General features: G+C 50.6%; 2 protein-coding genes across 9 annotated transcripts; one reads left to right on the top strand and one right to left on the bottom strand.

The window, feature by feature from the left end:
* Window positions 1–39,642: 39,642 nt before the first annotated feature.
* UBXN10 (UBX domain protein 10) lies at window positions 39,643–48,539 on the bottom strand. Of its 6 annotated transcripts, none has more exons than XM_013048200.2 (3): window positions 48,413–48,539; window positions 43,834–44,108; window positions 39,643–43,725 (listed from the first exon to the last, which is right to left on the bottom strand). In XM_013048200.2, exons 2-3 carry the CDS (start codon window positions 44,091–44,093, stop codon window positions 43,278–43,280), a joined length of 708 nt encoding a protein of 235 aa, XP_012903654.1. In that variant the 5' UTR covers window positions 44,094–44,108; window positions 48,413–48,539; the 3' UTR covers window positions 39,643–43,277. The 6 variants fall into 6 exon arrangements, with proteins under 6 accessions (XP_012903654.1, XP_012903645.1, XP_004741354.1 ...); XM_013048191.2 differs by adding an exon at window positions 45,754–45,855 and having other exon boundaries at window positions 39,643–44,108; window positions 48,413–48,456; XM_004741297.3 differs by having other exon boundaries at window positions 39,643–44,108.
* Window positions 48,003–69,301, top strand: PLA2G2C (phospholipase A2 group IIC). Of its 3 annotated transcripts, none has more exons than XM_004741293.3 (6): window positions 48,003–48,111; window positions 53,074–53,258; window positions 55,691–55,806; window positions 57,725–57,869; window positions 59,523–59,626; window positions 67,876–69,301. In XM_004741293.3, exons 3-6 carry the CDS (start codon window positions 55,713–55,715, stop codon window positions 68,043–68,045), a joined length of 513 nt encoding a protein of 170 aa, XP_004741350.1. In that variant the 5' UTR covers window positions 48,003–48,111; window positions 53,074–53,258; window positions 55,691–55,712; the 3' UTR covers window positions 68,046–69,301. The 3 variants fall into 3 exon arrangements, with proteins under 3 accessions (XP_004741350.1, XP_004741351.1, XP_004741349.1); XM_004741294.3 differs by having other exon boundaries at window positions 48,028–48,118; XM_004741292.3 differs by lacking the exon at window positions 48,003–48,111 and adding an exon at window positions 48,134–48,295.
* Window positions 69,302–69,829: the final 528 nt, after the last annotated feature.

Here is a 69,829-nt window from a genome sequence, read left to right as displayed (position 1 = left end):
ATTTACAGAATTATTGTTTTGGCATCTTGTCTCTTCCACCAGAGGGCAGGGACTTTGTCTTGCTCGCTGTATCCTCAGTGCCACGGACTGTGCCTGACACAGAGGTAGATGCACAAAAAATGTTTGTTGGAAAAAATGCATGCTCGGATGCTGACATAGCTACCGCTCAAGAAACTCCAAAAAAAGTACAATCCAGAGATTAATGTACTCATTATCTGTTGGTTCCGTAAGAAAGTGGGACAAGCTTTCTTATATAGGATGGGGAGCATCCAAGGACAAAGAAAAAGGAGTGGTTAAGTCACCTATGATTCTTACTGGGACATGTGGGGGGCCTTGGCTAAGACCTTGTAGTTAAAGGGTTAGAGTATTGTATCAGTTATCTGTTGCTGCATAACAAACCAAAATTATGTGACTTAAAATAATCACCATTGGATTTGCTCACAATTCTGCAGGACAGAAATGTGGGATAATTTCAGCTGGGTAGTTCTGTTGGTCTCATCTGAATTAACTGCCATGGCTGCTATCATCTGGCAAGTAGACTAGGGCTGGAAGACCCAAATGCTGGTGGTGCTGGATGTTGACTAGGCCATGCTCTCCTCTTGACTTCTCATCCTCAAGGATGATGGCAGCTTCAGGGCCACGGGTAAGGATGACCAACCATACTGCTTTTCCTGGGACTAGCTTGGTTTTAACAATGAAAGCCCTATATAACGGGAGACTCCCAGGAGAATCAGGATGGGTGGTCATCCTGGGAGTGTGAAGAAAGAGAATGGGAGTGAGGTTTCTGAGGTCTAAGCTCAGAACTCCCACAGTGAGACTTCTGTTGCATTTTGTTAAGTGCGTCCCCAAGGCCACCCCAGATTCAAGGGGTAGAGAAATGGACTCTGTCTCTGAAACACCTATTGCAAAGAGGAATGCATACGGGGATGGGAGGATTTTTGCAATTGACTACAGGTATTGCCAACGTAAAACCACAGATTCAGAAGGCAAAGTAAGGCTTTTTGTTTGTTTGTTTATTGAAAAATATGTACCAAGGAAAGACATGTTAGAGAGCCATCACCGGACAAATGTGGAGCAACAGCTGACTTCAGTGTCTTGATAATATGAAAAGTGTCGATGTCTTTGTGTATGCAAGCACAGTCTAAGACCCCTTCTTTTGGAACAAAGCTTGCAGTCAGCCCTGCAGGAGGGATGGTGAAATACTCAGGTGAAGGAGAGAAGACTCTCTGACAATTATGAGAAAGGAGATCGAATCTTGTCATCACACGTTAATACCAAAAATGCTATTTCTTTTTTTTTTTTTTTAAGATTTTATTTATTTATTTGACTGACAGACATCACAATAGGCAGAGAGGCAGGCAGAGAGAGAGGAGGAAGCAGGCTCCCTGTTGAGCAGAGAGCCCGGTGTGGGGCTCGATCCCAGGACCCTGAGATCAAGACCTGAGCCGAAGGCAGAGGCTTTAACCCACTGAGCCACCCAGGCGCCCCCAAAAATGCTATTTCAAGGGTCGTACTGATAACCTGTTAGCCCAGTAAAATATTTGGGATAGTTAAACTTCACATTTATATGACGCTCACTGCGTGCCCGACATAATTCCAGTGTAGGCGGGCTGCATCCATGAACACATTTAAAACTCGCACTCACAGGGGAGGAGAACTGAGGCCCAACATCACCTAGGCAGTAGGTAGTATAGTTGGCATTTGAACCCAGGCAGCCTGGCTCTTCGTCTGCCTCTCCAGGAGCTACCGTTTAGCTGAGACTTTAGCTTCCTTATCCTAACTAGCCGTTTGGAGTAATAACGTAAAGGTCTGTCTGCTGGGGTGGGGGTTGGTGTTGCTCCTTAGGGTTAGAAAGAGAGGGCGCGGCTGGAGAGTTTGCCCCGGAACAGAAGTACAGGGCTTGGGTTCCCACCCGGGCGGAAATGGAGGCGCCTCCTGCGCAGGCGCAGCCCGCACCGGCTGGGAGTGGCGGGCGGGTCCCGCTGTGGGAGGAGCAGGCGGCCTTCCCCCTTCCCCGCCGACCTGCAGACGTGGCGGCGGGCAGGGCGACAGTGAGGAGCTGGGTGGGAGCGGGTGGACTCCGGGCAGCTCTGAAAAATGTGGAACCCGGAAGGGCCCTCGGTGCCGCGCGTGGTGTGTGAAACCTCGAGGACACCATGGCCTCGACCTGGGGGAGGATCGGCTCAGTGCATGCGCCCATTCTGCAGATGGGCAGACTGAACCCTGCCCTCCTGGGAGCGCTGGCGAGAACTTCGCTTCCTTTTTCTTTGCTCGGAGCCGGGGGTTTCTCATCGGTGGAAGGGGACGCTCTGGGGGTGGGGGCGCCTGGGTGGCTTCGTGGGTTAAAGCCTCTGCCTTTGGCTCAGGTCATGATCTCAGGGTGGTGAGATCGAGCCCCGCGTGGGGCTCTCTGCTCAGCGGGGAGCCTGTGCCCCCTCCCTGTCTGCCTACTTGTGATCTCTGTCAAATAAATAAATAAAGAATAAATAAATAAATAAATAAATAAATAGAATCTTAATGGGGAAAAAAAAAAAAAAGAACAGGACTCTGGGTGCCTGGTCCTGTGGGTTCGGAGAATACCAGGCACTGTGCTAAGTGCTGCTGACTCACAAGACTGTCGTGGGGAAATCAGATGAGATAACAAAAGCGCTTGGCACGCTTTTAAGCGTGTTATAGATGTGAGCTCTTAGGAACTCGCTTTTGCGTTTGTAGTCATTTTTATTAAGAAAGAGTTCAAGCTTTACTGTTTCCTGGCCTCGGGTCACCCCGCTCTCCCCGGCCAGATGTCTTCTAAATGGATCCAGTGAGTCACTGGGAGAGCTGAGAGTAGCATTGGCTCAGTGCAGACAGATGACTACCATATCGCCCTGGCCCTGCAGGGTATCTTGACGGCTCCTTCACCGGGGTTAAAGTGAATTGGCGATTTGTAACTGCTCTTAAGTAGTTCTCTGGCAGGTTCGGAATAGATTTCAATCTCCTGATGAGTTTGGGAGGTTGAAAATTGTTGATGTCGGTTGGAACCCTTGGCTCCTGCCTTCCTTCCTTCGCCCTTGGGTTGATAAAAGCCCAGGGATAGGATCAACACCCTTGTCATCCCCTTTCCTTCCTCCTTTCGTTCACAAGCATCGGGGCTCCATTTGTGGACGTATAATAGAACATCTATTTTCTAGTACGTTAAAACATGTTCGTACTAAGACTAAGTTGGACAAGATGTTGTGCCAAGCCATCAAGACATAAAGAAATGACTATGATATGGTCCCTGGTCTCAAGAGGCTTACAGTGTTGAGGGGAAAGAATGTGGTAGGGGACCGAGTTAAATTAGGATTAAATGGGGATTTCACAGAAAACCTCCATTATTTTATTAAAGCCGTGGGTTGTTTCATTTTACTCGTGATTGGCCTTGTGTCTTCCGGGAACGCTGTTTAGAGCCAAAGTTACATGCTTTCCCAGTCACTTATTTGTCCTAAAAAGTAATTTAAGTACTTTACCTGCTCCTGCTCAACCCTCCACCATCACAGACATTCCCCTGCTTCTGGGAACATATTCTCAAAGGAGCTGGGTGAGTGACAGAACAGGAGAATTTCTGAGCCTTAATTTTGCTTTTCTTGTTAGCATCGTGGCTTTGGGTTTTGCTGCCCTATCCCACGGACACATATTCTTGGCCCTTAAGATCTCTTACCGTTATTTCAAGGCACAGGGAACTATGTCTGTATCATCCTGATCTTCTTTTTGTTTAAACAGTAGCATTCACCATCCATGGCTCGTACCTGGACATTTAACCGTAGACCACTTGGCACTATTAGTTAACTCTCATATACGTTGTGTGCTGTTGAGCAGGGAGTCAGGGACACTCTACAGTAGATGAAAAAGCACAGGTTTGGGAGATCAGCAGATCTGAGTTTGAATTCTGGTCCTGCTACTTAGTGGCTAGGTTTCTAAAAGTTCGCGAACCTCAGTTTGTTCCGCTGTCACGTGTGAAGCTGTCTTCTGCAGGAGTGTTCCTCATAGGTATGTAGTGAGACTCAGATAATGAAATAAGATGGGAAACATCTTTTCAATTTCCCCTTCCCTCCTCCCCTTTATGTTTCCTCTTCCGGGCCCTATCCAGCATTCGTGTCTATAGGCTCTTTTGAATACTAGTGGGATGAATGAAGGCCTGTCACTTACAGTTAAATTATGAGTGTGGATTGAGGTTTTCACCCAGAATCATAGCATTTTAGAGGACACGTCTTCTGATTCTCTGTCCACTCCACTATTTGGCGTAACCTACACTATTTCTTTAATACATATTAAGTTCAGAATACTGTCTCTTCAAAGAAATAGATGAGGTTGGGTTCCAGTACCCAGGAGGTTTCAGTCTGTCTGAGAAGCTATAGGTCTCCATCTCCTATGTGTGTTGCCTCTAACCCAACAACTAAACCTCTGAAAGTCGAGATGATCTGAGGAATGGCGCAAGTCATCATTTAGCTTTAACAGTCTCCTTGGATGAGCTGGCCCACCTCCCTGGCTTTGAAAACACAGTACATGCTGGAGACAGCCAAACTTATATCTGAAGTCTAGACCTTCCTTTTAAACTTGAAGTATGTAACTACTTAACAAATGCACTTACCCCGCACCTACTTCAAATTAAACTCATCTGAAACAAGCCTCCTTTTCCTCCAACCCTGTTCTGCCTCCAGTGTCCCCCGTCTTCCTTCCAGGCTCCTGTACCTCCTCCCTCTGCCCACATCCAACAAATCATGAAATCATACAGTTTCTGCGTTCAAAATGTAACTGGACCATGCAATTCTCTCCAGCTCAACATTTGAACCGCCATCTGTCTCCTGTGCCACCATAACAACTGCCTCTCAACCATCCCCTCTAATCCGTTTTCCATGTGCCGCCTCTTTTTGGCACAGAGCTGGTCAGGTCACTTTCCCACTGACAATCCTCCAATGGCTTTGCTGGTAGGTTAAGTTTCTGAGTCATTCCCAGCCCCCTAACAGTCCATACACATTGCCCCACTGACTTCTCTGATGCATCTCCTACCACTCCTCACCCAGTTGCCTCCTTCCAGACACACGGAGCTCTCTTTGTGCACCGATGTTCACTTTTTCAGGGAAATCTTCCCAGCCCTCCACTAGTTGGATATTATACTTTTTGCGGAACCCTGACTTTTCTTGGGAGGGTTCAATTCATCTTAATTGTAATTATATAGTACTCTTTGCATCAATATTTGGTTACTGATTTGCCCACTAGTCCATAAGCTTCTTGGGAACAGACATCACATCTCCTGAGTACCCAGCCCTGTGCCTAGAATACACGGAAGCCCCTTAAATAATGGGTGTAAGAATGAACAGCAAGATGTCAGGTATCAAAGAAAATCTCAAAAACAATGAATGGGATGAGAATTCAGAGGCAGAAGAGTTCACTGGGGCCTCGGGTGGCTGAGACTTGAGTTATTTCTGAGGGGAAACAAGATTCAAAGGTGTCCGTGGGCTTTGAATATTCGAGTGACAAAGAGTGTGCCAGTTGACAGAAGGAGAGTTTCATATAAAGAAGCAATTCAAAATACAGGTTGGGAAGCAAGTCAAGGCCATCTTGTGGATGTCCTTTGTTAAACTTTGATAAACTTTGTTCTGTAGACAGTAGGAAAGCATTGATATTTTTGAGCATGAGTGGTAACGTTTGCAAATCAGTGACAAACCCTTGCAACTCTCAGTTGCCAGTGAGAGAAACCCCTTCCAAACAAGCTTAAATAAAAGGGAATTTATTCACTTATATCAATTGGGAAGTCCAGGAGTAGACCTTACTTTAGGCATAGCCTAATCAAAAAGCCCAAACAGTATAACTGGTTTCTTTCTGAACCTTCTGCCCTCAGCATCCTTTGAGTAGGCTCCTTTCTCTGGTAGGCTCCCCCTCATGGTGATAGAATGGTTGCAGCAACTCCAGACCGAAGTCCAAGAAGAAGGGATCATCAACTTTTCTGGTAGCTCTAATAGCGATCCTGGAATTGAATCTGGATGACTGGGACAACCTGGTTTGGTTCAGGTGCCCCCTCAGGTCCAGTATTTGTTACCAGAGGAAAGCAATGTGCCAGGTGGCTGAGGCCCATATAATTCAAATTCATAGCCCTGCTTCCCCAGTTCAGGGTGGAGTCGTCCCCGGCCAAACCACAGTGAAGGAAACCCGGGCGGAGTGAATTTCCAAATGAAAAGAGAATTGTTGCGAAGTACTTGGAGACTAGACCCCAGACCAGTGAATGTCCATGACAGGAAAGAGGGTCAGTCTGGCGATATACAGAAATGAAGGAAGCAGGGAGCAGTGCCCTGCTGGGGTGGTCCATTCTTTGATTTCTGCGGTGGCCTGCAAGCGTGCATCTCTGTCTCTCAGTTCTTTGCAACCATCTGAGTGCCTCTTACAACTCTCTGTTTGCCAGAGATCACCATAGATCTGCTGGATTGTCTCCAGGGCGATAAATCAGAAGGGGAGGAAGGAGCTGGGAGGCAGACAAGGTGCCTAGGAGCCCACCGATCTCCTCACCCACAAATTGGTCACCCGCTGCCATTCAAACAGAAGACACATTTCTTTTTCGGAAGCTGTTGCAGCAGTATGTTTGGAGGGAGAGGTTGAGAATTTCACAGGATTGTTAACCTGTCTAGGTTCATGGGGATTTCATTCTTTCTGGATGAGTTGTCATAAAAATTGGGTTGGGGCGCCTGGATGGCTCAGTTGGTTAAGCATCCAACTCTTGGTTTCAGCTCAGGTCATGATCTCAGGGTGGAGGGATCAAACCCCATTTGATTTGGGGCTGATCCCACTGAGGAGGGGCTCCCCCACTCAGCAGGGAGGCTGTTTAAGAGTCTCTCCCTCTGCTCCTCTCCCCCGCTCTCTTTTTCAAATAAACAAGTCTTGTTAAAAGTTGGGTTAAAAAAAGACCGGATTCTTTTTAAGTTTTCTCATCATTTTTATTTATTGCACAAATAACATCACAACAATAAAAGAAGAATAAAAGGTGGGGGTTGGATAGCAGGCTACCGTAAATGTCTTCTTAATAAGACACAAGGCCCGTGGCAGATGTATAAACTGTGTCTTCAATTTATCTCATATCCTCTCAATGTGCACTTGTCAAAAAAAACCCAAAAAAACAAACAAAAAAAAACCCACAAAAAAACCACCTCATTTTGTAATAGTACCAAGAGGCACATTAGTACAAACTGTAATGTAGCTCTGGCAAAGTTTTTAACAAGGACTGGCTAGACAAGAAAAGCTATAGTCCATACTCGTCCCATTCAAGGAGGAGGAGCTTAAGGAGAGCCGAAAGGAATCCGTATAAAGTGTTTTTACTTTCTGCCTGTAGGCATTTCTTCTACTGCACAGTCTTCCATGTGAAACAGATGCAAATTTTCTAAACCATTTTCCATCTTCCAATGTCATCTCTTGAGAGCTGGCTAGGTCCATGAGCTCTCAACTTCCTGAAAACTCCATAGAACCACGCGAGCATTAAACACATGTTTGTGAACAAGGGTGATGAATTGCTTTGTGGCGACCTTGGCTGAGAGGGGGATGGGCTGGTGTGGGAAGCTCTCGTGGAAAGATTGCCATCTGACGGATTGACCTACTTTGATGCAGGGTTCCCCTCGCCCCCTCTCCGGGACTCTTAAGTCTTTTTAACAATTCATGGCCCATCTATTAATTTAATGTGATTGAGACGAACATTTTCAGACTGTAATTGAAAGAGCATAGCTTTTTCAAATGTGTGGGGAAGACTAGCATTTGTAAAGCCTCTGGACATCAGGAGCATCTGACAGGTATGTAGGTGGTAAATTGAATAAATACGATCTATCATGTGCTGGAAAGCGGCTTCTGTAAATAGGAAATTAATGTTGCCCACAATGAGTCAGATCTGAAATAATGGTGTTTAAAACCGTTGACTCCCACTCAGGTATTTTAAGGACTAAGTCAGCCACCCCTAACCCTTTTCAAAATGCAAGGTACTAGAATACGACAGGCAGCGACCCTGAAGCATTATCTCTCCCCTTTGGGTTCATCTGCAATACACACAAACACACACACCCCAGTACAATCAACATTTATCAGCTCATGCCCTTCAAAATTAATGGAGCCATTTCCTGAATGCTTCTGCGGAGGTGTCTTTTTCCCTGTCTCTCTGACATGCAGCCTGCCATCAGCTGATTCTCCTTCCTTTCCTGCTCTTGCAAAAGAGGCTCCTGTCTTCTCTCCCTGGCGAGGCCGAAAGAAACTTTAGCTTGCTGCCCCATCTTCCTGGCCTTCCACACCTATTTCAAGGTCCTGTCTACTTTTGTTGGGCACAGCCCCCCATAAACTCCATTCTTTCTTCCCTTCGTAGCTTCGTTTTTGTGAAAATTGAATATAATAACGATGTCATGAATTATACAGTGCAGACACCTGACTCATGGGACCAGCAGGCCGAACCTGGCCTTTCACTGGAAGCAGCGCCCCTCTCTGTTGCAGCAGGTGCTTTCTTAAGTGCAGACAATGGTGAATGGCATCACCTCCCCTTCTTAATCCCACCGTGTTTCCACCTGTCCTGGATCTTTGGGGAGCCGGGCTTTGACCCTACGTAGTCCCCGCCCTGGCCCCCGGCCCTGTGCAGTCTGTATTTCCTGAGTCGGTCCCTGATCGGCAGTGGATGGGGGTAATTCCTCCCCGCAGTGCTCTCTTCGTCAGCCCTGAGCATCCCAAGTGCGAACGTGGTTGGCAGGAGCAGCTGTGTGCTGTGCACCCATCCTGGCTCAACCTCATTAGCTGTCTTTCTTCAAGGCAGAGCGCCAGGGAAGCACACGTTCCAGCCCAGCTACTGATGCTGGAAGCCGGATGTTCGGATGCTGGCAGACTTCTCCCTGAGCCGCAGCTGCTTCCTCCTGTTTTCCTCCCGTGCATCTCTTGAACTCAGTTTGAGAAAATAACATCCTTTTGACGCCTGGGCCAGGATCTAACCCAGTTCTAAATGGGTTGAGGTGTAGCTGTTTGTCAAATGTCTGTCAGGCCGAAGTCACATCCTCCCTGTGACATCTTTTAATCTCTGTACCAACTCCGGGGGTGGGCGTCGAGTTCGAAAGACCTGGGTCTGAACGCTGGCATTGCCACTCACAAGCTGTGGGACCTCAAGGGACCTCTCTGAGCTTCATTTCCCTATCTGAAAAATGAACATAGCCATCCCCCCTCCATAGGAATGCTGTGAGATTTAAGCAGGATGGTTGATGGAAAGCCAGTGCCCTGGTGTGTAATAAAGGCTTAGAAGGGGTAGCTACTATCATGGAGAGTTTGAACTTGGCCATGGTGCTTGACTTAAATAAGGTTGTACACCTAGCAAGTGATAGAAGAGCTATGTATCCGGATCTTTGTAAGCTGTTGCCCCTTCTCCCTCTCCTCCTTTATTAGAAAGGCTGCAGTGTCCCTACCAGAGTACTGCAAAAAAGCAACTGGGGCTCCTGGATACTTTGGCAGTGAGCTGTGCAATTAAAACCAAGGCTAATAATAATTTTAAAAATTACAGTATGATAGCTAGTATCTATTGAGTACCCACCATACGGGGTGGGAGACGTATGCTAGGAAATTGGCAGCATCCTCTATTCTCTTCAACAGTGTTCTCCAAAACTCAATCATTTGTGTTCTGTCTTCATGATTTTTACCATTTTCTGTATATCACCTATACCATTGTCTTATTCAACTGTCCTTAAAATTGATTCACATTATCACCTAAGTAAGCAAATTAAAAAAAAAAAAAAAAGTTGTTGCCACCATGGCAAATAGATAGCCAGCATCATTTATCATAAATAGAAGGTGGCCAGGAACTTAAATACAAAAACAAAACAAAACAAACAAACAAACAAACAAAAAAACCAAAGCAGTATTGTCAAGGTCCAGCCAGATGATGCTCTTGATGCAAGGTCTCCTCTCTGTTCAAAAGGGAGATTAGCAGGTCTCAGAGAAGCCATGAAGATATCCTGGAGCCCAACAGGTGGGTTCTCTGCTCTCAGCTGGAATGACTGGGAGAGAGGAACATTCTCACGTGTTCTTCGATGCCCTGCCAGGATGCAGCTGGCCACTGCAGTGTCTCTGTCTCCTGCTGAGGGACGCACTGCTGTGTGTAAGGCTTGCAGGGGAAGTATCCTTCTCCCCGGCTACCGATGATGGTGGCAGAAGCTCAGAGAGGTCACGTCATTTACCCAAGATCGTGCATCTAATAAATGATCCAGGGTAGAGTTAGAACCAAGGTCTTTTGTCAACAACACAGGAGAGCAATGTGTCAGACTTCCACAAGTTTGAGGACAGGGTCCACTCAGGGGTGCCAGAGTGCTCGCTGGAATTTTCCATTCCAGGCTCATGGTCATGGAGCTCACTGACTTGCTGAGGACCTTAGCAGCTGGGGGAACCCTGACACCCCTGGGGAGGTGGCTGGACTTGGGCAGGAGGGGAATCCATGGAGTTGGCAGCCACATGCCACTGGACCCTGAGCTGTGGGAGTGGACTCCACCACCTCCTGCTGGGGGCAGTGGGACTGCAGTGGGACATGGGGGAGGCAAGAAAGTGGCGAGACCTGAGGCTGTTCTAGGCACGCTAAGGTCATTGACTGGAGGCACCATAATGGTGGTGGGAAGCGGAGAAACCTCAGTCCAAATCCAGTGAACATGGGAAAATGTTAGCCTTTTTGCCTCTCGGTTTCTTAATCTGAAAATCAGGGATAATACCAATACCCTCTCTCAGGGCTCTATCGAAGATGAAATGAGCTAAAGCTTGAGTATCTAGCACCATACTGAACGCTCACCGAATAATAGCTTTCTCTTGTCCCTCCTCCTCCCCAGACAGGCCCTGTCTGCTTCCCTAAATCCTCTTTCCCCCTCCCAGCCCCGCCCTCCCGAAAATACATCTAATCTTGAGGACAAGGGTAGAATTCCTTGCATCTCTGGCTAGGGAATATAGTGTCTCTTACGGATTAGGGGTGCCTTTACCCTCTGTGCTTATTTATAGTCTCCAACAAATCGAAGATTACAGCCTGGACAGGATTTTTTTGTTTTTGTTTGTTTGTTTGTTTGTTTTTTCATTAAGAAACCCTTGGGCTTTCTGCCTGTTGCCATTCCCACCAGAGAAAACATCACGGCGTCTGACATTTGCTGAGGTCACTATTCTCTCCTGGGTGGTCTCTTCTCTCTCTTTCTGGTCGTGTGTCTGACCAGCTTTCCTGAGCTTGGGAATGTCACAGTGGGTTGACTCTAGGAACTCCCAGGGCCTCCAGCCCCCTTTTCTGGGTTCTGCCTGACAAGGCAGGAAGAGACACAGACAGCGAGGAAGTAGTTGTTTTCGGAGATGCAAACCTCCAGAGGATAAGGTTGTGTGGCCAAGACCTGGTGTTTCCCAAAGGGGCTGGAGCGAGTGTATCCTGTGTGAATTCATGGCAGCCCTGGTAGCTTCACTTTGTTCCTTCTGGATGGAGTATTGGGTTTCTACGAAACCGGGGAGGAAACCTTTATGTAGTAGCCTTCCGTCTTCCCCAGGTGTGCTCTGGGGCTTCTGCTCCAGTAAACCATCTTGTACAAATCTCTGTTTCTGGATCTGCTTCCCAGGGAATCAGCTGTCAGCAGAGATGCACTCAGCAGAAATGTCCACCCTCTTGTGCCCCAGCATCCGGGATATAAGCCTGCATCTTGCTAACAGGAGACAGAGAATGACTGGTGAGCCATGTGGTCTAGACCAGAATCTGACTGTCTGCCACCCACCGTGGGGGGCTCTTGCAGACTGACTAGTCTGCCCACGACCCCAGGTTCATTATCCATAATAGGAGCATAGTAGCATCCTCAAGCTCATCCGCGTTGGTAAGCCAGGTAGCAGATGCATGAGAAGAGAGTCCAGCAATGGCAGGAAATGCTGGGTATCCCCACTAGTAAATGCTGTCAAAAGCGCCCTCATTTTCTCCAATTCCTCCGTCTCCTTGAAATCACCTCTGTGGTTCACCTGCTTCTCTCCCCATTAGCTCTTGGTCTCCTTTGCTGGCCCCTCTCCCTCTTCCTGCCCTCTAAATTCGGGGTGTTCTTCCGATTCTGGCCCTTTTCTTGCTCCCTCGTTCCTCCTTTCCCCTGTTCTTTCTCTCCAGTGTCTCCCACTGCGTTGAAAGTGGCCCATAAACCCTCCGGGGCTGTGAATAGCCCTCCAGTCGGCTGCGTGTATTTTATTATTATTATTATTATTATTATTATTATTTTTAATGCTACAGCTTTTAGGGAGGACGGGCAGACCCGTCATTTGCAGGAATAAACCAGAGCATCTCGCATTTGGGCTCCGAAAGTCAGTCTGTCAAAGCTTGTGAATTGTGTTAGTGATTTTGTTTTCAACTTACATCCTTGAGTAAGGGCACCCTCTCATCTTGTAACAGGGGCTATTGTCAAGGCTGATAATGCAGGGAGGCAGGAGGAGGCAGAGAGAGAGGTAACTACTGTTTGATGCTCTATGACAAGAGATGGGAATAAAAAGATTCTGCAAAAATCCTAGAATAATGAGGACAATGAACCATTATTCTCAGGGCTTCATTTTTAGACTGTTGCGGTAAGCACCCCGAATCTCCATTGTTTACACAGGAATTCCGAGACTTCCAGAAAAGCCCATGAAAATCATAGGCAAGGAATTGTACTGATGGTCTCATGTTTCGGGTTCAATTGATCTCCGTTAAATCGATGAAAATATATTTTCTGACTTCAGAAGTTAAAGAGTGTGTTTCTAGGAGGAGAAGAGGAAGAGAGGGACTGAACCGTAAAAGGGAAGGAAGAGAGGAGACAGGAACTCATATCTGCATGCTCAAGGATATCTTCTTAGTCAATAGCCAGAAAACCTTTTTTTTTTTTTAAAGATTTTATTTATTTATTTGTTAGGGATAGAGGGAGAGAGAGAGAGAGCAAGCACAGGCAGACAGAGAGGCAGGCAGAGGCAGAGGAAGAAGCAGACTCCCTGCCAACCGAGGAGCCTGATGCGGGACTCGATCCCAGGACACTGGGATCATGTCCTGAGCCAAAGGCAGTCGCTTAAACAACTGAGCCACCCAGGCGTCCTGCCAGAAAACCTTTTTAAGGAGGGGGTTGGAAACAGGGACTCGGAACAAGGAAAGACTCTCCGTTAGGCCACGGCAGCAGGGGTGGCCCGCACACTCCACCCGCTGGCAGGGCTGACAGGGCACTAAACAGGGCTCTGTGACGTCATCGTAACTTCAAGATGCTCTTTAGGCAACTTCAGTTTTCTCACCACCCTTGTGACATGGAGGGGCAGTGCTGCAACGGACATGACCAAACAAGACATTCCTACGTACTGATCTAGATTTGTTGACAATGCCAACCAAGGACAGTTTTGGGACGGATGCCTACCTCTCCGCTTCCCACTCCGCCGACCCTGGACCCTCTCCTGAACTCACACAAGGCTTTGGAGGGCTTTAATTCTGTACCTTCTCACACTATCTATGGTTCCAGTGGTGTAGCCAGATGGATCGAACCTACTTTCGGAGCTTAGAAAATTCTGGAGGCGGAGTGGCGATTATAATATCTTCACTCCCCGCACCAGCCAGCCGCCACACTGAGTGTGCCTACAACTGCAGGAGGTAACCGGCGGTGGCCCCTGGGACCATCTCAAGTGGAAGAGACCCAAAATGAGGGACAGGAAAACAGTGAAGTGGGGGCATAGGCGGGCGATGTTTTTGAACGATCCGATATGATGGAGATATGGTGCATGGAGATCACTAAGGGCATTTTACGTGTCAATGTGGAAATCAGCCTCAATTTTTACAGTCAAATGCATTATACCTTGAGACAGCCAATCTTAGGACTTCTCACAAGCGTGTATGCCCCTTCCCCTTCTTGCCTATAATCCCTTTTTCAACTGACAAGTTTCGGAGCAGTTCCTTCAGAGCAATCTGAAATACCATCTCCCCAGTAAGACCAATACAACAGTGACTAACCTAATTTCAGGTTGGTTTTTTATTTTTTTTTCCAGCTGACACGTGTGTGGAAAATTCTTGCTTCTGTGAAGAGCCTTACCAAATCCCTTCTTTGATGTCCTTTTACCACTACCGCCAACACAGGAAGAGAAAGCAAAATTATTTTGAAAGAAAGAATTTAGGAAATAAATAAAGATGTTTTCTTTCCTCTGTGCTTGATTTTTTTTTTTCTTTTTCCAAACTTAGCGGTTGGAATTTGGTGCTTGTGGTTTTGAAAACTATAATTCCCCAGTCTTTATGTTGGACGTCCACCGGGCGCTGAGCCGCCTTCCATCCCACAGTCTGTTCGGAGCGTGACCAGGACACTTCAGATTGGTGGCTGAAAGGAACACATTAGCTGTTGAGCACCTCTCCACCCCACAACCCCCCCACCCCCGGCCAACAGCTCAAAGTGAAGTACTTTTAAAATAGACTGTTGCAAGGCATGGCACGGGGTTTTGCATGAATCTTAGGTTTGAGACCTCTTTCCAAGGTCCTTCTTGGTCCTTCTGAAGTCCAGTGGTTTCATAAGGTCAGAGAAAGTCATCCAGGAGAACGCGTGTGGACAAACTGAGCTACAAGCATCAATTTTGTTTTCTGCCTTCATTCCTGCAGGTGGAATATTTTCCAATTAGGTGTCCCCGTGTTATTCTTAACCAAGCCATCCTTTGTGCTTTATCGTCCCGGACTTCCTAAGCATGGGGCTGAGCCATTCGCTCCCTCTCTCTGGAAATCCACTGGCAGGAACAGAGTGTGTGCCACGGCCTCAGGTTAAGAAAGCCGTTTGCATTTCTTGCAAGTGTCTTGTCCAACCTGCCCCCCAACCTTCGCTTTTCAGTTCACACCCCTCTCAGGTTCTGATTTAAACGCACTTAATTAGGATGCTAATTAGAACCTAATCGGGTTGCTAATGAAGTAGTTGACAGCTCAGATCAATTAAAAAAGGGAAAAAACATCCCTTGCCTTTTGTTTGCAGCCTCCACAGGAGATGACATTCTCTTTTTAATTGCTTTGAGCCAGGCTGCGTGGAACCAGTCAGCCCCAGTTGCCGCTGCTTGTCTCCTGGTCACGTTGCCAGGGCTGGCCAGAGGCTGCGCTGCAGAGGGGGCGTGCAATGGGACTGTAGAAAGCAAGGTTTCTTCTTTCTGTGTGCCTGAAGCTCTAAATCCCACACTTCCAAGAGGACCACCCTGTCTACCTGTCCCTGCTCCTGACTGCTGACATAGCCTATACACACGTAGCTACCCGAAAAAGTGGCAGCGAGCATTGAAACCAAAGAAAGCTTTTAAATAATATTTCTCTTCCTTCCCCTCCTCCTCCTCCCCTCCTCTTCCCCTCCTCCCCTTTCTCCCCCTCCTCCTCCTCCCCCCCCTTCCTTCTTCTTCTCCTGCTAACCTGGAGACCCGAGTCCACACAGAATTTTCGTGATGAATTTTGTAGAAATAGCAATAGCAGGTGAAATCTCACATGGCAGGCATTACTCAGTAGAAAATAAGATTGCTTTCTAGACTGCAGACATCTCCAGAACGTGTGAGGGTTGCAGTGAGGCCAGGCCTGCGAACCCCAAGGTGATCCTGATGACCGGAAACACCAGGAGATGGGGACCCAGGAGAGGAGGCGCCAAGAAGGCGAGCATCGGAGGGCGGTACGTGCTTGCCCTGAAGAAGAGAGCGATGCAAAGCAGTTTAATAAAATATATATTTTTTTAAATACATACTGAGCATTCATTGTGTGTCAGGTGCTCTGCTGAGCTCAGGTTATGGAGCAGCGGAACAAAACAAGACAGACCATAAGCAAATGATTGTAGATAAATTAAATGTGCGCAGTGCTGCCAAAGACCAATCCCGAGCGCCATAGGCAGGTCCTGCACAGACGCCGCAGACTGCCCTGCGGAACAAAGCTGCAGCTCAAAACTGAAGGTCAAGGGCGCCATGGGCTTGGCAGTGGGGCCAGAACCATCCCCCTTGTAGGAATAGCCCCTGTGAAGGGAGGCGAGCAGTTTTGGTTCTGGGAACTAAGAAAAAACCCCAGGGTAGGATTCCGTGAGCTGAGGCCGGGGTTTTGCCCAGTCATGCATAGCCTTTTAAGCCACAGGAAGGATTTTGGACTGTAAGGGGCTGCGGGGAAGGCATTAACAGCTGTTAAGCAGGGGATTCTTTGGATCAGACTGTGTGCTCGAAATATCCCAGCAGCTGTGTGGGGGACTGATCAGAGGAGTCCAGATGGGAAGTGGGGGGGATCCGTGGTCTAAGTGGCCCGGGCTGGGACGCTGGTAAGGGGGAAGGGTACAGATATGTCGGCTTGAGAGGCCTTTTGAAGAAGGAAGGGGCAAGAGTTGCTGGTTGATTGCATGTGGGGATGAGGAAGAGGAAGTAGCCAGAAGGGTTCCTTAGAGTATGACTTGAACACCAGCTTTACCGTGGGACCTTTTGCTGAGTTGAGGGAGATGGGGAGAGAGTAGACCTGGGGTGGGGGTGGGACGATCATAAATCCAGTCTTGGCCATGTTTGGTTGGGGGTCTCCAGTGGTTATGTCAAAGAGGGCAGTGGGATTGGACGGTCTGAAGCTTGGATGAGCTGGAGATGACCGAGCCATCGATGGGCCGACAGGGGTCCGTGATCTGCGGAGTTCCCCAAAATCCTCTTGCAGGGGGAAGAAATCCCTTCCTTTGAGAGGAAACTCCAATCCAGAGGAATTCCAACATTTAATGGTCTCTGAGCAGAGGAGGACTATGGAATCAGCCAAGGCAACTAAGAAGGAGTTCTCAGAGAGGAGAAGAGGAATCAGGAAGGACCTTTCGGGGGACTGGGGTTTTGTATTCAAGGCTTTCCGGGAGGAGAGCACCATGAACAGATCACCACTCCAGGCCCGAGAGCAGTGGTTTGCAAAGGCATTTAAGCAACAGAAGTCCCCTGAGACCGAAACTTTCTGTAGATGTCACCTGGAAAGGTGGAGGCTGGGCTTGGGGTCCTGCTCTCCCTGCCTTGCTCTTGCCAGCCCCACCGCCCACCTCTGAATCCCAGGCTCTGAGGAAGGGCATCAGTAGAGCTCTGCCCTAAAGGATGCCCACTTGAGCCAACCAAAGGTCTGGCTCCTTTGCATGGAGGGAGCTTATAGAATCTGACTTCTCTTGCCTTGCTCCGGGTTGAAAGCATTGGGGAGCCCCTTACCAGACGCTACACCTTCTATTCCCATCAACCCCTGTCGCATAATCTTTCAAAACTCAGCTTCCATATCACTGGCTTTGTGAACCTTCCTCGAGCCCATGATTCAGAACTGATCGTGCCCCACCCCCACCCCTGCTTGGGGCTCCTCCCTGAGGTTATTTATTTACACACCCTCCTCCTCTTCCACCAGACTTTGTTTTTCCAGGACAGGGACCAAGTCTTTACATCTCAAAGCCAGGATAATGCCTGGCACAGTGTGGGTGTTGAATCAGTGTTAGCCCAATTGGATTAAATTACATTGAATTAAACTTGGAAGGGCCCTCCGATCTGCTACGGTCTTTCCTTCTTTTACCTAAAGGTGAGAATAAGCTTCAACTCTTTGCTGGCAAGCGTGATTTCTGGAATCCCGAGTCCTGGTTTCAAGCCCAATTTTCGTAGGATCCTTCCTTCAGGGCTCTGGAGTTACCAGCGCTGGATAAATATGGAAATGTTGGAGCGAGAACCCCCTGGTCTGCGAGCCGTAGGTGGCTCTCGCTGGTTTAAATGGCATTCTCTCCGTTTCACCCACCAGGCCCACGGCGACAAGTGACTTTCTCTGGACTCCTTTTTCCCGAGCAGAAGTGGGACTGCGTCTCCGGCTTGTCCTCACCACCTGTCACGGCTCCGGCTCCTTCACGGATTCCCCATCCCTTTGAATTCTTACCTTCAAGAAAGAGCCCACTTCTCACATTTTCTCGTGGAAATGCTTTTTTGTTTTCTTTTCATTTCCTTTTCAAGGATTTGGCCCAAGGATGGTTCCAATATAAAGGCTCTGCGGCGCTTTCTCTGGGTGGACGGGGTTAGGGAATTCCTCGCGGGGGAGGCAGAATTGGCCTCCCTCCCTTGGAGACTTGAGTAATGGTTCTTTTTTTTTTATTTTTTTGACGACTAGGTAAAAAAGTTCTCAAGAGCCATCCTTGAGCAGAGAAGCTGTAAACACTTCTCGTTCACCGTCTGTGGCTGCCGTGATGTGACCCTCAATTTAGAAGGCACAGGAGGACGGCGCCGGGAAGCTGGCTGCTCACTTCTCTCTCCCACTTACCGTGGACCTGGGTCAGGTGCTTGTCTCCCTTCGGATCTCCCCTTCTTCAACCATTCTGCCTCCCTGGCATTCAGCCAAGGATTACCGCCAGCCTACCGATCCGGTTGAGGAAGTCGAAGGAGGCAGAATGAAGGAAAGAGCAAGGGCTCCGGACACGATCCCGCATTTAAGCTCTAGACTTACTACCCACGGGAGAGATCTGTCCCTTAACCTCTGGGTGACTCGGTTTCCTCCTCTGCACATTGGACCTGGGAGCCCCTCCCTGCAGCAGACTAGTGGTGGAAATGGGCAAAAATATACAGAAAGCCCCTGGTAACGTGTCTGGCCTATGCAGTCACCTAAGAAACACTTATTGTTCAAAAACCAGATTTTTTTTTCCCCAAGGGGAAATCATTCATTTCACTCGCTGTCATCCCAGTGGCGCATCCCAAATGGTTATGATGGATCCGTCTCCCCACCGTGTGCATGGAAGTGAGCACCGCCTGACGCAACCGTGGTTTGCTGTTCTGAATTATTGTTGTTAATGACACTCTTTGGATCCTTATCGATGGGATAGGCCTCTGTTAAAGAGAGATCCTTGCATGAAAAATAGTTGCTTGCAGCTGAATTCTCTGCATACAGAGAATGAAACCCAAATCGCTTTATGAATCTGGCCTGTTTTGTGTTTGAAAAATGTGAATTAATCTGTCAAAAGAAAAAGAAAAAGTGTTTAACCAATGGGGACACTTGGACTAATTGGGTGTTGATTCTGGAGCTACTCGGAGTATCCTTGGCAACTGTTTAGGGGAGCGTGGAGCTCCCCAGAGCTCTGCTTTCAGATGGAGGACACACAAAGGTTATCCTTTCAAAGCTCTCTATGTCTGTCAGCTAATGTCTGCAGGCAATCTGTGCTTTTGAGAGAGGCTGATGGATTACAAGGAAGATGTGGGTGGCCAGATTCTTCCCCTTGCATGGAAATATTACACTTTTTAAACAAATGTCTGATCTTGATTTAATAGGTCTCTGGTTAAGAGGTACCATATAACAGTATCTTAACCCTAGTTTAAAAGCAGCCCGAAATGTTACTCTTTCTTTGCATCTTTATGCTGGAAGACAAAGCTTTTCTATTCATAAACCTTTCCTGAAGGAGCTCTGCTACTTGAGTGACGTCAAATACAATGATGGGATTCTGTTTACTTTTTTTTTTTTTCCAGTATTGAGTATTTGCTGGAAGCTGTTTAAGTACAACTTAGCTGCATGTGAGTGTATGCCCAAAGAACATTAGGAACACCAAAGAAGCTTAAGAGATTCATCTCAGACACCTAAAATGTCTGGCAACAAAGTCCTGGTTAAGGGGTTTGGAACATACCAGAAGATGGAGTTTCACAGAGCCACTGAAAGTTGTACTCAAGGGAAGATTTTCTTAGGAGACATGGGGAAATGTTCATGATGTATGCCAAAGAACATAAAATTGTATGTTGGTTCTGGTCTTGACCTCACTAAGGATACAAAGATTTTGTAAAGATACAAAATCTTTATCTTTGTAAATATACAAAGTTGCCCCAAGTTGTGCATTTCAGTGGAACTGTGGTTTTTATTTTATTGTTCATACATCCCATATTTTTTAACTTTTCATAATACACATTAAAAACTTCAATGTAAATTTCATTGTTATTGTTATTGTAGATTTCATTATTGTTATTGTTAAATGTTATTTAAGAAAGATTAGGATCTAATCTCATAGCTTCATGGAGGTGATAGCAGTAGAATTTTTAAATTAGAAATTGGTAGCAAGGGATAGCTGTTGGGTATTAATGTTTAGCATTTACATAACATTTCTTGGGAGGCTTTTCAGGGTTTTATAGCACCTGAGCTCTCATTTTCATACCATCCTGTATGGTAGGCAACAGGAGTTGTAATGATTTTGTGCATTAAAAAAAAAAAAAAAAAGCAGGTGAAAAATGAAGACTGCATTTTGCTTGCTTCTACAGATGTTTTTAAGCTGCTAGATTGGACCCTGTGTGAGGACGTATGGCCACTGCTCCTTGTTCACAGATGCATAGGTGGTCAGGATCAGCAGGAGACCTAGAAATAGCCTGTGGTCCCCTACCTCGAAAAGAGGAGACAGAGATTGAAGAGTGAGCTTGCCTAGTGTTTGGAAAGCTAATTCCCACGCCTTCTTCCTTGGCATGGAGAATGTTCTAGAGCTTTTGGTCTCATATATAATGTTATTCCTGCTGAAGCCCTTTAAAAGAGAAAGGGGTGGGGCATCTGGGTGGCTCAGTTGGTTAAGCATCCAACTCTCTCGGTGTCGGCTCAGGTCATGATCTCAGGTCGTTAAGATCGAACCCCTCATTGGGCTCTGTGCTGGGCATGGAGTCTGCTTGGGATTCTCTTGCTCTCCCTCTCCCTCTGCCCCTCCCCCCACTTGCTGTCTAAATTAAAAAAAAGAGAGAGAGAGAGGGAAGGAGGGAGAGAGAGAAAGGAGGGACACTGAATGATTCAGGATTAAATTGGAGGTGGTGTAGAAGGAAGGCTCTTGGCAGCTGGAGAAAGTGGCCCTAATTCTTGCTGGCTGAATTTGAACCAGGTCCAAGCGTCTGGCACTCTTCTGGTCCTCTTGTGATAGTCAGATGACCTGAGCTCCTCCTCCCCCACCCCTGCTGTCCCAGTCTCCCAGATTTCTCTGTCACTGGTGTCTCTAGCACACCGGCCCATCTCTGATAACTTTCAACTTCAGGAGTCAGGGTATAAAAGAATCTGAAGCCATTCTCCCTCCCAGTTCCCAGATAGAGTCTTTAAGGGTGATCTGGCACAAATTTGGAGGAGGCAAATACACACATTCCCGACAGTTACCATCGCTGACATTTCAATCCGTGCTGACCTGAGGATGGACTTTCTCCCATAGCACTCACCAGTTTGGGACTCCAGAGAGGGCAAACGTTAGTGCAATCGTGTTGCTGTGGGAGTTCAGTAAACACCTGGTTTTGAATGGAGGTTCTCCCTGAGAACCTCTGAGTTTCTTCGGAGAACAAAAAGAAGGTAATGGGAACAGCAGTAACTACGTGAGTCAGGAGGGGGTATGCTTTGCGGCAGTAACAAGGAAATCTGGAAATCCCCGTGGCTTAATGAGGCAAACGTGGATTTTCTTCTACCTTCTTGCAAGATCTGTGCATCATCTGGGCACTTCTCCATCTGGTGACTCTGGGAAGCAGGTGTCCTCCATCCACCATCTCAATATGTGGTTTCCAGGGTCACCGGGTCAGAGAAGAGAGCTAAAAAGTCGCGGACTGGTTTCTGGACACATGTCACTTCCACTCATATTTTATTAACTCAGACTGGGTCTCAGGGCTTTGCTTAACTGCTGGGGGATTGGCCGTTTCGGACACATGGACTTCTGAGTGAGTGCCAGGTGTCTCTGCTGCTTGCCTGCCCTCAACAGAACCGCTCCTGTGGACCGGGCGACGTTGTAAATGCTTCACCTGTTCACCCCATTCGATCCTCAATCTTACGAAGTAATCGCTAATACCTCCATTATACGGATGAGAAACTGAGCCACAGAGAGGTCAAGGCAACCAGAGCATCCCAGCTGGTGAGGGATGGAGCCAGGACTTAAAGCCAGAGTCTGACTTCAGGACCTTGAGTGCTGAACCTCCGCACTGATTATCTCCCTAATAATATTTCTCTTGGAGGGGAGGGGGGATTTCTGTACGATTATAGGCAATGTCAATAAAACACAGCGTCTGACATGTGATAGTGAATCACAGATGGTAGCGACTTCTGTCAGGACTACTGTGGGCTACCTCAAATCCTTTCTGAGTCAAGGCAGGTTATAAATAGATGACGACGGGATAGAGCTTTATTAAAAGGTATCTCTTTCATCCTGGCATCTGGGGTTGCAGGGAATGCTTTAATAGAACCTTGCAGAGAAGTATCAAGTAATTACCATTGTATGGAAGTATTTTAGCAAGCTGTGCCCATTCTTACCCTGCAAGGGCATGAAAGCAAAGTTTACATTTTAATTACTGGCCTGCCATGTCTCATTACTGGAATCTGCAAGGCTGCTCTGAGCAAAATTTAAGGACACAACAGTAGTTTACTTGTATTTGTTTTAACTAAACATCAGGGCTGGTCTTGACTTGTCCTGTAGGTAGTTACAACAAAAATACTGTGTTGCAAAGTGATGTCTGAATCCCTTTTGCTGCCAGAAGTATATTTGATGTTGAAGTGACTCCCCTGTCTCATTCCTGCCCTTTGTTAATTGATGGCACTCCTGCCCATTATCAGGAAGCCCCAGCAGCTGGAGAGAGCCTGGTGTACAGTGAGCAGGAAGCCCTGCCCCGAGAAGAGGGACGGTTTGGAATTCTCTAGATTTGCATAGACCACTAAAAGATATTATTGAGATTATAGAAGGACCGGGGCAGTGAATGGTGTGCGTAAACCTGTGTGGTTACGGCAGGTGGTCATTCCTCCCTGCGGTGCGAGACGGAAGGCAGACTCTTGGTAATTGAGAAATATTTCTAATTCTTCCCTAATTCTGGGCCCTGGGAGATGGCTCCTTCTTATTTCTCACCTTCTTCCAGAAGCCCAGTTTCTGCCATGGCTTGCAGCTCACCGTCTCTGACAAAGGAAGGTGCGCCCTCCTGGGAATCGCTCACTCTCTGAGTTTAATCCCTGCGCTAGGCAATGGGCCAGGAGAGGAAGGTAAGGAGACACCGCCACAGTGCCAACCACACACAGGGGTAAACAATAAGCTAAGTGAGACTGAACTTCAAATGTGCTCCACAGAGACACGGGGGGGGGGGGGGAGACATGCAGAGGCAGGGGCCAATTAACTCTGAGGATCGGGGTAAGGATCGCTGAATCATGTCTGTGGGTGTCTCCTTGCCCTTTGAGACTAATCAGAACCTGGAGATGTTACTATTTCTAAGAACTAAATGGGTCGCGTTCGGTAACGTGATTTCCCAGTATCCTTTTAGCTTAGGCTGAGTATCATTCTTCGGATCAGGTATTGACAATTTTGGCATTGGAAACTATGTGAGCCCGATATTGGAAAAATATCGACCAGTTTCTTGAAGGAAGAATTCTGCAAAATAGCATGATTTCTATGCCTGCAACTACACCGAATTATCCAGGTATATGGCCAGCATCCAGGTGGGAATACACACGGGGAAAGAACATATTTTTTAGTGGTAAGATTATGAATTAATATTTTATGAAATGGATTTCCTATGTAATATGGCCTTCAACTTGAGAAGAACCAATAATTATTCTGTTATATCCCAAACATTGCATCTTTTAAAAATCAATGGGAAAATCATTAATAGTGAGGTTCAGAAAGGGAATCTTTAAATACAACTCAAGAACAGTCACTCTTGATGGAAATTCTGACCTTTGGGCAGAGGGCTTGAAAATGGGTTTTATAAAATCAAAACACATTTTTAGGGAAATGCAGGAAGCTTTTTAGGGATCAGGAGCTCCTGATCATCAGGGATTTGCTATTGACATTTTTTTAATACATCAGAACAAAACTAAGAACGCTCTAACTTTAATAAGAAAGAAAAATTCTCCCACTAAGGCACAAATGTTGTACACAAAACTATGTTTCTATTTGTCCTTTATCTCATAATATTTGCCCACATACCTGAACAAAATTTAACATAGCTTTAGACACTGGTTTTGTCCTCCCCCTACAAAAGATTGTAAGTAATTTTATCCAATACTGCATTGTTTCAGATTCTCTAAAAAGGACTCACTGGCTACATTTTAAAATGTGGCTGTCCTGGAACATTTGTTGAATTAGCTATTTGACATCTCTTAAAAAAAAAATAAAAAGCAAGTTTATAGTTGAAAGAATGTCAGTCTTATTTTTGACTCGAACAGACATGCAGGAAGGTGCTGGTCACAGGGGACCAGGACACTCTCAGCTCAGAGGGGACACACCCTAAGGTTCTTTTTAAGCAGAGTCTTTGAGCTGCGAGGCTGACATTCTAGAAGGCAGAGCCTTAAAGGGAGGTCCAGCACAGAGCCTGCACCAGAATCCTCTGGGACTCTGTCCTGGCAAAAACAGCAAATACATGTGGAAACAAGGGTGACATTGTGGGAATCAGAGGCTAAGACCTGCCTAGCCTGTCCAACCCTCACCAGAACGTTATCCCTTTAAAACCAAGTTGCTTTTTGAAATACAAGCTCCGGACCAGTTCCTGTTCTGTCCTGATTCAACCTGCAAAGCCCAATTGCACCATCTTTGCCTGGTCCTGGCAGAGCAGTACCACCCTTGCTTTCACAGGGCTCCCAGGGTGAAACTACGGAGCAAATAGATTAATATCCACCAGACTGAGCCAGGTCCTGCAACAGCAATTGGAGGCACAGTGCCATCTAGTGGAAAGGGGGAGAAAAGCCCCGCTCTGGTCCTTTTTTTTTTTTTTTTTTTAAATTAGCAGAGTGTCATTGAAATAGACCAAAGAATCAGCTGTCCTCCTTTGATATCAAAGAAGCTTGAGAACCAGAGAAGGAAATGGGCTTCCCAAATGTCACACAGCCAGCCAGAGGCAGCTTCAACATTACAGAATCTCGTCGGTCGAGCCTTGGTTCCGCCCTCTTGTAGCTGTAGATTCCACAGTAAAGAAACCAGAAGATAAACGAGCTTCTAGTGTCTGTTAGGTGGCATTTCAGACCTCTGCTGAGGTGGAGGGGAACACAGGTGGGTACCTCTGTTATTTTCTGTCCTATAGAATGCCTTGGCCGCACTCTCTCAGGGATGGGTGCAAGGCTAGAACAAAGTCAGTTGTCCATCTTGCTGCCCCTGCCTCCCCAAAGTCTATCCTGAAACTCTGCATGGGATAAGGCCACATCCATGACAATGTGTGATGGAGTAGGAGATGCAACAGGTTACCTGTGCCCCGCGGGGAGAAGAGAAAGAGGGGAAGGCAGCCATCCCCAGCCCTTCCCAAGCTCTTGCCCTCCTGTCCACTCTTTTGAGAGCCCAGGAAAAGCTTGCACCTCTGATCTCAAGCTTACGTCCCTCTCCCACCTCTTAGAAATTCCCTGCAAGCCTGTGTTCCCAGGTGCCCAGATGCACAGGCTACCCAGATCCCAGCAAAGGGATGGGGTGGAGGAGGGGACGCAGGACCCCTGTTTCCTGCACTCTAGGGACTGCCTGACCTCGGGTTAAAGCAGATTGCCGGGAGGAACCACACACCATGTGGGCTTCTCAGCCAGTCTCTAGCTAAAAGGCATGTACACGGAGTAGCCTGTTACCCACGATTGTGGAAACCACACGCTGCATTATTCAGTGTCAGTATGAGGGATGCAGGAAAAGGTGAACGCCAATGCCCAACTTCATTCCCTCAAAATAAAATCCTAAATGTTGACTCGAAACATATGGCTATGCCTTGGGATAAATCTTAGTCTAGTTTCTCATCCTAAAACAGCAGAAAGATTTCTTGACTGCTTCTCTTCTTTCTGAGTCAGGGCCTTCCCTGGACTCCTGGACCGTCATCATGCCAGCCAGAAGGTCGAGCTTGTCCTGCTCCAAACCGAAGATTCCTGGCAGAGTCCTGAGTAGTGAACGTGAGTATCAAGGGTGTGCTGTTAACATTTAAATGTGTTCTTTTCATTTAATTTCTTCGTAGTCGATTAGAGTAGGGGAACTTTTCATGCTGCTTTGCTTTTCTAACCCAGGGAATCAGACTCAGGGACTTTTGTGGACTGGAATGCCCCAAATTGGCCAGGATCTGACAAAACCTTCAGTGCCCAGGGCACTGGCTGAGTCCCAGTGCAGCATCGCATGGCCTGGTTTACCCCAGGACAAGTGTTCTGAGGTCTCTGGATGATGGCACAGCCTCTGGACGCCGAGCTCCAAAGGTCTGCTGCCTGGCAGCTCCCGGAACAGAAAGCCCTCCCTGCCCCCACCCCTGGGGAGGTCCCGCTTCCACCTGCACCTGCAGCCTCTCCACTGTCCCTGTCCTGCCCTCCAACATTAATTCTCCAACATGAATTCTCAAAGTGTTTGGTGAAAGCTGGCCTTTGTTGTAGCATCCAGGACTCTGTTGAGATGCAGACGCAGACAGCCCTGCTTTCCAGCCCAACACGTCCCTGCCAAAGAGGCTGTAAAGAAGATCTTCATGATGCAGACTATATTTTCCCACAGGAACACTTATAATTGGGGTCCCTTGCTCGCCAGAGGCCTCGCACCGAACGGATCGCAGTGACATCCGGCAGCCTGTCCTAAGCCAGTATGTCCCCGAACCTCTGTAATCATCCATCAGAAGAAAATCTCTGACTCGCCTGTTTCCTCTTGATTCTGGCGGGGCCTCAGCTCATTACTCAACGTTCCTGAACTGAGCTGTCCCTCCCCAGCTGCACACGCCGCAGCCCCTTCCTTTCCTCTGCTGGCCTTGATCTTGAGGCCGCGAGCCCCCTAGTTGTGCTGCACGGGGCCGGCTCTTCTTTCTTCACCGAATCCCTTTAACTAAAAGGCCTTTGAACACTTCACAATGTCCTCTGCCCTCCTCTGCCTCCAGCCCCGCATTGACACGGTGCACATGGCAGCGGGCAGCGCTCCAGCCGGTCACAACAGTGTCCCTCCCCAAGCTGTTGAATTTGGACCGTGATTAGCATGTAAAAAAAAAAAAAAAAAGGTCCTATATAATGCACGTATAGGTCAGAGCTCTAAAGCAGCAAGATATATCCCAAATCCACGATGCCTGAAGGTCAATAGGACGCATTCATTTATTCCAAAGATAGGATTGATTTCTTTCTGCATGCCAGGCATTTCCCAAGGCACTCAGGACATAGCTGTGAATAAAGCAAATAAAAACCCACATGGGGCTCTTGAGGGGAAGACATAAATGACATTTGTCCAGTGAGTCGAAAGACCGCTGGCTCTGGCGTCAGGAAGCCTCGGGAGCCAGTCCAGATGCTGTTTCCACTAATCAGCCAAGTGACTACTCCCTCTCTGATCTAGTCTCCTCCTCCGGAGAAGGGAAAGACTTGACTCCGTCCCGAGTAAGGACTTGCACCTGAGACTTATCTAAAAGCACTTTGCTTTGTGACCCTCCTTATACTGTTTTTGGCTTCCCAGCCGAGAAAGAAGAGCTCCCCTGCCTCTCCTTAAGTGAGGCATTCAACCAACTTCCCTTTCTGCCTCGCACAGTTCTTTCCTGCTTTGATTATTCTTTGGTCTTTAGAAAGCGTAGAACCTCTCCATCAAGTTCACCTGCCTGCCCCCTGTCTTACGCGCCCCTCCGCCATATTCTCCCTTCTCCGTGACCGTGGGGTCGCAAGCATTCGTCAAGAACGGTCAAAGGATCCCATCTTCAAAGGTGGTTTTCGTGAGTGGGATGCCTCTTTGGGGCCACTAGGATGCCTTTGCGGGGGGGGGGGGCGTCTGTTCCCCTGAGCATGCCCAAGGAAGCCAGTGAAAGATCAGAGGGAGGGATGCAGTACAGTTGGTGCAACAGAACCACTGGAAACCAATTAACAGCCTGGAAACCAGAGGAAGGATGGTGGCCAAAGGACAGGCCCCCCGCAGTAAACAATTACCAGTGTGGGCTTGGATGGCAATGTAGGTCAGCTCTCAGCCAGCAAATAGTTCCACCAGTGCAAACTGTGAATCCCTTCTGGAAGCAGAATCTAGGTAAAGGTTTTCTTTCTATATTTGGGCAGATGACCACCTGGCCGCCTTGCAACTCCCCTTGGTTTCGAGAGACAGCTGGCCTTGGCTTCCACCTCCCCTCCACAAGAAAATGGCTCAGGGGCCTTTTCAACCTTGACCTTCTGGTTGGTGATCGCACAAGAGAGGGCTAGATTTTGCCTTAGAAACCAGGTCTGGACGGGGGTGCGTATTGCACTCTGGTAGTCTGACCACACTGGGTCAGAATACGGGACCTGGTGTCTGGTAGTCTGACCACACTGGGTCAGAATACGGGGCCTGGTGGATCCTTTCCTGTGTTCTCCAGAGCATGCCTTTCAGCATGTAAAGGCATGGTAAAGATTTACCAGTCCTAGATGAATGTCTGGGGAATTCTAAAGTTAACAACCACACCCCAGCTTTAAGGCTGGTTATGGCAGGGGTTTGGTCAAGCAGAAATGGGAGTTTCTGGGGTTCAGGTCGAGTCCCACAAGCAGTTCGGGGCCCACAGGCAGAGGCTCAGGTGGGTCGGGTCTCTGAGACAGACACTGAGCTCCTAACGTGGCGTGGACACAGGCTTCTATGGTATACAGAGTGCTCCTGCATTTACTCTCTCTTTGGTTCCTCAGACCCGTTCTGGAAAGCTGGCAGAGCAAGCGTCCACAACAGCCCCACGGTGCAGAGGAGGCCGAGATTCACAAAGGCTCTAGGCATCTGTTTGCTGAGCTGGTACGTGACGGCCAGGACTGGAGGGTGGGGGAGTCTCCCAGGGCTGAGGCCAGGGGTCCTTCTAAACACCGCAGTGTGTTGGGGTGTCTTCTGAGAGCCCTGGGTCAGGCATTTCTGCTATCTCTCTCAGCCTCACGTTAGGCAACACCTCAGGTTTACCAGGAAGCCGTGGAGGCTGATCTGGACACTACTTGGGAGAGGCCCATGACCCAACTTTCCCTCGGAGGCCAGAGCCACAGAATCCCAATAGGCGTTTTTCTCCGCAGTTCCTGACTCTGCTTCAAGACCAGAGAGGAAACATCTTCCCCTAAATACCCATGGTTCCCCAGGGAAGCCAGAGTTGTCATATGCTGAGGGCCTCAGAGACCCTCCTCTCTGGTCCCCACTCTGGCGTAGCTTTGCCCTGCGGCCATTTTCCTCACTGACACCCTTTGGCCTCTAGATCATGTGCAAGGGTTGACCAAACCCCGAGATCCCCTCTTTCTCAGGCACTGGATGGGGCAGCTCCCTGACATATGGCCCCAGAGACGGTTGGACTTTCGGTTGGCCTTTTCACAGAGGAACAAAGAAATGTTCTCTTTCCCCAACTTGGCAACACGCGTCTCCACCCATGAAGACACCTGCTAACGGCTAGTCGTGCAGCATTTCTTAAAATGGTACATGAGAAGTTTGCAGAAGTAGTTGTTTAGAATCCTTCTGCTCTTAGTTAACTTTGCCGGCTGAGATGTCTTCCTAAGTTAGTAACAGTAGAATCGTGCAGGACTCACCTCCAATCGGCCAGACTAGCGGTAGCTCACACTGGCTCCCCTCCCCCAATACCGTTCCGCGCTGCAAATGCTGGACGTGAACCAGGTTGCTTCCAAGTCACTCTCTAGGGCCTCATTAGAGAGTGGTGAATGTTAGGGGGGCAAGGAATTCATTGTGCACCTGTAGAGTTCAATGTCTTTTTAAAATCACGACTTGGGAGACATAACCAATGAGCGCACGGTGAAGACCACAGACCACCTCATTCAACGTTAGAGTCGCTTCTCAGGTTGGGTACAAGTGAAAGTCCCCAAAGAAAGGCCAATTAAGGAAACGCTTTTATTTTTTTAATATGATAAATATTCCGCAGACATTTTGGTAGACAAAGAGCATGTGCTAGAGGCCTTCAGAAAAGCCACTCTGATGTCCGTTGGGATGCGGAGGGATGCAAGAGAGGTGGGGGAAGAGATTTCTCTACGTGAGGTGCTCTGTTATCAAACAAGAGCAGCTGGTTGGGGATTTCAGGGTTCCGATGATTCTGAACTGGTTCTCCCTTCTCTGTGGGGACGCTTCTGTCAATCTGGCTTTTGCTGGCCCTTCTAGAGCCTGTCCCTAGGATGCTCATGGGGTTAAAAGAAAGAATCCGCCTGACTAAGCTTCGCTGTTTAAAGTAGTCATTGCCTGCCTTATTCATAATGTTAGCATCAGGGGAGATGTGTCCCTTTCTGCAAATGGGGAAACAGAGACAGAGGTCAAGGAAGCCTGCTGCCATGACCACCGAAGGTCTCAGCCGCACTCAGGCTTATCTTCACAGGCAGGTAGGGCCAGCATGACTGTGGTGGATTCGCCCATGCTACAGGGAGAGCCGCTGCCCTGGGGGTCTGGTTCCACTGCCGCCCCGCCCCCTCTCTGTGTAGGCTGGCGTCCAGATTGTGCTAAGACAGGGATGCTGACCCACCAGGATGGCTATAAATGCAGAAGCACCATGCTGCCCATTATAATAAAGAACCTTAATAACTGCCTAGTGGCTTGGATCGAGGCCACGCTTGATGTTGCCACGGCCTTAGCTCAGACCTTCCAAACCCACGCTCCTGCTTCCAGGCTGTCTGACCCTCGGCTACCCTTCCTATGGCCACCAAGAAGTCCTTCTAGAACCAGCTTCTGATCTGGGACATGATACACTCCTGTTTAAAGGGCCAGTTCTCCTTTGCCTGAAGGGAGCAGCCGCCTACTCCTCTGCAGGGCCTGTGGAGCCCTGTACCAGCCCCTCACCTCCTACTGTCTCAGGAGGACCCTCCAGGCATGCCAAGGTTTCATTCCGGGCAGGGCAGGCCCTTCCTGACTCTGAACTTCCGCACATGTTCTTCCCACTGCCTGAAGGCTGTTCCCTTCCAGCTTCTCTGCCTGGCAAACACCTCTTTGGTTCTTCAAGACTCAGGTGGCAGGGCGAGCCCCTCTGTGTGGCCTTTCTTGACTTTCTCAGGCAAAGGTCCCACAGTCTTCTGGGAGCAGGAACCTCCTGCCTGGTGTAGGCACCTAGGTCTTCAACGATTCACTCGAGAGCTGGCCCCTGGTTCCCGCCACCTGGCAGGTCAATACCAGGCTCGGGCCTTGCAGAACAGTGTAGCCCCGCCACGGAAAACATTCTTCCAGATGGGGCACAGGCTCTCTGTGTCACCCTCCTTAGGAAACATGGTCAACCTTGGCACCAGAAATCGTCCTAGACATGGAAATTGTGGAATTGATTAGGAGACATTAAATGTCATTAATGGTCTCATCATTGGTGTGATGACAACGTGGAGAAACACCCAGAAAGGAATGGAACCCCCAGTAGGGGTTCCGGGGGCAGGTGTTCCTTCCTACCAGACTGGAGACCGGCGCCCTCCCCACCCCCCAGCCCACCCACCCTCTGTCAACTCCGACCCCAGTGATCACTGAGCATCGGAGACACCCGTGGGCTGGCCAAAGTCACATTCTGAATTCCCACCTGCCTCGTCCAGGCCCTGGCTGGGATGTCTACCTCAGAAGAACATCCTTAAGATCAAAGGAGGGTCTACCTGGGAAGCTCTTAGTAGACACAAAGCAGGGCTCATGCCCAGCCCTTTCCTGGCTGCTGCAGCCGCGGGGAGAGGAGATTCTCAGCCGCAGCACAGAGAGGGGTCAGGGAGCGCTTGGGCAGAAATACAGCCCTTTTCTCCCTTCTGTTCCTCAGGGAAAAGCTCTGCCCTCAGACACCTCTGAGCCAGGGGCTGCAGGGATCTGAACTCACGTCGGTGTTCGGGGAAGATCTGCAGGGGCGGGGCCTTTGCCGCACATTTCTGGTCAGTGTCCAAGGGTCCACCTGATTTACTCACGGCGGGGGTGGGGGGTGGGGGGCGGTGCCAGGAAGCCTGGCCTCTGACCCGCGGCCCCCCTCTTCCAGGTAGCTCGGCAGGTGGCGCTGTGGAGTGACAGAAGGGACTGAGGGGAAGGATGGGGGGGCGAGTTGGGAAGGGGGAGGGGCGGGGCAGGCTGGGGACGGACCCCGCCCCCTGCTGGGGGGCATCCTCCGGCTCCAGATGACGTCTGAGCTCAGGCAAGAGGCTCTCCTCCGTGTTCTTTGCTGTTGACAAGAGGGGTCACCATGCGCCACATCCAGTTCTAGGGGCTACGTGTGTCAGCCTGCTCAATTCTCACAACCCTGGGAGCTCGGTACACTAAAAACCCTCGGAAACTGAGGCACAGAGGGGTGCAATCCTTGCCCCAGCTGTCCTGGAGGGCAGGTCGGAGGGCTAGGATTGAGCCCAGGGGATCTGGCCCAAGGATGCCTGTTCTTCAACATGCACCGCCCTGCAACAGAGCTCATTTTGCCCCAGCGGCTGACATAACTCTCGTGGCGCCGGCTACCTCTGGCTGAGGCGAAGTCAGCGGCTCCGGTGTGCAGAAGAGACTCCCGGAAGACGCGGGTTCCACTTCCTCTGGTACCTTCTGCTTGCCACCTTCAAGACGCCCAAACCCAGTGGGCCGGGGGGGTGCCCTTGGATGTGGGACATCCATTCATTTATTCAATGCATGTTTAGCAGTCAGGCAGGGGGTAGCAGGGATCCAGACAGGCAAGGTCCCAGACCTTGTATTGGGGTTGGGAAAAGAGCTAATAAATAAATAAGAAAAATTCAGGTAATCCTAAAAAAGGAAGGAGAGGAAAGATAGGTGAATGAGGCAGAGATTGAATGGTATTGGGTGGTGGGTGGGGGGGAGGGGAGGGCGTGGACAACCCGGGGCAGCAGGGAGATCATTCTGTATGGGTCGTTCTGTATAGATTTTAAACTAAATATGTCCTAGTTCTGTGATCTCCTTCGGGCTGAGAAAATGTCATCTGCCTTGTACAGAGAGCTCTATACACACCCACCCGTCTGGCTCCCTCTCTGGTGGTAGGACCGGTCTGGGCACAGGCTAGGCATTAAATAAGGGACGACTTGTACCTGGGAGGGTCTGGAGCTTGGTCAGGCTGTCTGTGCGCCTGCTTGCTCACCTGGCCCCAGGTGCAGATGCTGCGGGAATGCAGTCCCGTTCAGGCTGGGTCACTGGGCTCAGCCTGGGCTCGGAGAGCTCAAGGGCAATCACCGACCTTGAACCTCAGATTTGAAGGGTTTGGAGGAAGGAACCTGTTCATGCTTTCAGCTTGGCAGTGGTGCTTGCTTTTAGCAAAATCTCCAGTTACAAGTCTTCAAGACACCCCCCCCCTCACCGTGCTCTGTGGAGTCGGAGAATTGGAAGGATCCTGAGACATGGCCCAGCCTCTGTCTTCAGACAGGGAATGTGTGATCAACCCTGGTCCCAAAGCCCCATTTCTCTTCTTGGATATATCCAAAGACGGAGGTCACGGGCCAGGGGGCCTCTAATGTTACCAGGGTTACACTCTGCTTCAGGTCAACTCTTTAAGCCCAGGTCACAGTATTTTCATTTATTCAAAAACAGAGTTCCTGAAAGAGGCCTAATGAAGGGCCACTAGAATATTTGATGACTAATATGGTGGCTGTCTCAGCTGCAGACCAGGATTCTGTTCTTGTGAAAATGCGAAATATTTAGAGAACGGGATCCCACCTGTCTCCACGGCCCTCCCTGCTAAGAATATATTATCTCGATTAAGGCAAGGAGCGGCGTGGGCTGCTCTATTGCCTAAGGACTAAGCAGATGGACTGAACCAACCTGCGTTGGCCAGCACTACACAGAGCACTCGTGAGGACACTGTAAATCCTGTCCCGTTCACTGGGGACGGCACGATGATGGGACACCTTGCTGTGAACTGGTTGAAGGGCACAGATAAGCCAAATGACCCAAGTTAGCCTAATACCTTTGGTGCTAAGCGATTGTTTGGTCTCAAAAGCAGGATCTTCCACGGTTTCATCTGGGGGAGGTGGGTACCCACCATGTGCAGGGCCCGTTGCCAGATGCCCAGTGCAGCCTGAGGGGGAATGAGTCGTGGGCTGTTGTCGAAGGGCCTCATGGTCTGGAGAAAGAGGCCAGCTTTGTGCCCGTCCTAGGAGACGGCTCCTGCCTTGGCTGGAGAGATGGAGAACCATCTCTCCTACGCATCCCTCTGAGCCTCAGCTCCCACAGTACTTTCCAGAACCTTCCTCCATCATCAATCTGAGATCCCCTAGCATCCTTTCATGTATTCATTAATTCCACAAGCACTTAATGAGCACCTGCTGTATGCCCATTGCTGCTGAGACTGGTGCACTCATCCCTTGAGGCTCTAGTTTTCTGTGGACGACCTGCCTGGAGGTCCTGGAGGCCAGGGAGCACGTCTTCACCCTTGCGTCCCCAGGACCTGCCCAAAGCCGCTGCTCAGTGAACATCTGTGGAACCCAGGAAGACAGCAAATAGCAAGGATATCATGTGGGCGGCTCCGAGAATAAAGACAAGCATTTGCACACGTGTTTACAGATGTCACCCTTTCTCAGTAAACATTACGTCATCAGATTCTTCTCAACAGCCCCTTGGGAAACAGTTGGGCGGGAAGACTGAGGCAGCGTGTGACCCACTCCGTGGAACATGGGACTTTTGATGCAGAGTCCTGTGCTCTCTGAACTCCACACAGGACTGTTTCTTCTCTGAGAACGTGAGGGGGCTAATGAGCTGCGGCAGCTCAGGGCAGGGAGAAACTTCCCTTCCTGCAGAAGCTGGGCTGACGCTGGGTCCAGGCAGCTCCTGACAAGTCCGGGGGGAGTGGGGGGTCGGCTCTGACAGGAGGAAGCCCCAGGGGACATTTGAGAGCAGGCCTGCCCTGGGGCGCGGGTCCAGAGGCCAGTCACTGGTCTGGCCTGCTGGGGCAGAGGTGAAGAGACTCAGAGACCATAGGAGTTAGCAGGGACCTGGATAGGCCTAGCCCTGCCCAGCAGTTCTGAGCCTGCTGACCCTTAGCACGGGGGGAGTTTCTAAATCCATGCTTCCTAGCCTCCAACCCCTGAGCCTTTAATTCAGAAGATCTGGAGCAGATCACTTTAAAAAGCTCTAGAGGCGGGGGGGGGGGGGGATGGTGCTGGGTGGCTCAGTTGGTTAAGCATCTGCCTTGGTCTCCAGTCATGATTCCTGAGTCCTGGAATCGGGTCCTGAGTCAGGCTCCCTGCTTCTCCCTCTCCCTCTGTCCTTCTCCGTGCTTGTGTTCTCTCTCTCTCTCTCTCTATCAAATAAATAAATAAAATCTTAAAAGAGAAAAAAAAAAAGCTCTAGAGCCTTCTAGAGGCTGAGTCCCCCATTTCCAGTCATGATGAGTCAGAGGTTTGTTGGTGACGGTCTGCATTTCCCCAGTGCTTTTCTGCCAGCTGCATGCTCTCCTGCCTCATCTGACACGCTCCTCTGCCTGAAAACGAAGGGGGGGTGTGTAGGGGGTTGACTGCGGGTGTGTGTGTTGTTGATTTCTTCTCTCATGAGCAGGTGTCTGTGGCTCACACCTTGACTTTTCCTAGAGATGGGACTGAGGAATCTAGACTGGTTGGTTACCAGATGCCTTGGCTGGCCCCTCCTGGTGGGGAATGATTGGAGTAGCGTCCCACAGCCTGAAGAGCCAGGACCCAGTCCAAGAACATTCCAGTAAGTCCCAGGGTGTCCCCTCCATAGCCCCTCTCCAAGGTAAATGGCATTGGGGGGCAAATGCTCTCTGTAGGTTCCCAGTGCTCCCAGTCTGGCCTTTGCTTCAATCTGCCTCTCCCACCTCTTCCTGCCCTCTTTTAAAACCCCAATTAAAAGGCATTAGGAGGCAGTGGCTGGCTAGCCCAGGTCCTCAGAGGGGTACCCAACAAATGGGTAGCTCCGTTTGTTGTAAATCAGTAAGGCCATTTTCTGCCACGATTGTACTCAGTGGGTTTCAGACTATTGTGAAATGAGGTGAAAGACTAGTATAGTACTTACTGCATATGGTGTATAGATTTCTTGTTTACATGATTCTTCCCTCTAGATTGGAAATCCCAATCTAGAGCCAAGACCTACCTGATTCGTCTTTATGCCCCACCTCCATGCACGGGTGGGGCTAGTTTGTTGGCTCGATGAAAAGATATGGATGTAACTAAGATTTGATTCAGAAAAATCCAACATGCACAGAGTTCTGTTCATGACTATATGTATTTTTAAAAAGTGTAATCCTTGTATCCGGTAAATGCATATATTAATTAATAGGAATATTGAGAACAAAGACATATATCTCCCAGCCCACCAACTGCCCCAGGTTAAGGGAACAAATTCACTGCACTTTGGGTCTTTCGCTTTAACGTCAAAATTATGTTGAAAGACACGTGAGATGTTTAATACTGAATAGCAATCAAAAATGTGCAAAATTAGAAAAAACTTTTTTTTTTTTTTTTACAATTTTCAACCAATAAAAGTAAAGAACATTATATCCACAGCAGTAGCTGGGGGTACCGTGATGAAACGTGAGATGCTTGTTATAGGATCCTTCGAAAGCAAAGCAAAATCCACAAGGTGTTGTTTTGTTTTCTTTGGGGTTTTTTTGGATAATTTGACCTACCAGTCCTATTTCTGGAAACTGTCCTAAAGAAATCATTCAAAAGATTTTGAAAACGCAGATGCAGCGTCAAGCATTGATTTCTATAGCAAAAGCTGAAAACCTAGGAATGTTCCACAACAGGAAAATGGCTTAATAAATTACAGTACAGCGACATGTTGAAATATTACTCAGCCTTAAAATAATTAGGGAGAGGGGAGAAATTAAAAAAAAAAAAAAAGAACCTACAACCGATGTGTTTGTGGAGGTTGCAAATGTTAAATGTATGTGCACCTGCCGGCAAGGGAGTGATGTACAAAATCAATTTCATCCTTAGGAAAAAAATAACATATGCCAAAATATTAATAACAACGGATCTCTGACGGAAAGGATTGTTGGGGTTTTTTATTCTCCTCTTCAATCTTCTCTATAATTTCTAAGTTTTGCATTAAAAAATAAAAAAGGCATGTGTTTTGTTTGGGGGACAGAGCATCGTGGATTCTGTAAGAACCTCTCCTGCCTGGAAAACTGATTAGAAGGATGATGATGCATATTATGGGTTAGTATTTACTTTAATACTGTTTTTGCAAAAAAAAAAAAGTAAGTACTACTTCTTTTTAAGATCTGTTTATTTGAGAAAGAAAGAGCACAAACAGGAGTGGCACAGGGAGAGAGAGCATCTCAAGCCGAGGCCATGCCGAGTGTGGAGCCCAATACAGGGCTCGATCCCATGACCCTGAGATCACCACCTGAGCCAAAATCAAGAGTCAGATGCTTAACCGACTGCGCCACCCAGGTGCCCCAAAAAGTAAGTACTACTTTTTTAAAAAGTGAAGGGATGATCTACCCAGCAGCTGACGACCTCTCATAAGGTCTGTGGCTACAGCTCTGGTCTTCATGCATCCCTTGGATGACGGGAAGTTGTAGCTTCTACTTGTGCTTCCACTGGCTCCCTTTTGCCTGTTCTCAGCACAGCAGTCAGAGCGCTGATTTGAAGACACCTCAGGTTCCCAATCCTCCGATCAGCACCCTGCAGTGGCTCCCCATTTTACCCAGCGATGGTGCCTGCAGGGTCCCCTGTGATCTGTTTCCCCACCCCCATGTCTGATGGCTCCACCCTCCCTCACTCCTGCCACCCTGCCTGGGATCCTTCCTCTAAGAGGCTGGATGTACTCACTCCTTAGGGCCTCTGCAGCCCCTCTGCCAGGAACAAGGTTCCCCCACCTCCCCTCCTCCCACCCCACCCCCACCCCCTCACCTCCAGCAAGTTCTCTGCCCAGATGCTACTTTGTCAGTTCGGTCAGCCTTGACCACCACATGATGGCTCATCCTCTACCCCACCCCCATGCTCTGCAGATCCCCCTTACCTTGCTCTGTTTTTCATGACATGTATCCGTTTCCACCACATTGCATTATTTATTCCTTATTGTTCTTTTCTGTATCCCCACATTAATTAATGTGTAACCTCCATATGGATAGGGACTTTCGCTCTGCTCTGTTCTGGCATATAGGTTCTTAGTATATACTTTTGGAACGAAATTGTTACAGATGATTTGAATATGATTTGAATGATTTGAATAAGACAAGGGCCCGCTGGGAGCTCCATTAAGAAGGCAAAGAGTGGGGCTCCCGGGTGGCTCAGTTGGTTAAGTGTCTGCCTTTGGTTCGGGTCCTGATCCCAGGATCAGTGTCGATCCTGGGATCGAGTCCTGTGTTGGGCTCCCTGCTCAGAGGGGAGTCTGCTTCTCCTTCTGTCCCTCCCACCCCCGCCTGCTCTTGCTCTTGTGTGCTAATAAAGAAATCTTTAAAAAAAAAAAAAAAAAAAAAAGAAGGTAAAGAGCAGGCTGAGGCCCAGGCTGGGTTGGGGAAATTAATAAACCCTCCAGAGTTTGGATCCGAGGCTTCTGGACTTGGTATACTGAAATCTGGTCTAGGTGGACACTGCAGGGTCCCAAAGCTGGATGCAGGGCTGGAGTGGGGACGGCAGGTCATTCCCAGACTCTACTTCCCAGCTGGCAGCAGGAGAGTTGCTGCCATTTTCCCACGGTTTGTTGGCGAGGGGCTGGCCACTCTGGGCACCAGTGGGCTGGGCTGGACCCACCCAGGGTGTCTGTCAGTGGCACCTGCCAACCAGAGCAGACCTGGCTCTCCCTCACGGGGCAGATGCCGGAACGCACCGCTCTCAGCTGCTCACAAAAAGGACCAAGGCCAGGGCGCCTGGGTGGCTCAGTGTGTTAAAGCCTCTGCCTTCGGCTCCGGTCATGATCTCAGGGTCCTGGGATCGAGCCCCGCATCGGGCTCTCTGCTCAGCAGGGACCCTGCTTCCCTCTCTCTCTGCCTGCCTCTCTGCCTACTTGTGATCTCTCTCTGTCAAATAAATAAAATCTTAAAAAAAAAAAAAAACAAAACAGGTGGGTACGAAAATCTTGAAATTTGGAAGCTTTGTTAATTAGGTTGGAGGACAGTGGTTTTCTTTGCCCTTCCAAGAAATACATCCCAAGTCAGCTGCTGGGTTTGAATAAACAGAATGGAGGCAGGCAGGAAAGGAAGGAAAGGGATATAAACAACGCTTTTTTTTTTTTTTTACGGGAACTAATTTAATAAGAAACCTTGGTCAGGAATCATACCCCAAGAGTTAGATGGTGATTCATTGATGTTCAGTGAAGTAACAGTTCTAGTTGCATCTCTTCTCAATTAAAGCAATCAGTGGCTTTCGGATTCTCTGTACACCTCCAAAAACACTCACGTACTTCTTTCCTATGAATATGTTTGCTGGTCAGTGCTTTCTCCCGGCCCAAGCACATATTCGCGGCTGATGTGTCTGCTCGTTTTTGCAGGAACGGCCCCCCGTGGCGATATGGTCAAGTGATGTCCACTTGGGTGAATCCCCAAAACTATCTTGCCTTTTCTTCCCCCCTTAACCGATAATGTGTCCAGAATCTGACACCTCCCATGTTATCTACGGCTGCTGTTCTGACCCAAGTTAGCTCCGTCTCTCCCCTGGTCACTGGCAACGGCCAGAGCTGGTCTTCCGTCTCCCAACCTGACCCCCACAGTCAACTCTCCACACAGCGCCCAGAGTGATTCTCCCTCCCCCAGCACAGCAGACCTTTTGAGCGAGACTTGGTTAACCCTACCCATGAGCAGTTGTCCTATCCGCGGTTCAGCCTCCTGGAATAGGGTTCAAGTGTGTCCAAAAATACCTCCAGAGATTTGATCTTCCGCACAAATCACTAGGGAGCGTTGCTGCTTCCTCCGTGACTTGAAAGTCTAGGAGCACAGAGGGGCATCAGAGAGGGCTACCAGACCCTGCCCTCACCAGGGAAGGAAAACGCCGTATCACCAGTGTAGACGCAAAACAAAACACCCAATTTTATTTGTACAACGTGAGCTACTGTCTTGTGTGCTGGTGAGTCACCCCAAGTCCGCTCTGCTTGCATTTCGCCAACTCCTCCACCTTGGCCTCTGACCTTGGCCGGGTTTGGGCTGGTTCTGGCTCAGGGTGAGGGCGAACGGGGTCCAAACCTTGCACTTGACAGTGGTGTGTTGCCTCGTGCACGACGGAAACTGATGTTCCTGCGCTTGCTTCGCAGACTGATTCCAGATGGAGGCTGAAGTTGAATCATCTAGTTTCCTTTGCAGCTCTGTTTAAAGGGTAGGAAAGTAGATCCTCTTACCATATAAAAGTCTCATCTGAGATACACCTCAGACTACAGGAAACCACACACCCTTTTATCTCAACTTATTAAAAAACTGTGTAGAGAGAAACTTTTATTTTTTATTTTTTGGCCCCTTGGGGCAGCGTGGTTTTATTTGACACGAGAAATGCACACAAGATGGTGGTAAAATGCTTAGACAAAAGCGAAACTTGGTTCCCGGTACACCTCCTTTCGTAATGCATGCCTGGGACAGTGATCCGTCACTAGACTTTAAGGTTTTTCATGGTAATGGAAACCTCAAGGCTTGTCTACGTTTCTTCGCTTGTGGAGTATTTCTGCGGGATCTCTGGAGTGACTACCGGCCCACGGTCACGTTCACCTACATCTCTTCATCAGGACCGCCCTGCCTTGCCGGCTGTTGGCTGGATCCCCAGGTACTTTGAGGGCAAGGACTGTTGTGTTAAAACCACCTGCCATCTGTTGGTGAAAAGTTTTTGGATTCTAAATGATGAGTCACTTATGTCTCCTGCTGTTCCTTCTGCCGCCAGAACTAATTTACCTCTTGGACTGTGTCAGGGGAGATGCTGGGAAAACTGGTCTTGAAGCTTTGTCCTACGCAAAGTTCACGTCCCTAATGATCACTCTTCCTGGTGCCATCGCTGGAAAGGTGGGGAGGACTCGCCTTTGCAAGTCAGCGGGGAGACAGCAACAGCCTTTCCTCCTCACTCCAGGATCCTTCACGGGTAAATCTACAGCCCCTCACTTGGGTCGGGCTCTCAGCTCCCGAGATGGTTTTACGCTTCCTTGTCAATGGTCCCTTGGTGGGACGCCAATGCCGGTCACCCGTGTATGACACAGGGTAGGCCCTCAGTGACCACTGGTTCAATGAATGAGTGAGGTCTGTGACTACAAAGTGGTCACCCAAAGCCACCCATTAGACCGGGGTGCCCACGTGACAGCGCCATCTGCAAAGTCACCTCTCTGATAGAGAGGCGGCTCTTGCCAACTTCCTAAGGAGAATACTTGGAATGATTTTTCAGAGAAATTCAGGAGACTCTTGCTGTAGAGAGCTTGGTGCAATCCTGTAACCTGAAAGCAAGAGCTATGGGAAGGGTGGGGACCCGGGGTGCCTGGGGACTTGGACTTAACAGCAGAGCTCAGTGTTTTCCCAAGGAGGTGAGGTCGGTGAGCCCCTCTGTCTGCCAGAGCCCAGGGGCCGGAGTCCTGCTTGAAAACAGAAGGCGTGTTTCTCCGCCGACTTGGCGTCACACAAATCAATTTTTATTGTGTCATCATCCTTTTGTCCAAAAAAAAAAAAAGTTTATCAAGGTGGCTCAAATCTAGCTCTATTCTCATGTCCTAAGATACCTTAAAATATTTCTATGTTTCATGCCTTCCACTTTTTTTTGCCACCCCCAAATTCCAAGCTGAATTGCAGCAGCAAAGCCCTAAGTGCAGAAGATTCTAGCTCCCTCCAGCATGCTGTTTCGCTGAAGTTTTCTACAGATTTCCTGCCTGGAGAAATTACCGAGTCCCAGGTGGGTGGGATTTTATTCTTACCACAGAGTAGGTGTGATTTTGAGGGAGGCTCTTCCCCCAGCCTCCTAGGATCAGAGGCGGATATGCACCCAGCCTGAGAGTACCAGGCTGGATGCTGATCCCCCACCCTCCGCCCGCCCAAGTCCCCTCCACCATGGTCGCTGGTTGGGAGAGGTGGCCAGCTGCGTGAGCTGCCCAAGGTCCAGCAAGTCCCAGCTTTGCAACCTTTGCAACCGAGCTAGTATTGGGAAATTGGACCACACATTATGAAAGAACCCACTCTTGAGTGATCTGGGTGGTGTGGGATGGGGAAGGACAAGGCGAGCCTTCTTGAGAGGAAACGACGTTGGCGTTAATCTCCACGGCGGAGTATCAAGTTGCTGGATGTAACATTTCCAGCCGCCTTCCTTATCTAGGTACAAGGCGCACTTGCTGCTGAGGCCGCCATGCTGATAGGCTTCTGGAACTCCTGCCTTCTCTGTGTACCCAGGAACAGGGAGGGCGCCTCGGTACTCAGTGCTCCGTGATGGCAGAGCTCTTGAGGGACCCGCTCCCCTACTCTGAATGGTGATTTGGCCACAAAGAGGATCCTGATGAGACCTGGAGGTCTTGCTGAACTCCCGACATAAGAGGACTCTGGCGAGCTGTCCACGTCACCACTTTAGAGTTGGAAAGCCAAGACCCCGTGGTCTTCAACATGGCTATGGGCTAAGGCATTCAGACGCACCACATGCCAATCAGACGGACACGTGGGCACAGGGTCTCTCGGCACGGGTGCAGCCGAGTGAGGCCCGACAGAGGAACCCTTGTCCTCCCTGGGGTTCCGAAATCACAAAACAGGGACACCGCTGTCCCCGCTCCAGGGAGTCTCTGTGGGAAGGAGGCGAAACACCGAGACTACATCTCCACACCCCAATGGCGCCTTCAGGGCAAACTTGTACAGACTTGTATGTTCGTATGGTTTTAAAAACACAAAGATTCCATGAGCAACAAAAGCGAAGGAAATCAGAGTACACTGGTTTATCTCAGTTTGGGAAGACTGCGGCATGTAGAGAGTAGCTACCGATGTTTGCAAACCTACTTAGTCTCTATTTAAGAGTGGCTACTTGGCTAATCCACAGTTGTGGAAGCTATATGCTTTCTAGCTCCCAGACTATTTCAGAAACATTGATGTGTTGGGGGATTTGTATTAGCGAAAGACCCGTTCTCTCCTCTGAAGCCACATCACACAAACTGTAATCCCCGAGAAACTCTAGCCACCCGAGCCCAGCAAAGTGGCTGCTTCCAAGATAGTGTCAACTGCCTGTTTCTTAAAGATGTTTGCAAGAAATACAAATGCCAGTTCGACATTTCCTGAGCCCTGGTTATTTACCAGACTTGAATCCTCTCTGGGAAGTATTTAATCCTGCATCAAATACAGAAAGGCAAACCATTGGCTTCAAGAGAGGGAGAGTTCATTTGTAAAGGCAAGCGGGTGCTCCAGAAAGGACCCAGACCTCGGGAAAGGGGGAGACCTGGTCACGGTGGTTTCAGGAACAGCCCTGGTAACTTGCCAGTTCACTCCAGTGCTGGAGGGAATTTCAACAACTGGAAGAGAACCTTCTCAATGTGCTTGGCGCATGTGCAAATTTCACTCCTGCAGAGGAGAGGCTGTGAAGGTGGGTCGCAAGGATCACAGCCCCCCCAAGTTCACACGGCACTTGGGACTGAGCTGCCCGGAAGGCCACAGCAGCCAAGCGTGCTCCTTGCTCAGAGACCCAGGACCCCGGCTAGGGGGCTGCGGACTCAGGGCTCCCCCTCCCCTTCTTCCTGCGAGATGCCCAGCACCGACTTGTGGGGGATTCTGCACTCCTGCAGGGATCTGGTGAGGTCAGAGAACCGTCTCCTGGGCACTTCCATGGTTTCAATGCTGCAGGGCTGGTAGCTGGCCTGGTTCTTGTCCTCGGCCACAGCGACAACCATCTGTAAGGCGTCGGTGGGCCGGAAATGGTGAACGAACCTTCGGCCCGATGGCGACCTGACGGCCAGCAGCAGCCTGGGCTCTTGATCTGAGGGCTCCTCCGGGTCCCCCGCCCTGGGGGAGGTCTGTCTCCTGGTCCGGATGATGACTTTCCTCTCTGGGGAAGAAGCTGGAGCTCTGGACTCTTCTTCATTCTTCTTCACTGTGCCGCTCAGCCGCAGGGAGCCGGCCTGTTTCACCACTGTTTCCACAGACCCCTCCTCCAGGCTCTTCCTGTTGATGGAAGGGAGGACTGGGTATTTATTGAGGGAGGAGGAAGCGCCAGCCGGCACCTGCTGCCGCAGCTCGGGGATCTCGCTGGGAGCTCCCTGGTTTGGAGACCTGGGTGCGCAGGCTCCGGGCCTCTGGCCGCTGGGCGGCTCACAGGGGATGGCTGGAGGCAGGGCGGCCGGCGGGCGGTGAGGACCCGGCTCTGTGCCCTGCGGTCTGTGCGGGCTCGGCCGCGTCCGTCCCTTGGCGGACTTGGGCCTGAGGACGTGCATGTTCGCCGAGTCTGGCTGCCAGATGAAGCCGTCAGCGGCCGTGTGGCCCGCGGTGCTGCGTTCAGGGGGGGCTATGTTCACAGGGGCCTCGGTGGCCATTGCTTCTCAAGACCCCTAAGGAAGGAGGAGAGAAGAGAAGAGAAGAGAAGCCGTGGATTATACTTCCCCGGGACTCCCGCCTCCAAGCCGGTCACCCCCGGGGCCGGAATCAGAGCCAACTGGCCGGGAGTCTGGGGCTCCTCTCTGGATTTCCTGCATGGGGGAGGGGTACCCGGTGCCATGCATTCCTTCTCAACCTCAATCATTCCAACCACTCGGAAAAATCAGTGAACCAAGAGTGAGGGGAGACAGGTGTCGAGCCCACCAGTAAAGAGATATTTTCAATAAGTCATAATTGCCATGAGGAAAATAAACAAAGTCGGCACCAGGGAGTGACTTGGTTTGGGGGGGTTGGATTCTTATTCTTGCGGGGTTGGGCAGGGAGCAGGGAGCACCGTTGCTGATCTCAGCCCCTCGGCCAGAACTCACAGGGAGGTACGCAGGTTCTAGGCCAGGGGCCAGCATACCTTTTCTGTAAATGGCCAGATAGCCAATATTTCCAGTTTTGCCGGCCACGGGGTCTGTCACACAACTCCACAACTCTGCCTGTAGGGTGTGGCAGCCACCACAGACAGCAGGTGAATGAACGGGGGTGGTTGAGTGCCCATGAGTCTTCGCTTGTGGACACTGACATTTGAATTTCATGTCATTTTCATGGGGCACAAAAGATTCCTCTTCTTTCCATTTTCCCCCAACCATTAGAAAGTACAAAACCTATTCTTAGCCCACAAGCCCCACAAAACTGGCAGTGGGCCATCGTGTACCAAACCGGGTCTTAGACCATCTCCATAGGGACGCTGGGCACGAGGTCATCCCACAGGTGTAGGACCCAGAACACGTGCTCCGTGCTCACAAAGCCCCCTATTGGCAGAGCCTGGACTTGAACCCAGGTCTTGTGACCGCAGGTCCCGTTCTGGAGGACCAGGCTTCACTTTCTGTCTTCCTAGCTACCTGGAGAACCCTCTGAGGGCCTCAGTATGCGCACCTCCCGCCGGGGGTGCTCATGCGTGCTAGCAAAGTCCCATAGAAGCTCTCAGGAGGTAGTGTGGGCACTTCTCTGTGCAGGCCCCAATGGCCAGATCAAGTCTCCTTCTCCCCCCCCCCCACCATCTTGGTGGCCCCTTCATTAATTCGGTGGCCACCCCTTCCAGGCCCTGGTGACATCCTTTCCTGTACACTGCAGGACGTTTAGGGCTCCCCCACCTTGGAATCCTGACCACCACCGCATAGGCTGACCAGGTGTCTCCTTGCCCTCTAAAGACCTTCTGGTAATTTCCCAGTGCCTCACAGTGCCCAAGGAGCAGCACGTCTGAGTGCAAAGGAACCAGGACCTGATGTCCTAAGTCTGGGGTTCTACTGCAGGCTCTGCTGGGAGTTAGCTGGGCAACCATGGGACTGTCAATCTACCTTCCTGATACATCCCTTTCCTCATTTATAGAATTAGCCATATGACCTTGAAGACATTATTTAAATACCTCTAAAATCAGTCCCTTTTTCCGCAACAGGAAGTCGGTAATACGAAATCACATAACTGTGGCCATAAACACTGGGCTCGGGGCATGTGTAGTCAAGGCTTAAGAAGAGGTAAGGTTCTTTTGCTTTTGTGTTTGGTTTTCTGTTTGCTTAGTGCTTTCTATTATTTTAGGTCCAAAAACCTTACCTGTTGCTGCAGAGTTTTTCCCCCAGGGGACCCTCGGTGGTTCTGCTCCTAGCCACCTCTGACCAGCAGGGCAAACCCTGGAACCCGTGCCTGCCCCGCCCACTGCACAGAAATGCAGGAAGGTTGATTTCAGAAACTGCCCATGAACTTGGCTCAAAAATGCAAAATCATGTTTTCCTAAGAAATGTCTTCTGATGTCCCACTTTAATTGCATTCTTACCTCAAACCAACTTACACCAAGCTACCTTCGTCACACAGTCCTGAGCAATGTAATTCCAACCCTGTAGCCTTGTATTCTAATGTTATTCTTCTGTGCCTCTTATCCATGTTGCCAAATTTTAGAAAGCATCCTTTTCCTCTCCATTAAAACCATACCCAAACAAGACACAGTCTTCCCCTGTATTCCCCAGGCACTAGCCAGTTCGAAAGCTATCCTTCCTTTCTTAACTTAAAGGCCTCTATGTTTGCTCCCTTCTGTCCACAGACTGGGTCTTTCCACACTTCCCATCTTCTACTTCTCGCTAGGTTTTCACACCCAATCTGGCTGCTGGGAGTTCAGGAACCTTCTCCTTGGCATGAAAAAAAAAAAAAAAAAATGCCGGCCTGTCTCCTTGTTAATTTAATCGGTTTTCTGATCAACTGTGAAGAATGTGGTTTTTCCCCTGTTGGCTGAGTTCTAAAGTCTTTTACTTGTAATTAAGCAGCTCTGCACTTTTACTCAGGGTGACATGAGGAGGTCATTATTGTCCAACTGTTCTGCCAAAGATAAGCGCAATTTGGGAACCAGCTCCCCTTCTCGGTCCTCCCTCCCCCCTCCAGCAATGGCTATTAATTTGCCACAGCTTCTACAGAATTATCACAGACTTGGCTTCTAACTCCCACACATGCCTCAGGAAGGTTTAACTGTCAGTAAGTTTGGTAACTTAGAAACCTCTTCCTTAACAACTTTGATGAGGAAAGTCATGTGTTCTCGCAGGCTCTCTGCTGAATTATTTTTAACAGTAAAACTTGACTATGTGCATGCACTTTCTATACCTTTTGGTACTATATAATTATCCATGTTCGGGGGGTGTCATATTCAAGACACCCTGGTCATAAGATAACATGACTGCGAGCTATCTCAGAGAAAAAAACCTCAATTATGACTAATTCCTATAAGCCCACTCATGGTTATTTAGAGACTAACACCTCCTTCAGGTAAAACCGTTCCATCGAACCTGCTTTCATAACCCACTGCCTCCTCCCGAGCGCGGGGACCATCTGTTACACGGAGGGAACACCAACTCTCCCCAGCATCTATCCCATAGAAAGGGGAAGCTGGGGAGGTGGTGGTGGGGAACAGGTGTTTAAGGACCTGGGCCAACCATGCTTTTGTATCTACACCTTGGGTCCCGAACCCTGTCCACTCCCCTAGGTGCCGGAAGGCTTGGGCAGTGCCCATCATTACCTGCCCCCCTCCCCCCCCCCCCCCCCCCCGCTTAGCTCATTTCCCCACCTCGAGGCCTGGCAGACGTTCAACCACAAAGTGATTTGACAAGATCTTGGTGTAGGCACCCATCAAGCCACCAACCAAATAGGCAAGTGGCCTGTTTGCTTAAACAGAATAGCTACACCCCAGAGGCCTGCTAGGAGTCAGGAAACAAACATCAGTTAACGGTTTCCAGGGAACTGCCAAAAGGGCAGGTACCCATTGCTTAAGATGAATTGTCCAATCGACTGGAAAGGAAGAACATTGGACAGGAAAGGTGGAGGCCATATTCCTGCTTTCCAAAGGAGCCCACCTCTTAGCACAGGGTCAGACCACCCCCTTTCACTGGCAACCCAAATCTAAACCCACAGCAAATGCAGTAAAATACACCCACCCACGTACCATCTGCTGGTATATACCGAGCATGCATAATTTGAATTGGTCTTTTAAAAATGTTTATCAGTTAATACTATCCCCTGCCAACAACCCCACCACCCCCCAGCCCCAGTCCACCCCCACCTCTGTAAGGCTTTCAAGATGAAAGCACTCAGAAGAATCAACAGGAGATGGTAGTTGGCCTGAGCAGGAGAAAACTTTGGTACCATTCCCAGTTCTACCCCCGGCTAAATGATTAGAATGCGCTGTCCCACGCAGAGTGCAGAGTGCCACCTTTACAAGGGGGAGTGGAGAAATTGGACCACAAGCCACCAAGTGATCAAAGGTTTGGAAAAGGCAGTGGGGATGGTTGCAAGAGCAGCGTGGGGGAGGGGAGGAGGAGGAGGAGGAGAGCTTAATTATTTCCAAGTAGGGACATCTCTAAAAGGAAAGGAGCTGAGCTGGAACAGCAGAAGCAGACATTTGGAGGAGAGGCAAGAAAGAACGTCTAGAAAGTGAGAGGTGCCTTGGGTCTGGGGGAGGCTCTGATCTAGTTCCCGTCTCTCCGAGGGCAGGACGTCCTTTAGTCCCCGTGGGTCTGTCTGTGTCCCAGTCCGTACTGCCCAGCCAGGAGCGCATGGCCCGGTTCCCAGCCCCTTCGGCTTCCGCGGAGCCCGGGAACTGTCCCATCCGACAACGGTGAGCTGGGCCGGGCTGGCTGGCTTTGCCCCGGAGTCCTCTTCTCCCCGGGACCCCTTCCTGCCCCCCCCCCCCCACCCCGGGGGCGGCCTGTCCCAGGGCGGCGGGCGCGCTCACCTGGCCGCTGCTCCATCCGCCCCGCAGTCGCCGGGCTCAGTCCGGCTGGTAAACAGCCGGCGTCTCCGGGGCAACGGGCTGGAGGGGGCCACGTGCTTCCGGTCGGTGGGGCACCCCGCCCGCCCCAGGGGCGAGCGGGTGGGGGGCCTCCTGGGTCCTCTCCTGGGCGGGGCTGGGGAGCACCGTATGCTGTGACCTGGGGGCAGGCCCCAACCCGCTCAGTGTCCCCGGTTTGGGGAGTGGCTGCTGGACTGATTCCTGGGGCACCCCTCATGCTCAGCGGCTGATTCTAGGGCTTGCATTGAGTTGGGGCCTCTCTCTGCCTTGTCTGTTCTCAGGGCAATGTCTTTAACACCAGCGCCACACTCCCGGGGGCTTCGGGACCCTTGGGATCAACTACATCTGCCCCGTTTTGCCTTCTCTAACCAGGACCCCTGCACTTCCAGCAACCCCATCCACCTCCCCCATTCGTCTTTCAAGTGGAAACCGCAACCCATTGCCCTCTAGGCTTTCTCACTGCCCCCGCCCCCCCCCCCCAAACCTGCTTGTTTCCTGCCCTGACCTGCCCACAGTCCTTTACCCAGGCCATTCCCTTTGGAGATTCCCCCGCGCCCTTGTCCTGCTGCCACTCGGTCCCTCCCACCTGATGAAATTCCATCAGTCCACTTGCACCCAGGGGCTGAAGACACCTCGACCAGTCGGTCGCAGACCTTGGCATAATTTGTGGAAAGGTGTGGTCTCCAACACCTACTGGACCCTTAACCCCAGGCAGAAATCCCCCCACTTCCCAGTTCAGTTCGGTCTCCTCTCCCCTTTGGTGGTTATTTCAAACCTTGTCCTCACTCCTGAAACCTCACCCCTCTCCCCTGCCCCTCCTCCAACACAGAAGGATTCTTACTTCCCTCTTCAGAGACAAAAGAGAAACCATCCTATGGAAGCCTTGTTAGTGTTCTGTCATCAGACTACACACTTGCCTGCTTTCCTCCATCCCTCCTGCTCAGTGGGAGGGGACATGTCCTCTGCCTCTGTCCAAGACCTACTCCTCCAATGGCCCCGAAGCCAGTCCCCTGCCAAAGGCCACACACATACGCTCCAGACCTTTGTTCCTGCTGTCCCTGATGCCTGGAAGAGTCTTCTCCATCCTCCCCAAGCTTTGCCTCCTCTCTTCCTTTGCCTAATGCCCACGTAGCCTTCAGATCCCAACTTGAATGGATGACGGCTTTCTTTCAAAATGGAATTAACATAGCTTCAAAAGGAGCCCTTACTGGACTACTATTGTGTGCCAGGCATGGTTCTAGACTCTTGGAATTCGCAGATGAATAATTTCGTGATTGTATTATTGGAGGGTAATGTTAGTAGACAAAAACCAAATTATCAGAAGAAAGAATCAGGGTATCCTAGCATTGTGGCCGGATATCTGCTGTCTCGTGTGTGCTGGACACACGGGCATGGGATTGCGCTAGGGCACGACTGTGACCCTCCTCTGAGATGGTTACAGTCTGGTTGAGAAGGCGTGTCACACGCCCTTGAGGAGTTATAGATCAGATTGTTTTCAAAATACAGTTTGAGCCAAGAATGGAAGAGCGGGCAGGGGTTGGACGTGGTTATATGCCTCTGACGCCGACAGGAAGGTCTTCGGGCCCCAGGAGGTGGGGATCATTTCAGCAGTGAGGTTCCCTCCTGTCCCAGGAAAGCTGTGCCTGACCTGTGGAAGCTGCGGGTGAGCCATGCCACCTGCTGGGGTTGCCTCCTCCCTGGCTCTGGACATCTGGGGTGGCACCTGGGGCCCCAAAGAGGTGCATGAGGTGACGATCTTAGGAGCCGTTGGCTTTGCAGCTCTGTGCTGGGTGACTTCTTGCTTGTAAATGATTCTGTCAGAAATATCTAAAGCAATGCTCTTCAGGCCTTTGACGCCCACCCAAAAAAGATTAAAGTAGATTCTTCATCAGCTATTTTAATAACACCTAAGGATTATGCAATCTTTTGGAAAATCAAATCCGCTTCTCCCCCTACCGTGTGTGTGTGTGTGTATGTGTGTGTGTGTCCCTACGTGGGCAAGCACTGAAATGGGGCTGATGCCTGGGGTCTGTTTAATATTCAGCAGGACGTGTCCTTTGCTCCCCAGTTCTATGTAACGCACAGTGCCAGGGGAAGCTGGGGGGAAGGAAGGAGAGCCCACCCGCCAATGGCTGTGCCTTCCTGCTCTTTAGAGAGAGCCCTAACTTTGCCACCTTTGTCTCCCCTTTCTTTAAAGAACGTGTCTTCAAAAGACAAACCCTATAAGGCCTAGTCTCTGACGCGCGTGCAAAATGGACTCTCAGTAAAGGTGGCCAGAGGCACCTGCTCTGCCAGGTTCAAAGTGGGGTCACCCTCCTTCCCAGCCGTGGTTCCCTTACTCCCCAGATTCCTCCGTGGGTTCCAGCCAGCTTATTGCCCAAACGGGCCTTTGGTCTTCTCATCTCCAGGATCATTACTCATGCCTGCCCCTGCTTCCTTCCTCGAAGTCAATCCAAATTGACTGATCCTTCAAGGCCCCTGTTAAAAAGTCAACTCTTTCATGGAGGCCTTTCCTGACCACCTCCTCCCCAACCCCAAACCACATTGATCCCTTTTGGTCCAGTGGAACGTGTCCAAGATGGCGCCCCCCGCCCTCACCAGGTCAGTTCCTCCGATCTTCAGTGCTCTCTTCCAGAAAGGCATCATTGGCCTCCTTTGCAAAACAAAACAAAATAAAAACAAAAACAAACAAACAAAAACAACGGACCCTCAGGATCCCTCAAGTTCTTGAGTGGCCGAGCTGTTCCAGAACCCCAATCTGACTGATTCCACCTCGTACTCCAGAGCCCACCCACATGGCACCTTTACCTGCACCCGCCTGTTGCCCTGGTTGTGAGGTAGTGGGCATGGGCCCTGGAATCCGGACTTGAGTTTAAATCCTGGCCCCACCGCTTGCTAGCTTGCTAGACACCTTGGGTCGCTGATTAGTGTTCTCTGGACCTTGGTTTCTAACTCTGTAGAACGTAGATGGTTAAGAATGGGAGTGCGTTGGGCGTGAAATCAGCTGCTACGTGGAAAGGTCTTAGCATGTGCGGGGAACGTGTGACTGCTTGGGGAGGGTTAGTGTTCATTATCACGTTGGTTTCGCCTTCCGTGTGTCCCTCCGTCAGCAGGACCTGAGCTCCTCGGGGCTAGGAACTTGCCTGTGTCTGAGTCCCCTGCTTTGCCCGCACGGTGCCCACTTCATGATATGCGCTCAGCAAATGAATTAAATTAATGAAGAGACAATGCCGATTCCACAGCCGGCTTTTCCACCAAGGGACCCGGCTGACTGCCGTTTGGCATCCCCCAAGGATAACTGGTTTGAAGTCTAAATGACCTCCCCCAGGGCTGGGCTGAAGGCAAGAGCTTCAGTGTCTCAGCAGCTTGTCCCCAAAGAGCAGGTGGCCTCTTTTTGAACTAGCAGCTTCCAAATTTTGGAGTCTATACCCAGTGTACTATTCTGCCCTCGATCCCATTAGACGTGTTGATTGAGACCGTGGGTAATCTTCAAGCAGAAGTAGAACAGGGTGTGTGCCCTGGTGGAGAGGCCAAGACGCTGGCACAATTACTACGCGTCCTGATGCCTGAGCATCCCAACAGGACCTGCCAGAGGGAAGTTTTTAGATAATGAAATCCACCTCTTAAAGTGCAAGATTCTACTGCTTCCCCATATTATTAGAAAACATCCATTAATGTTGTGCCTCCTTCCCTGTCTTCTTAAGCAGAACATAGCAAACATGGTACTTCACCTTGGCTACTGTTGGCCAAGTGCTTTCGACCTCAGGAACTTGTTCAGTCTTGCTGGCAATCTGTGGGAGGGGCAGGCTCATTGTTTCCACCTTGCGGATGATGAAGGGAAGGTTCAGGAACTTTCAGTGGCTCTGCCAGGAAGTGGGGGGCCCCCCGCCCCTACCCTCTTTTCCAACAGAGAAGCCGGAACGGTTTGCCCGCATCGCGGTCTCTTACACAATGCACCTTTTCTTGATGACTCGAAGTCAACAACACTCCAGGTGCAATGGTGTTACTGCCGCCAGAACTATCCGTCCCCACACTCCGTGGCTCCAGGTTTGCAGGCTTGGTCCGTTACCATTTTCATCACTCCCTTCTCTCCCTTGCCCGCCTACTAAAAGCCACCATTTAACTCCCTTCCCGTTCCACTGCTGGGTCTGAAAAAAAGAAGCTGACCCCTTGCTGGAATTGTGTCTCAAGTAAGAACGTTCACTGTGTTTTGGGTAGGTAGAGCCCTGGGCACCGTGCCCTACAGGGAAGCAGGAGAATGGCTCAGGGTTAGGGATGCCAGTTTTGGTGTCCACACACCTGCGGCGAGTCCTGGCTCCATCAGTGTGCGGGACAAAACCCCTCACTCCTGCCAGTCTCTGTTCTCCCATCTAGAAACTGGGGTGGATCATCTGGACCACAAGGGGAGACTTGGAAGAGAATCAAGGGAGATAATCCACAAACAGTGCTTAGTCCGTGCTGGCCCTGGGGAGGGGATGGTTTTGTTTATGTTTCTGTAACTCAAAGCATCATCAGACCCTGATCACTTCCTTCCTTCATTCATTCCTCAAATACGGATTTACCTCCCCCTCTCCGTGCCTGGCTTTCTCATTCTCACGATGAAGTTGATAGCGGCATTTCTCCGGCTGAGGGCTGTGAGGACGTACGGAGTATCTGTCTGCAAAGTGCTCAGAAGCCTCGCAGGGTGTGGAAGTGTGACACAAAAGTGACTCATCCTCACCATCATCCTCACCATCATCCTCGTGTGTGCCAGGCCCTGCGTGTGCCGGGAGGCACTGGGAACAAAGAGGTGAGCAAAATAGAATGAGCTTTGATGATGGAGCTTGTGGGTTCTTTCCTCCTCATTTTCTCGGTGGGGATAAAGCCAGCCCACATTTCAGCGTTGTCTACATCAGATGAATTGATGGGTCTGAGGGCATTGCTCACCGGCACCTGCTGACCCGCTGGCTGCTGCGCTAGAGGCTGGAGCTGGAGCTGGAGCCCGTGCCGTGCTCCCCACCATGCTCTCGCCCTTTGTCACATCCCCGGGCCTCCGGCCCTGTGCCCCAAAGCACCCACAAGAGGTCAGTCAAAGGAGAGGACCGTGCCCGTCCCGCCTCAGTCACAGCCGTGGAGGCCAGTAGACGTCCTTGAAAATGCTCTGTCACCCTCAAAAGGCCACATGGGCAAGAGGTCTAGGCAGGGAGCCTGGTGAGGTGGAAAGAGCGCTGAATTGGGAGGTCGGGACCAGAGGTTCAGTTCTGGTCCTGCCACTTTGGTAGCTGTGAGTCACTGCTCTCTGAGCCTTGCTTTCCTCAACTGCCAAACGGGAAAGTGATAGGCTTTACCTGTGGGGTTGTAAGAGGAGCCAATAGGAGTGGAATACAAATTTAAGGTAGTTTAAGGCCCCCTCCAACTCCTCCTTTTGAAGGTGAGTTCACTGCTTATCACTCTACATGGGACTAAGTTGGCCTCCCTGGACACAGATTCTGAGACGGAGAAGTGCATTCTCGGGAGGATCCCAGGATGAGATGTCCCAGGAGAGACATCTGTCAGGAAGTGAACAAAGATGGATTGGAGAGAGGGAGAAGCTGACACATAAAGGGAGAAACTGACACACAGGGAGAAGCTGACAGAGAAGGAGAAGCTGACACACAGGAGTAGAAGCTGACAGAGAAGGGGAAGCTGAAAGACAGAAGGAGAAGCTGCGCACATGGTGGGAGGTTGACAGAGAGGGAGAAGCTGGCACACAGAGGGAGAAGCAGACAGAGAGGGAGAAGCTGGCACACAGAGGGAAAATCTGACACACAGGGAGAAGCTGGCACACAGGGAGAGAAGCTGACACACAGGGAGAAGCTGACACACAGAGGGAGAAGCTGACAGAGAAGGAGAAGCTGGCACACAGGGGGGGAGTTGACACTCAAGAGGACCTGACGCATAGAGGAGGACTTGGCGCCCAGAGACACACTGATTTCATTACCAGTAACACACCCGAGTCCCTTTCTTTGTCTCTCCAAAGCGTCATCACCTGCTCATCTAAAAGACGTGCATGCCTTCTTCTTGGACTGCACCATCGCACGGTTATTTTTGCAGACTCAGAAGAGGAAAGGGAGCCAGCCTGTAGAGACGGAACCTAATTTAAAAATTTCCCTGCAGCACTTGGAACAGAGGCTGAATGAGACCAGGCCTGGTCCAGGCCGAGCCTTACATCCTCCAGCAGAACCAGGCCAGAGAGGGGCAGAGGTAGCAAGGACCCCTGACGCCCTGGCCCGGGGCCCTACAGCAGGGAGCTCATTCTGAAGTTTTCCCGGGAAACTTTGTCACGGAGAGTAAAGCTAGCCAAAGCTCATTGCCTATCAAATTCTCTGGGCTCAGCAGAGCTACTGTTTGTACTCCGAGTCCTGCTGTTATCAGATCGAGCCTGATTCCCGATGGGCCACATCAAGGCCACTTGCACTTAGAGCTCGTACCGGAACAGGGGTGGGAAGGCTTCTGGGGACAACAGGGGTCCCTGAGCCTCCTCTGTTGTCCTATGGCAAGCGAGCCACATATGAGGACACCTAGTGCTGCAAATAGTATTAAGAAGGGTGTGTTTCGCTGTCCTAGCATTTTTCGGTACCGAGCAGATTTACCTGCCTTGTTTCCATTGGTCCCCCAAGTCTGCGAAGCTGGGGGCTCTGTGGGTTCGAGAAGGCTCTTCTGACAGAGCCTCTCAGTTTGTGAGGATGAAACCATGGAATGCTCGCAAAGACCTCGAAGAAAACAGCATGTGACATTGAGGAACTCCTTCATAACTGTTTGAAATTACTAACAGGTCTTTTAGACTCACTTGATAGGAGGGGAAGCCCAGGTTCAGAGGAGCTAAGCTCTTCTGACGGAGGAGCTTCCCTTCCAAGGAGGGAAGGAAGACACGGGTGTGGGCCCACCGTGCTAGCGGGGCTGGACTTCCCGGCATGGGATTTCCATCACGGACACCCTGGATGCCTTTAAACTTGGGAACAGTGGAAATACCGACTCCTCAAAAGAAAAAAAGAGGGGACGGCATTGCCAGAAAAAGAAAAGAAACACTTGTACTCTTCAGACAACGGAGCCCTTCGTATCTTTATATTTAGGCTCTAAACACCAGAAAGTGTATCATATTCAGAGATAATTAGGTTTGAAAAAGATCCCTTTGCTCTGAGCCCTAAGCTGTGATTGGAGTTTGGCACCCACATGGCCTCGCCTCATTTTGGTTATTTTCAGGAGTTCGGCTGGCAGACCCCTCATGAGCAGAGAAAGGTGTGATCGCCCTGCCCCCGACCCCCTGGTGTCCTCCAGAATGAAGGCCATTGGAGTTCTCATGGTCTTTGCCTCCTGCCGTAAGTAGTATGGAGCTGGGAGAGCTCCAGGGCTCTGTCCTCCTGTCTGGGTGTCCGTGTCTCCAGGCAGCCCCTCCTGACGTGGCATCGCGTTGGGGGGGAAATCAGAAGAGAATAGGCGCCCACCAAAGTCCTCCTCCTTCTGTTACTTCTACAAAATGGGCTGGTCCCAGCACTGGGACCTCATGAAACTTCGAGAAAATCAAAGGTTGCTAACCTTGACTACTGTTTTACCTCACACCCCCTTTGGAAGCCTCTTATTCTTTCCTTCTTTGCCTTTGTTTAAAGTCATGTAGATTCCAGAACAAAAACGCAGACATATATCTAGCTAATTTAGGGACAATTAATTCTCATCAGAAAGGCTCTCTTATGGTGACTTATGGAATAATGGATAATTATAAGTCATTGCTACCAAGAGATCAGATAACACACCCCTGCAGAGTGAGAAAGAACTTGCTAGCAAACTGTGTTGAGTTTGTTAGAAAACTCTTTGACTCGGATGGGTTTGATTTATAGAATTTTCTCCGGATCCATTTTTCTGTCTGTTTCAGCTTTGTAACTGTCAGGTCTCTAAGTCAAAATGTCAGAAATGGAGCTCCCATTTTCCCTTTAGTCCGGGGTGGAATTTACAGTTTTCAAGATGGTGAGTTGTTTGGCGGGGGGGGGGGGGGTAATGCAGGAAGGACCATTTCTGCAGCCCTTGTGGTGGGCTCTCTACAAGATCAGTGCCTGGCCTCTCTCTCTCGAGGGACTGCTGGGGAACAGCTGTGACTACCCCAGGCTTCCCCACCCCTTCTGTGGTGCTTTAGGACAATAAAACCACAGTTTCATATGGGGAGTCTCCTGTGAACATGTTCCATACGCCTCTGTCTCTGTGTTTCTTCCCAAGTTCATGTTTTTATGTTATTTTATTGAAAAATTAATATATGCAGGTAATTAAAAAGTAAAATAAATGACTATAACAAGCTGAAGCCACTTCTCATCCTTCCCAGACCCTGGTCCTTTTCCTACACCCAAAGGTAACCACTCTTCAGAGTTTGGTAGACATGCTTCTAGACTTTTCCACATGTTCATTTCAACCATTTTAATAGAAAAGTATTACTTGGTCACAAAGTATTACATGGTCACTGTAAAAAAAAAAAGCCAAATAGCATAAAAGTATATAAATGGTGTCTATCTTCTTCTCCACCTACTTCCTCAATCCCACTGCTCAATCCCGGAGAGATTGCTATTAAAAGTAGATGTTTTCAAGACACAATTTAGTTACTCTCCCTCTGTTAGTAGATATGTGGGTGGTGTTCAATTTTTTGATACCACAGGGGACAAGCTGCAGCAAACATCCCTCTGTGTGTGTGTGTGTGTGTCTGTGTATGTGTGTGTCTGTGTGTGTGTATGTGTGTTCTACCCCCCACTTCTGTAAACATTCTGTAGAAGTAAAAATTGCCAGGTCCCTGTATATTTGCAATTAAAAAAAAATAAGATTGAGGGCATCTTTTCTGCCTCTTAAGAGATTGTACATGCCTGAGGATATTAGTAGGAACTGGCATCTCTGGTTTTAAAATTTTCCCATTAATGTTGCATGAGACCCAAGGGTGTTTCTGCCTGGGGTGCTGGTTTTTCACTTGGTGGGGTGGGGGCGGGGGGTGCGCTGTGGGGAGACGTAGTTGACGGTAATGTCCCAAACATCATGGAAGCTGGGTTCTCATCCTGGGGTGGCAAGAAACTGGCTCTGGGGCACAGTGTTCTCTGATCCTATTCCTTTCTCCAGGAAAGGGGCTGATGATCCCGGGCCATGCCCACATCTGGGGGCATGTTTCGGGGTCTCTTGGTGTCCCAGAGGCCACCGCTCTCGGTTCCAGTCACCAGGCTGGCATGTTCTCACTCCCCAATGTCTTCTTTCTTGTGTTCTGGCCGGCAGTGATGGCCCCTGCCCACAGCAGCTTCTGGCAATTTCAGAGGATGGTCAAACTCATCACGGGACGGAGTGCCTTCTTCTCGTATTACGGGTATGGCTGCTACTGTGGCCTTGGGGGCAAAGGGACCCCCGTGGACGACACAGACAGGTGAGTCTGGGGGCTCCTTTCATGTGCACTGAAACCCAAGCCTGAGGCGAGGCAGGGTGTTAGGACACTCACGCTGCGAGAGACAGAAGCCCATTCGCAGTCCCTCAGCCACCATCTTGAAATCCTTGTGTCCAGACGACGTGCCCCGAGTTCTCGTGCTGCACCAGGCCTTGAAAAATCATCCAGTCAGTCCTGCTCAGAGCTCGAGAAACATCTTCAGTTCTCCAACGTCACGGCAAACGTGATCTTCGCTCAGCAACCCAGTTTTTAGGATTAGACCGTGGCAAGGCCGCCCTGCTGTCTCCTGGGCCTAATTCCACAATCCGGGAGAGAGAATCCCAGTGGCCCAGTTTGGAAAAGTTGTCCATCTGGGTGAGGCCACATGGCCCAGTGTGGCTGCCAGGCCTACTCTTGAGCGTGGGGTGGGGAGTGTGAGTCCTGAGAAGTGGAGGTTGGCGTAACCTGGCGAGGGCATGGGGAGGGAGGAAACAGGAAAGCTTGTACATCATTCATGTGGAGAAATACGATGTTTCTCACCACTTTTAAGCTCCTGTGTGTAAATTATGTTCTTGTAGTGGGACCCGAAATGTCACTCCTGGAGCTTGATTCCTTGGGGCTGGGCTCCTGAGAGCCTGGAATATTCCATCCAGAGGAATCCCAGAGCACTACAGGGGGACAGACACAGATGGAATCCCCATCCTGTGCTGAGCATTGGGATCGGTGATTGGCAAGTGGAACCTAACTTAATCCTTACATATCTGGTGGCCAAGGCAGTGGTCCCATCCCTAGGTGACAGGCAGCAGCCATGAGGACCCCCTAAACCACCATGGCAAAACCTAAAGACATGCCAGCCCCTGAGTGGCCAAGTTAGGATTTGAATAAGAATTTGCCTGTTTCCAAATCCGGACCCTTGACCCACTGTCCCTCCCCTTCCAAGCCCAAAGGCTGATGACTATTTTAATACCATGAGACAAAGACGACAAAGAGCAAAGAGCCCGCTCCCAGGTAGGGTTGATGAGAGGAAGGACGGAAGCATCTGGCCCAGAGCATTTGCTTTTCTGTGTCTTAGAATCCGGTCCCCGGTCCTGCCCCAGCTGCTTTCTCTTCTTCGTGTTCTCCCTTTCGGCCCTGGGCCACTCTGAGCACCATGAGAACATGGTGCTTTGGGTGTTTTGGTGAGCCCTGTCTTCTCAGAGACTATCACAGTGCTTGGCACATGGTAGGTGCTCAGGAAAAATTCATTACGTGAATGACCGAGTCACATGGACCTAGGTTTGAGCCCCGTGTGTGTGTGTGTGTGTGTGTGTGTGTGTGTGTGAGATTTTCCAGCTGTATCCTTTAATGAAATTCCCCCCTTGGGAGCTCATCTCCTCCCCTACAAAAATAGGAACAACAATCACACTTCACAGGGTTACATGGAGGAACTAATGAGATAGCAGAAGGTACTAGAAAGGGCTCACGAAATGTGAGTGGTAATGTTTATATTGTTAATATCTTCAGGAACTTACCTCCTTGTTATCAATGCTTTCTCGCTCTGGGGAGGAGGCAGGGGCGTCCTTTCCAGGGTCCACCCATGGCTCCCCCCGCCCCTCCGTCCCCCATCCCCGATACCCCGAGGCCCTCCCCCATCACCTGCTCTGGTCTGGCCCCCAGATGCTGCCTGGCGCATGATTGCTGCTACGGGAAGCTAAAGCAGTTTGGTTGCCAGCCCGTGCTGAACAGCTACGAATTCCACATTGCCAACGGGACCGTGGCCTGTGAGTAGCCCTCTCTGCAGGGACATGACTTTGAACCTGGGCCTCTCCTTAATGCCTGCCTCCTGGTAGAGGAGCGCTTTGAGATGAAAATGGACAGTTCTAGCAATCGGAGCTTCTTGGGAGTGCTTGCTTGGTCTCTGGTCTGTCCTGTCCGTGGCTGCATCTCCAGCACCTTCCGGGAGCCTGGGGTATAACACCTGTTCGATAAGTAGTTGTTGACTTGAGATTACATTGCATCTTGCAGCTTTGCTTGGCAACTGTTGCTGTCGAGAACATTCCTCTGTCTGTCATGTGTTAACAAAGCAGCTTAGCTGTCTTTCAGTTGAATAAATATTTGTTAAGGGCGAGGACATGCCAAGCCCTGGTAGGGGCTGTCAGGGGCGGCTGGGGGGCGGGGGACACAAAAGTAATTAGGAGGGGTGGGGGGAGGGAACCCATGTGTCATCAAGGCCATTCGAGGAGGAGAGCAAAGAACAGGGGCGGGCAAGCCTGAGTGTCCAGCAGGTGGGGAGTGGCCCCCGCTATCCCGGAGCGTGTTTGGAGGCTCCTGGGGTGTGTGTCTAGGGAAAGTTTGGTCTAAAGAGCAAGCACTTTCGAAGTCCCTGGCTGTAACTTTCTCATAAGTGTCATTCATTCCGGGGGAGCCAGTGATTTGAGTGTCCCTTCCGGCAACTGGTCTCCCACCTGGCCTTGCGGAGTGGCACAAACCACTTTCCTCCTTACGTGTATTTGTGCTCGGCTGTGAGTGTGTCGGGATTCACCTGCCCCCCAAGGTCAGGGAACAACCACCTCCCTTCCTTTCATTCCCCCCCACCTTAGAATGGGTGCTCAGTGCCCAAACTCTAGGGCTTCCCAGCGCCCCCCCAACCCCGGAGCCCTCCCTCAGGACATACCAAGACGGACCAAGCATTAGGACTATGCGGTGTCCCTGACCCAGTGGTGAGACCTGAGCCGGGCGGGGGTGGGGGATGAGGCTGGGGTCTCAGAGCCCCACAATGGGAGGACAGATGGTCGAGGTCTCAGCCTCCACAGCCCTCAGCCCCCAGCCACACTGTCAATGGGGAGAACCCCGATTTCCCACGTGAGCTCAAAGAGACTTCTGTGCTGGAGCTCTCTGGCCATGACGGTGCTCATACCTAAAGCCGTGTGTCTCCTGGGAGATCCTGCAGACCATGTGCAGGGGCTGGGATGGGGTGAGGGCCTGGTGGGTGGCCAAGGGAAGAGGGCCGGAGGAAGTTGCCCCCGAAGTGTTGCTGACTTTGACGCATGATGCCCTCAGAGGCAGGGACCAAGCTTCTGGCTGCCTCTTCTCACCCTTCCTCCCCGCCCCCACCCTTGGCAGGAGTCAGGGGGGCAAGCCTGGCGGTTGGCTGGAGCAGGGGCAACGCAGCAAAGGTGCCCCTGACTCTTCTCAGCCTGGCTCATGGTCTCCCTTCCATATGGTTTCTTCTCGTTGCTTTTCCTCTTGATCACAACATCTGTCATGTCAAGTGTTACTTTAAAGGTGCTTGAAAAGTTACCACTTTTAGAGAAAATATCCTCGAGGAGCTCTGTCCTCTAGTGCCCTCAGGAAGTGTGGGGACTGAGGAAGAAGGGAAAGGGTGATCTGAGAAGGGAAGTAGAATTTCAGCCGGTGCGGAGCACCTGCCCACACTGTGGTCCCAGGTTTGGGGCGAGCTTCTGCCCTCTGCACCTGGAGCAGCTTTGCTTTGGTTTGCTTTCTTTCTTTCTTTTTTTTGGTGCAGCTTCTTTAGCAGTCCTCCTCCCTCTCCCATGTAGGGCCAGAGCCACAGCCTGGGACCCCAGGAGTTGGGGAAGACAGTGATCTGAGTGACCAGATGAACCCCTCCCCTCCCCCCACCAAGGTGGCACACAGAAGCATCCTCTGCTTGACACCTGCTGGGTGGTGGTGGGAAAAGTTTGCTACCTGGGCTGTGCTTCCCACAGATCCTGCCAGGCAGCCAGTTGCCCCTAAAGCTTGAGAAGACCTCCTAGAGTCTGGCACCCTGTTAAGGGTGTTAGCATGGGGAGGGGGCAGGTGCTTCCTAGACAGTGAGTACCAGGCCAACCCCCGTCCTCCCCACCTGACCTTGCCAAGCCCCAGCTCCCAGGAGGAGGGCCAGGAGCTGGTGATCTGAGTTCTGATGGTGGGTCTGCTGCTGGTACCTGCTGAGCCCACAAACCAGACCCAGGCACATTCATTTACTTGTCCAGTATTGCCTGAGCGCCTACTGGGTGCCCATCCAGAGCCAGTGCTGTGCAGGGGCTGGAACGCAGAGCAAGGCAGACTCAGGTCCTGCTCTCCTGGCATTCTCCAGAGCCGAAAGCGCCCTTGGGGTCCCTTTAGACCAACCTCTCATTATAGGAACAGGGGGACAGGCTCAGAGAGCGTAAGCGTTTGATCTGATTAACAGGCAAGACTAAAACACGTGTGTCTTTAGCTTTTCCAATGCTCTGGAACGCACTGTTTGGCATGAGTTTTCTGGGCCTCAGTTTTTTTAATCCATAAAACAGGTGCATTAGTGACAGCAGCAGTCTGTGAGCATCTGTGATGGGTGCTTTACACAGAGCACGCTAACCCCTGGGATCCTCCTTTGAGGTGAATGTGATTATCAAGAAGGACCCTGAGGCTCAGAGAGGTTAGTTGAGATGTCCACAGTCACACAGCCAGGAAAAGAGTCCTGAGTCGGTCCCAGGTTGTCTGGTCCCAGAGCTGGTGCTCTGGCCTCGCACTGCATCCCCCCATGGTATGGGGCTGGTTAGAGGGTGTTATGGGGGTGTGCTTGGTTGGAGGGCTCCCACAATTGCAAGTCTTGTTGGACTTGCCTTCCTTGTCGGCAGCATCCTCATCAGAATGCACAGCACCGGCCCAGCGAACAGAGAAAGGCAGATGAATTCGGCTCCTCTGTGATGCCCCAGATCTTTCTGTTCTAGCTTTCTGTTCCCCGTTAAGAGGCCCAGAGAGAGCACACACTTGGGAGTCAGGCTTAGAGCTGGGTCTGAATCCCAGCTCCACCAATTCTAGCCAGATAATTGCATGACTACCCTGGGCCTTAGTCTCCCCATCTGTAAAATGGGGCTAATACTCTGCACTTTGTAAAGTTGCTAAAGTAATCGCACTACAGGGTCTGGCCCATAGCAGGTGCTTAGGCAAGGCTTTTTCTCTTAGAAGCCGGGACTTCTTTTTGCTCCTAAGTTTTCTTTTCCCTTTTACTTTTGCAGAAAAGCACTGGGATTTTCTACATGACTGTTAGATTTCTCAGAAGCCTCTCCTCTGCCCCTATATCCCCTCAAGCTAACGTTATTAACTCCCTAGAGAAGAGAAGCTCTTCCCACCTCAGTTACACTGCGGTTCAAAGTGCAGCCCCGTAAGGGTTAACTCTATCCCCACCACCACCAACCCCCAACCTTCAAGTTCTGAAATCCCTACCCAGAGCCTGGCCCCAGGTTGCCTAGCAACCTGCAGCTGATCCGGGGATGCAGTTAGAGAGCAGGGAAGGGAAAAGAAAACAACTTGGCCTGTCCATGTCTTTAAATGTCACTGGGAGATCAGTGCAGAGAAAGGCCTATAACCCAAGCCCTGGGGCCAATTTGCCAGGTGGGGACGGCCGCCCTCAAGCAACCGGGGGGACCAGGGAGGTTGTTATCCCTCCTCTGAGTGGGCTTATGTAAGTTCTTGGCATTTGCAAGGGACTTTAAGATTAGCCAGCAGAGACACCCACCCCCTCCACCCACACAGCCATGTATGCGTTGTGCAAGAGGCCATGGGAAGCAGAGACCAGGTTCCAGCCCTGGTCCCTCTTCCACCTCTATGTCTGACAGCCTCTGACTTCTCCCTCCACCGACGAGGGAAGGTGAACATGGCAACCCTGGAATTCGTGGTGTGCAAAGCTCTTCCTCCCTCATTACTGGAGGTATCCCTCACAACACCTGACCACTGACACATCGCCCTTTTTTTTCTCCTCACATTTGTCTCTACCTGAAATTGCCTTGCTTGTTTATGCATCCGCTCTCCTGCCAACCAGAATGTGAGGTCCGGGAGGGCAAGGAAAAGGCCTGCCTTGTGTGGGTGGGGGGGGGCACTCGTCCCCATTAGAACCCACAAAGAAGGACACCCTGAGAGCTATGCAAAGTGGGGTCTCCAGGCTCAGACCTGTACCTCCAGTGCCTAGCCAAAGGCCAAGCACATGTTCCGAACTCAATACGTGTTTGATGAGTGAATGAATGAACTCATAAAATAGTCAATGCTAATGTCTGTTTCCCGATTTGAAAGCTGAGGAAACAGGCTTGGGGACAAGCAACTTGCCTGAAATCCTAAAGCACGCAGGCGGTGGGTCTGAATGGAGAGCGTGCTTCCCGCTGCCTGGGAAGGGGATCTTTTGCTGCCACACAGAGGGTGAACCTCCAGCCAGTGGGGCAGCAGCGCCTAGGGACGGAGTGCTCCCTGGATGTTTAGGATGGAAGATATGTAATGAGAAGGCACACTCCCTGCCCAGGGAGCTTGCCTCCAGGGAGCGAGTCAATATTCCCAAATATTGAGAAATGAAGTGTTCCAACAAGCCAACAGGATACAGAAGGATGACAACAGGGAGAGGGAAGGACAGCTACTTCAGGGGGCCGAAGAAGCCTTGACGGAAGCAGCATTTAGCCAGTGTGGCAGGAGCAGAGGCCATGGGCATCGGGACCGCGGTGGCTGGTGTCGCACGGGGAAAGGGTCCGCGGGGCTGGGCCGGCAGGTGAGGAGGGCGTCTTCTCCATCCGTTGCAGGGGAAGCCTCCAGAGCATTTGCTGCAGGATACAGTCTGCTCTTGCTTTAGAAAGATCACTCTGGCCACTGTCCATGGTGGTTGGGGAACCGGGGAGGAGAGATGGGGAGCCATTAGTGAGCACTGCGAGAAGCTTCCACGGGGCGTGGAGTGGAGAAGGAGAGAAGCATCGGATGCCGGGTGTTTTGCAGGTTGATTGTCAGGGGTCGCTGATGGATAAGATGCGGGGTGTGGAAGAAAAAGACCGAATCCAAGGTTCCCGGACCCAGCGGCTGTGCGGAAGGTGTTGTCTGAGCTTGTGCAGATGGGGAAGAACAGGCTACGGAGACCCAGCAAGCACTTGGCATGAGGCTTCCTGAGTTTCAGATGCTTATCAGACACCCAATGGGGAAGTCAAGTGTCCAGGAGCATACGGGAGTCTCGACCTCAGGGGAGACACCTGACTGGGGCAAGAACCCAAGAGCCATGGACGTTCGGATGGCATTTATTTTTCTTTTATAAATAGATTTTATTTATTTGAGAGAGAGAATACAAGCAGGGGGAGAGGCAGAAGGAGAAGCAGGCTCCCCACTGAGCACAGAGCCCGATACAGGACTCAGTCCCAGGACCCTGGCATCATGACTGGAGCTAAAGGCAGACACGGAACCGACTGAGCCAAGCAGGCATCCTTCAGATGGCACTTAACTCCCTGAGACAAAACCAGAGGCCCAGGGAGAGAATTTAGAGAGCAGGGCAGAGGCCTGGGACACAGGCAGGAGGAGGCCTGTCAGCAGCCCGAGTTCTCTGTGGTGAACATTCCTGTACAGCGTCCTGCTTCGTCCCGTCGTGGAAGTCTACTCCACAGACTGAGAAAAACGGCCCTGAAGCCTTCAGGTCCTTTCTTCAAGACTCAGTTCCTGTCTTGGCATCTCCACGAGCAAACCGAAAGATGCAGGGACTGGATTCAGGCTGGTTGGGAAGAGCTGGCAGGCAAGGAAGACATTTCTCGGCCCAGGCTTCCTCTCCTTCTAGGTCTTGAGGGGCCTGGCCCGGCCATGGCTATGGGATGCCCCGGAAATAATAGCTCACAGCCGTTGGGATGCCCCGGAAATAGTAGCTCACAGCCGTTGGCCCCAGTTCAAGATCAGTTCCAGCGCGCCTGGGGCCCAGGTGAGGTGTTCAGAGGTCACACTCTGTGTCAGGAGAGGGTCAGAATCTGTGTGTCTGAAAGGACCAGACAAAGCCAGAAAGGGACAGCGAAGTGAGAGAAAAGACAAAGGACAACAGAGATGGAAAAGAGGAAGCGAGGAACAGAAGACAGAGGTAACCAGAAAGAGGACAAGAGAGAGGAGGGGATCCAAGCAGAGTGACGGTGGCCTGGATGAGTGACAGTGACCTGGACGAGTGGCAGGCCCTTTCCCGAAGAGAGCATGGTTGAAGGGGGGCAGTGCCCTGCATCCAAGTAGCCCCCCGAGGACACCAGCCTCAGGTCCAGGTGGGCCCCTTCAGACCGCGGCAGGAAGCAAGGGGTGTGCTGGGTACGAGGGAGACCAGAGACCCGGAGGGGACAGGGGCTTGAGCGGGGCTTCTGGGGGGAGCTGAGGCTTGATGGATCCTGAAGGATTTTTCTCAGATGGAAAGAGGGAGTGCGAGGGCAAAGGTGACCCAGGTGTCGGGAACAGTGGGAGTGGCAGGAGCCCAGAGCCAGGGGCGGGAACATCCCTGGCACACTCCAGGAGGGCACACGGAGGGCACAGCTGGAGTGTAGGAGGGCTGTCGACGCGTCTTGAGAAACGAAGTCTCCGGGGAGGTGTGGGAGGACAGCTTGCTGCCGGAGTTGGACTTTAGTGGGAGAAAGGCAAACGAACGGAGGACGGCCGGCGCTGGGACCAACTTCGAAGGGCTCCTCTTCTTCCCAGAGGCATCACCATCGTCATCACCGTCAGCACTTACGGAGCACGGTGGGTGTGCCTGCCACGTGCAAACCGCTCCCTCCGTACCCTGCGGCCAGAACCCTCACAAGGAGCCTGCACCGCAGACACCATGATTTATTTTTGACACTTATAGTTCTCATCATCATTTTGTAAATGTGGATGCTGCAAGTAACTTGCCCATGATCAACAAACTGGTGAGTCTGGCTGCCTCCCTTCCCCAGCCCCAACCCTCACCCTCAGAAGAGAGCAGAACACACACACACACACACACACACACACACACACACACACACACACACACACAGAGCACCGCAGCTCTGGCAACTAAATAAAAGATCTCCATCTAGTGGTGACTTGGCCAAAGGGCAGACACTCAACCCCAAAGGCCCAGAGAGAGGCTGGCTGCATTCATTTATCTGAGACCCTCGGATGAGCACCCACTATGTGCTACCATCTGTTCTGCCCACTGGGGATGCTGTGATGGACAAGACAGACAAAACCCTGGCCTCGCAGAGCTCACACTCTGTCGAGGGGAGACAGACACGTGCACGCAAATGCATAAGAGATGCGTGGGTTGCGCAAAGCACAGTGAATGAGATAGACGGGAAAGGGGCTGCTGGATGACACTCTAGGTCAGGGGCCCGGGAGGGCCTCTCTGAAGAGAGGAAATCTGACCATGAACCAAAGGAGGAGTAGGATCCAGTCACTTGAAGATCCTGGAGAGCAGTGTTTTAGAATGATGAGAATAAAGGCCCTGGGACAAGAGGGAGCCAAGCATGTGACAGGACAATGTTCCCAGAGCACAGCAAAGGACAGTGGGGGAGGAGAGGTTTGCAAGGGCCAGATCACAGCAAGGCTGCTCTCCGGCTCCTGGTGAGGATTTGGATGTCTTCCCGCAGTATTAGGAAACTGCACTGGGGCTTGAAGCAGGAGAGTGGACCTGATGGGGGTGACAGTCTAAGAAAGTCCCTGTTCATTTCCTCCTGTTAGGGAGGAAGAGCTGGTGGGGACCGGGAATGCGGGAGTGGCCAGGAAGGGGGAGAGAAGAGAGCAGAGCGTGAGGTCCTCTAAACAGAGAAATCAGTGGCGTTTGCTGTGGACTGGATGTGCAAAGTGGAAGGAGGGGAGGAACCCAGGCTGCTGCTCACTTTCGGGCTCGAGTAGGAGGCAGTGCCGTTTTCGAGCCGCGAGCGTGGGTGAAGGACAGGTTGGTGGGCGGAGGGAGCACTACATTGAATGTTCCCTCCTGAATGCCTTAAGCTGGAGATGCCTGAGACATCCCAGCGAGATGTCCAGCAAGCAGCTGGATATACGAGGTGAGTTCTGAGAAAGTGGTCCTGTGTCCTTGGTCTGCGTGTCCACTCAGGGTACCCCCATATGCAGCCCAGCCTTCCCCTCCCCGGTTCCTTCCGGGCTTCTCTGGCATGTCCAGGTGTGACCAGGGACCCAGGAGACAGACTCCAAATTTCCTCCCTTTCTGTTTCCAACCCTTGACCCCTTGCAGCAAGCTCCCATTTTCCCACACCTTAGAACCAAGCGGAGCCCCCAGTGACCCCTTCTCTCTCTGCAGGTCAATGTGCCCTTGACCCCAGCATCCGCTGCCTCTGTGGGCTGCGGGCATGTGAGTGTGACAGGCAGTCTGCCTACTGCTTCCGAGAGAGCCTGCCCACCTACGAGAAAAACTTCAAGCCGTTCTTCTCCAGCCGGCCCCGCTGTGGCAGGCATAAGCTCCAGTGCTAGGCAGCCATGGGCCTCCTCATGGGCCAGCATGGGATCCAAGGTCACCTGTCCTTCCTGAAGCCTTCTCATGCCATCCTCAAGAGGCTCTAGTTCCGCAGTCACCCTTCAGGACATGGCCTCGGGTACACCTTTGTCACTCGACCCCAGGAAGCAGCTGATCAGCAACGTAAAAGATAAAATCCTGGCATGCTATGGAGGGAGCCCCTGCATATAGACACAAATAAATAACACTTTCCGATAGTCCTATGGGCTCAGAAGCAATCAACTGGTGGTAGGATAGAGAGCTATTCTGAACCCCAACCCAGGAATTTCTAGAAGGGGAAGAGGATGCAGGATCTACCCTAAGTTCTCCCTCCACCCTGATCCCCAAATCAGGATGCAGGGTGGACTTGGGAACGGGTCATGCAACCCACATCCAGGTGTGGGCAAAGCAGGGATCTTGCAAAACACAGTCTTGGCACACAGCCAAGGATCTGAGAGCTGCACTTGGACTTCGTTTCTCCTCTGTTCCAGTTCTGCTCCCCAAAATCCCTCAGGTAGGGAAGATTAATGTCATTTCCATCTCTCCGGAGACAGAGCATGAAGATATCCACACCCACCATTGCCACATGGGTGTCCCAGGAAAATGTCACAGAGATGGAGAAAGGACCTGGAAGGGGGCATCAGAGGGACCCAAAATTTCTACCCAAATTCAGAAGCTCCTAGTGTTATCAGACTTAGAGTTTAATGAACACCAAAGTGACCTGAGCTGAGCGGATTCTGTTCTTTTTAATGCCCCACTGGCATGGCAAAATGCACAATTGGCCACAATTGTCCTTAACCTCACTGCATCCTTGGCTCTCGTGAAGGAATGCGCAGCTTTGTCGATCAAGAGGTAGAGTTTATTTTTCCCAGTGGTTGAATCTGAACTCTGCACCAGCCCTGTGAGTTATTTTGGTCAGTAGAATGTAGTGGAACCTAATGATGGTCTGCCAGTTCCTGAGCCTGGGCCAAGGAGACCTGGTGCTCTACTCTCTCAGGATGCCAGGCTCCTCCAAGAAGAAGACTGGGCTGGCCCAATGGCAGATGGGAGCCAAAGTCCATCAGCCCTGCTGTGTCCACTCAGACATTTGACATATAAGAACTCTTGGCAAAGGTCAGCAAAACCTATTCATTGTTGACCATGACCCACAAGAGAAGCTCTCTGGGACCAAAGAACACTTTCCGGCTGAGCCCAGGCTAAGTTGCCATTTGCAGAATTGTGAGCTGAATAAAGGCTGCCATTTCAAGTTTCTTAGGTGTGGTGTAGTCTGTTACACAGGATAGCTCACCGATATAACGGGTCTTTGTTCCTGGAGACTCCAGGTTCTCAGCACTGTGCTGCCCTTGGAGGCCAGAAAATATTACAGACGTGTCCTCTGACCCATACCTTGAGGTCTGGGAGGAGGAAGGCCATGGTCATATAATAAGGGAGAACATGCAAGGGGCTGTGATCACACAGTCATCCAACAAACATTTAGTGAGCCCCCACTGAGCATTGGGCACCCCCACCAGCGCTGGGCAGTAGGGATTCAGATATTTTTAAGAAAACAAACAAAATCAGGGCTCAATATCCTGGGGAGAACTTCAAGAGCCATAGCATCCTTTAGAAGCTCAAGTTCAGACACTTAGAATCTGGATTGAGTGATGCTTCCCTGATGGGAAGACAGTAAGGGAAGCCAGGGGTGGTCGGCAGAGGGTCTGAGAGCTGGTGCTCTGTGCTCTGCCTCGTTCAGCAGGCAAAATCGAGTGGTAAATTCACCTGC

This window comes from Mustela putorius, unplaced genomic scaffold (genome assembly GCF_011764305.1).
Source record: "Mustela putorius furo isolate JIRA1106 unplaced genomic scaffold, ASM1176430v1.1 tig00003853_pilon_pilon_pilon, whole genome shotgun sequence".
Classification (NCBI taxonomy): Eukaryota; Metazoa; Chordata; class Mammalia; order Carnivora; family Mustelidae; genus Mustela; species Mustela putorius.
The sequence above is the reverse complement of the archived record's forward strand: the minus strand, read 5'-3'. Positions and strand labels throughout refer to the sequence as shown.

Excerpts from the sequence above, each read along its gene's own strand:
- UBXN10 (XM_004741297.3), bottom strand. The coding sequence starts at position 44,093 with ATGGCCACCGAGGCCCCTGTGAACATAGCCCCCCCTGAACGCAGCACC.
- PLA2G2C (XM_004741293.3), top strand. The coding sequence starts at position 55,713 with ATGAGCAGAGAAAGGTGTGATCGCCCTGCCCCCGACCCCCTGGTGTCC. Across the intron at positions 57,870-59,522 it reads CCCGTGGACGACACAGACAG|ATGCTGCCTGGCGCATGATT; the intron begins GTGAGTCTGGGG and ends TCTGGCCCCCAG. Across the intron at positions 59,627-67,875 it reads TGCCAACGGGACCGTGGCCT|GTCAATGTGCCCTTGACCCC; the intron begins GTGAGTAGCCCT and ends CTCTCTCTGCAG.